Source organism: Schistocerca serialis, chromosome 9 (assembly GCF_023864345.2).
Source record: "Schistocerca serialis cubense isolate TAMUIC-IGC-003099 chromosome 9, iqSchSeri2.2, whole genome shotgun sequence".
NCBI classification, from domain to species: Eukaryota; Metazoa; Arthropoda; class Insecta; order Orthoptera; family Acrididae; genus Schistocerca; species Schistocerca serialis.
Genome location: NC_064646.1, coordinates 431,244,226 through 431,316,314, shown reverse-complemented (window position 1 = coordinate 431,316,314; position 72,089 = coordinate 431,244,226). Strand labels below are relative to the sequence as shown.

The 72,089-nt window shown below is 42.9% G+C and overlaps 1 protein-coding gene across 1 annotated transcript; it reads left to right on the top strand.

The window, feature by feature from the left end:
* Nucleotides 1-32,986: 32,986 nt before the first annotated feature.
* LOC126419165 (fatty acid-binding protein-like) lies at nucleotides 32,987-69,711 on the top strand. The gene is made up of 3 exons (XM_050086292.1): nucleotides 32,987-33,065; nucleotides 55,293-55,573; nucleotides 69,486-69,711. Exons 1-3 carry the CDS (start codon nucleotides 32,987-32,989, stop codon nucleotides 69,534-69,536), a joined length of 411 nt encoding a protein of 136 aa, XP_049942249.1. The 3' UTR covers nucleotides 69,537-69,711.
* The last annotated feature ends 2,378 nt before the right edge of the window (nucleotides 69,712-72,089 follow it).

Sequence of the window (72,089 nt, the reverse complement as noted above, 5' to 3'; positions counted from 1 at the left end):
ACTATACATGGTACCACTACTGTGTTCAGTGTAGCTCTAAGCCCCAGTGTTCCAGAATTCGTTGCCCTGCTCCTGTGGATACCTATCTTACTGCAAACATGCCCATTTCCTAACCAAGGTACAGCGCGTCGCTGTACGATCCTGCAGGCCAGAGCAAACAATTTTGCTTTCCTCTCAGGCACTAGACCAATGGGGCCGTTGAGATCCTGCATGGGGTTGAGTATGGCGCCCTGAACCCATCGATTTCACATTCGAATTACAGTCTGGGTATGATGACCAATGTGAGCAGGTTCACTCCAAGACAAAAAAATCGGTGCACAATGATGATATTATCCAAATAGCATGGAAATCGTAGGTGTGATGTACATGTGCAGACAAACAAGTGTTTACAATTTCAGAAAAACTGGGTGGTCTATTCAGGAGAAAATGGTTCACAAATTTAGAAAATCAGTAACGCGTTGGTCCACCTCTGCCTCTTATGCAAGCCGTTATTCAGCTTGGCGTTGATTGACAGAGCTGTTGGATCTCCTCCTGAGGGCTATCATCCGAAATTATATCCAACTGGCGTGTTAGATCGTGAAACTCCCGAGCTGGTTGGTGGGCCCTGCCCGTAATGGTCCAAACGTTCTCAATAAGGGAGAGATCCGGAGAGATTTCCGGGCAAGTTAGGGTTTGGCAAGCACGATGAATGCAGTACAAACGCTCGCCGTGTGGGGTGTGTTCAAATGTAAGTTCAGAAACGCTTGCCGCGAAGGGCAACAAAAGGGGCGTAGAATATCGATGACATAGCGCTGTGCTGTAAAGGTGCCGCAGATGACAACCTATGGGGTCCAGATATGAAATAAAATGTCATCCCCGACGACCACCACTGTTGTCGGGCCGTATGGTGAGTGACCATCAGACTGGTACCCCACCACTACTTGGAGTGTCTCCAGATACGTTTTAGGCCTGGAATCTCATCGACTGAAGTAAAATTGTCTCGCTTAGAACTGAGCCCCGATCATCAGCTGTCATAGCCACGCGGAGTTGCCGCACGGTTTGAGACGCTATGTCACGGATTGCGCTGTCGGTTCCGCCGGAGGTTCGAGTCCTCCCTCGGGCATGGGTGTGTGTATTGCTCCTAGCATAAGTTAGTTTGAGTAGTGTGTAAGTCTAGGGACCGATGACCTCAGTAGTTTGGTCCCTAAGGAATTCACACACATTTGAACATATGAACCAGTTGTCGTTTTTGCTTGACAAACAGTGCCTTGGCCAGCTAGGTCATCGGATTTGTCCCCAACTGTGAACGTTTGAACTATTATGAACAGGACTGTCTCACCAGCTCAGGATTCTGACGATCTAACGCGTCAATTGGGCAGAATTTAGCAAAATACGCCTGAGCAGAATATCCAACAATTCTATGAATAAATACCAAGCCGAATAACTGCTTGCATAAGAGACAGAGGTGGTCCAGTGCGTTATTAACTTGCTCAATTTGTGAAATTCTTTCTCTTGAAGAAATCATGCAGTTTTTCCGAAATTGTATTTGTATGGTTGTACATGTACAGTCTTAGACAATAAAACTGACCGCCGGCCGGCCGCCACAGAGAATAAGTCCGAGTCATTGACTTAAGGTGGCCAATAAAACTGACCGCCCCTGGCAACTCTAAGTCCGGCTATATGCACAATCTGGCAACACTGTAAGATGCGGAAGTGTTAGGAAGAAGTGTTCTCTACTTCCGAGACGTTATCGGACTATGGGAGCCCGTGGTCTAGTGGCAAGCGTCGTGCGTCCTAAACTTATAGTCGCCTGTTCGCGAGTGTGTTCCGCGAGTGCGGCTCTCGCAGCCGAGCGAAGCAGACGTGCGGTGTGTGCTCTCCGCTGTCAGAGAGAGCCCGCGCGCCTTGTTTACTTTCTTCGGCCGACACTAACGTGACGCCGTAGCGCTACAAGACCATGGCAAACCAATACAGAAGATCAACCTCGAAATTCACATTTCGGAACGACTTTACCCGACCAAAGGCGCTCGAAGTCGAACGCTTTTTAAAAGAGGAAGCCAAGATCCCGGCTGCCGACATTGTCGGCATTCACTTTTCGATCGTCAGTAGCACGGTCTATGTAAAGCTCATAAACGAAACTACATGTGACAAGGTGCTTCGTGAGATGAAACAAGAACTCCGCTTCTGCCACGCAGATGGCAATGTTGGCAACGTCGAGGTCGGCCATGCCGCAATGGGACTGCGGACTATCCGCATATTCGAACTTCCATTTGAACTCCCGGCGGCAGAAGTTGTAGCGGCGCTCCGCCCCCACGGCACGGTACACGAACACGTGGCTGAAAAATGGACCCAGTTTAAGACGTATCCAGTACTCAATGGAGTACGCCAAGTGCGCATAGATCTCCAACGACACGTGCCATCCTATCTACAGATAGGAGGATGCCGGGCCATAGTTATTTATGACGGCCAGCCGAAGACGTGTTCCGGATGCGGCAAAGAAGGACACCTTCGTTCCGAGTGCCTCCAGCGTCGGATCACACAACTCCCACCGGAGGACGTTGCACCACCAGCGGCGAAGACTATTCTACCCGTGACTTACGCGGCGGCGCTCACGACGTTCTCCACACAACAGACACGGCCGCCCGCTTCAGCGGTACAAGAATCACTTTCCACGGACAAAAACCTGGATGATCCGCCGACCTGGCCAGTGGTGGAAAATAGTACTACGAATCTGGAGCTACCGAACGCGACAGACATTGACGCCGGCAAGATGGCAATTGATTCCCTTATTGTACCGACCGAAGCGTTTGTTCCGGCGGAGCGTGAGTCAGTGCCGTCTTCTGACAATGAAGGCCATGTACGGAAACAGCGATCACCGAAACGCCGAAAGCGCCGTCGTCGGACCGTGTCGGAACACAGCGGTTCGCATTCGGCCGGGGAAGAACAACTGACCCCTCAAGAAGCCAGCCGCGAAGCTGAGGCTGTTTCCACTGACTCCAACCTTGCAGAACATGCAGCTTTCGAACATCAGCCCATTGACAGAAAGAGTGAGCAGCGGGAAGGTACCAGTGCAGGCAGCGAAGTCGCCCGGTCCCTTACTACCAAACATTCCGAGGCTATGGAACATGAACAGACATCCGCGCCCGCTTCGTGGGCCGAGGACGTCGAGACACAAGATCCCGACCCGCGGCCAGCTGAGGCGCCGCCGGATCATGCAGCATAAGCAGCACAGGGAGGACCGCGTTTGGCGGGGGGTGACATCACTTCCGATGTTCGCTTCTCTCCAACTACAACATGGATAACCTCGCCCAAACAACGCGTTGCCAGGCTTACCGCCTGGCGACAATGAATATCAACATGATCAGTTCTCCTGTCAAGATCCAACTTTTGAAAGAAACCATACGAGCCATGGGAGTTGACTTTGCTTTCCTACAAGAAGTGAAAACGACTGCACTCCCGCACTTTTACGGTTACGCCACACATGTGACGCCCGGTAGCCCTGCAGACACCGGAGTGGCAATATTAGTGCGTGAAGGTATTGAAGTTACCGACGTCACGTTTCTTCCCTCCGCGCGAGGAATAGCATTTACGGCACTCAACACCCGATTCATTAATGTTTACGCGCCGTCGGGTACCACAAGACGTCACGACCGCGCCAGATTCTACTCCACAGATGTCGCTCCCCTTTTCCTTGGACGATACGACCACAGCGTCTTCGCCGGCGGTTTTAATTGCGTACTTCACCCCAAGGACCAAATCCCACATTACATGCCTTGTCCGGAACTGGGTGCGATGATCCAAGAACTTCACTTGTGCGACACGTGGGAAAAAGTCCACGGTAACCGCTCTGGCCACACTCATCTTACCAGTCATTCGGCCAGCCGACTTGACCGCATATATGTGTCACAAGATCTCACACAAGGTGTGGTGGACGCCGAATTATGGCCTCAAGCCTATTCCGATCACAGTGCCTATATCTGCACTATACACCTACGCCCACAACAAGTCTGGCGCAGCAATGGCTTTTGGAAGCTCAACATAACTCATCTCCAGGACCTGGATTGCCGTCGGCAAGTCGCAGCGACGTGGACTGACTGTGAACGCCGCCACCCACGATACACCTCGACCCTGGAGTGGTGGCTCCTCTGTGCCAAACCAGCAATCCGTAGGACACTTATGCGATATGGCAAGGACGTGACTGCGTGGCATCGACAGACCCTCGATTTTTACTACGCGGCACTCAGGGACCTCGACGCCTTGCCCCCTTCCCCGGAGAGACAACATGACCAAAGCAGAATCAAGGCTCACATACTATCATTGACGAAGCGTCGACTAGAAGGTGCAGTAGTCCGCTCGCGACGGCACGACCGAACGGTTGCAGAGGAACCCACTATGCACCACGTTGTGGCGGATAAGCGCCGACAACGTCAACATTTAATCACACAACTCAGGACACACGACGGTCGCTTATGTACGACCCAAGCAACCATAGTAAAGGCGGTGGACGATCATTTTCGTCATCTTTACAAGGAAAGAACCGTCATTGACGAGGCCACTACTGAAGTGTTACAGCAGATAACACGTACTATCGACGAGGCTACCGTGAATGCACTAACAGAGGAAATCTCACTCGAAGAAGCTGAAGACGCCGTGGACAAAGGTGCGGCCAATAAATCTCCTGGACCTGATGGATTGCCCATCGAATTCTACCGGACTTTCCGTGACATCATGATGCCTCGCTGGGTTATAATGTTCCGCGAACTTATGTCTCCAGACTGTGTTCTGCCGCCAGCGTTTGTAGAAGGTCTCCTCATACCAGTACACAAGCCGGGTGGAGGGCTATCGATTAACGACTATCGGCCGCTTACAATGTTGAACGCCGATTACAAGATTTTCACCAGGATTATGGCGAGCCGTATTAAGACGACTTTGCCGATGATCCTCGCTCCAGAACAGACGTCGCAGGGGGGAGAAGCCACCCTACGGCGTCTTTGGACCGCAGCCAGCTCACACGTCCAGGTCAATGGAAGGACGGTAGGACCAGTACCCATTAAGAGGTCTCTACGACAGGGTTGTCCCCTTTCTACCTACCTTTATGCAATCGCACTCGAGCCACTCCTAGGGGGCCTTAACCACCGCCTATCTGGTATCACGCTGCGGGACGTCACCTTTCGCTATAGGACATACGCTGACGACCTGCTACTGCTGGTTCGTTCCAGTGACGAAGTTCAAAGCGTACTAACCTGGATTGAGTGATACGGACAGGCCGCAGGCAGTCTTCTGAACATCAACAAGTCGGCGGCGTTGGTCATTGGGCGTGGTCTCGGACCGGAAGGCCTCGCTCCCCTCCCACCAGTTTCTGATCTGCAATATTTGGGCATCACGTTCAAGAAAGATGTACGTAAAACAGCTGCAGCAAACTACCGACGGTTATTACAGATCATACGCGCAATGGTGCGACAGAACCTGCTCCGGGACTTGAATCAGCTACAACGTGTTGAATACCTGAACCTCCACGTAGCATCCAAACTCAACCACGTGGCACAGGTCCTCCCACTACCGCTGCAGATAGGTCGCCGGCTTCAGGCGGCCTTCAGTTACTACGTTTCCGCAGGTCATATCTTCAAAGTACGATACGACACTCTTACCCTCCCAAAGGAGGGCTGGGATTGGTCAACGTCAGGGCGAGAGCAGCTGCCCTTTACATGAGCAACATGAGGAAACGATGGAAAAGTCAATATACCTCTCTCAAGGGTCGTTTACTACAGGTTCTGATGCCAGCCTCTAACGTCCCGCCGGTGTCGGTTGCGCACGTCGCACGTCGCACCACAGCTCTCCCATGTGTCGACCTTCATTCTTGATTACAGCTATGTCAGCTTGAACCTCTCCGCCACACGTCCACCGAAGGCGAAAGATTTTTATACCAACCTTCTGCGGGCTGTTCACCATAACGTGGTGGAAAACAAGTACCCTACGGTTCACTGGCCAAGAGTGTGGAAAACGATACACCACCACTTCCTGTCATCCACGGTGCGTTCGAAGTGGTATCAGATCGCCAACAAAAAATATGCCACACGCCAGCGACTTCACACTATTGGACTGGCAGACTCCCCTTATTGCCCAGATTGTCACCTTTTGGATACCGATGAACATCGTTTTACTTGCGCATCATCGTCCGGAGTTTGGCGACTAACACAGAAGATACTGGCTTGTTACCTCCGGGTCACACCTGATATAATTGACCCGCAGACCCTACTCTGTCCCGATGAAACTTACTTTCCGGCTGCAAAATATCATGCGCTTACATGGTTCAAGGGACTTACCGTCGCCTACATCTTTAGCGACGGAGAGAAAGAGCAGCTTGATTACTGGTGGTTCCTACAAAATGCTCACAATGCCCTCGAACGCACACCGAAATACCGTACGCTCTTCGCAAATTATTTACGCAGCGTTTTCGTTAACCCCCCGCTCAGCTGGGGAGTGCCAGGCTGTGGTTAATGTGCTGTGCCGCATCACACTAACGGCTCAACGTTCTGCCTTGTCAGCCATGACCAAAGGAAGAGACAAGCTGCTGCGAGGCTACTGTTTTCCTTGAGGCACTAGCGAAGCAGAATGCCTCCGTTTCCGATGCCCTTCAAAGGCGCTATTGGAGATTTCAGATAACGATGGCAAGGCTCCAAGTGGAACCAGTTACATTATTGAAGAACCTTTTAGTTAGAATTACGTCAGTGGTTTATATTTTTATTTTTTTGATTACTCTTTTATGCCACCTTTGTTGTTGTAACACTTACTTGTAACACTTAGTTACTAGAATTCTCATTTGTACACGCTCCCTAAATGTAATCATATAAAAAAAAAAAGAAAAAGTGGCAACGAATAGCCCTAACCTTGATTCCCATACTTCCCCTGGTCTATAGGCAGCTCTCTGGGGTGGGTTTACTCACGAGCCAACGCCTGAAGTGGATCAGATTCTTTTTGTTATAGGATGACAAGTAACGGTGGCACTTAGGTTTTTTTATTTTTTTATTAAAAAAAAGAAGAAAAAAAGGGGAAAAAATGGTCACCACGAAGGAAAAAAATAGTAAAAAAAAAGTGGCAAGCGTCGTGCGTCCTAAACTTATAGTCGCCTGTTCGCGTCCAACTGTATTTTTTTTTTTTTTTACCACAGTCGGTCTAAAGTTATGAGTCTGACTGAACATCCAAGATAATTCGCTTAACATGCTACCCACCAGCAATACCCAGTATTCCAGAAACAATTCCGCAGGACAGTTCATGGCTGCGCCGCGATCATAAACAGCTTACGCTCGAGCGTTTCCTCGCGCTGCAACGGCTACCGACCACCGGCCAGACGCCACTCGCCGCCTGAAGTTCGGCGCCGCCCAGGTGAACGCGGCGCCACGCTGTCAGTCTATGTATCAACCGTCATTTTCGAATTTGAAGTTCTAGTTATCATCTTGCAGTTAAGCATTGGATTTTGCATACTAGAAAATCATGAACTACAGTTAAGCATTGTAAAATTGAGTCGCAAGTGGAAATAGGTGTAACATCTGCAACACAACGTTTACTTCTGGTGTAACAGAGGGGTGAATGCAGAGGAGGCAGCTAGAAAGATTTGAATTGTGTGTAGAGCAAGTGCTTTTGGGAAAAATACGCCAGAAAAAGATATTCTTGTTTCAACAAAGATCGTTCTGGCATGAATGATTTTCCACATTATGGAAGTCTCGACTACTGATGTATGTAATAGATTACCATTTTACCATCATGCGACATTTGCATTCAACAGGCAAAGTTCAGAAGCCTGGTGTAGGAGTACTGCATGCTCTAATTCGAAACAACAAAAATCAACGGAGTGACTATTATTGAACGTCATCAGGTCGCTCATTGAGCATTCGTATGCAGTACTGTTACTGGTGACGTGTTATGATGCCTTTATCGTTAACTTCCTAAGAAGAAATGAAAGGCTGAGCCCCTCAAAAAGACATAACCTCGAGCAAAGAGTAGTGTGAACATAATATTTTAAATCTGTTAGCTCCAAAAGTGTGTTTTGGGCTACGAATTCTGCCCCAAGGGCTGTGTGCAACACAGCTGGGATTTGCTGCCAACAACTGAGACACCTTTCGGTCTCAGCGTAAGAAAATCGAGCAACACAACTACGAAAGCAGCTTGCACCTGGTAGCCAAACATGTTTCTTGGGAACAGGCTACTTCCTAAAGTGGGAAGACATTATTTTGTGGTTGAATTGTTGGCAAATGTCAGTCAGACGTGTGCCGTTGGTCAAAGCGTTTCGGTGTGTTGAATTAGTACCAATGATTTTTCTACAGGTTTTTTCTGTCCCAAAAAGAGAGTTGAAGTCTCCCATTAGTATTTTCACGTCATCTTGGTGAATTTTGCTCATAGTATTTTCGAGTGTGTTCCACAATTTTTCGACATTTTCGGTGTTTTCCTTATTTTCGATGTTGGTGGGGGCATGTGCATTTATGAGTGTATATTTTTTGTAGGGGCTCTGAATGAGCATAGTCATAACTCGGTTGTTGATGGGTGTGATTTCTTCGACAGAGTTGTTGATAGATCCGTGTTCGAGAAATGCAATGCCGAAGATTGGTGCGCCTTTCGCTACCTTTTGTTGTATTTTGCTCTTGAAGATGCGATGGTTTCCGTAATGCAAGTTTTAATTGTCAATTAATCGTGGTTCTTGAAGAGCAAGGATGAGAATTTTTTGGCGGACGATTTCTTTTGTGAGATTATTTAGGTTTCTTGTTTGGATCAATGTATCGATGTTTAGTTTTCAAATGAATGTTTTCTACTTGTAGGGAAATTTACCAGAGATCTTCGATATTCTCTGCCGTGCTAACCTGGACTTCCCAGAGTGCGAAAATCCAACTGCCGCCTATCGGTGGCCAGGTTGTGTACCACCTGGGGTAAAGTTACCTTTGCTTGCATAGTTCATGTTTTCTTGTGTTTCATTGGTTTGGCCTGGGTGATACCGGGACCAGACAGGACCAGAGGGTGTTGAAGCCTTTGGAAGCAAATATTTTCAGCCAAGCTCATTGAGATAACAGACGGTGACCAGAGTAGCGGTGATTTTCACTCAGATGTGTCTGGATTTTGGGTTCAACGGATTGAGTAGCCGTTCAGGATTGTGTTAGTATTTGGTTCACCCCAAGTATTTGATTTCCTCGGTACCACCCATATGGGGGAGGGTTTCCCCTATCGGCCACACGGGATTTTTATTATTATTATTATTGTTGTCATTATGTCATCAGCAAACCTCTTATGAAGTATCTTCCCACCACTGAAATAGATGTGTATTGTTCGATTCAATATTTCCATCAGATAAATATGGGTTATAATTACGTTACATTGCTGCTAGTCGACATATTTCTCACTTTTTCTTAGACAGTTGCTAGCTGTTACTCCATCATAGGAATTTATGTGCGCAGCATTGTTGCAATACAGACATTCAAATTATCCGATTTCTGTAATTTCATTTCAATACAAGATCGCCCTAATCGGATTCAGCCAGTCAGTCTTAATTTGGATATCCCACTACGACTATCATCATATGATAGACTGGGTGAACCACATTCTTAATCGGACTGTTGAATCCAGATCACTTATCTATGACAGGAAATGAATTCTTAAACACTGTGGAAAATAACAATCCAATGTGCTTATTACAAATACGTTATTTAAATACAAATATATGAACTAACGAGATAACAGATTATTTACAGGAGCAGAGACCCATCCATCATAGCAGGGCAGTGCGAGACTGGTTTCAGGGCCAAGAGAGGATAAAGCTGTTGCCGTTTGTTCCACGATCACCGAACATCAACCAGATAGAGAATATGTGGGCAGAGGAAACAAGGTCTTTGGACGAATATAGAAAACGTATGGTGGGAAGTAAACCATCACGCTACACTGTCGACGACTTAATGAAATCAATTCCCCTACGCCCTCGAGAAATCTTACATAATGATCGTGGGTGGGTTGGTTACTAAAAGTATACTCGTCCACAAAACCCATGTGGACAATTATCTGATAATCGGTCAAGCTTTGCTTTGTCGCAGGTCTTTAGCATACAGCAAGTCCATTTACTTTCAGTCCCCTCATTACAATTCTTGCAATGCAAGGTAATTGAAAAATCTCATCCACTCGACGGCAACTGAGGCACTGACTGGTGCATGTGTTGTTCAACACACAGTAGTTGTCACCCTCACTCGAATCAATGACTGTTTGTGTGTGTGTGTGTGTGTGTGTGTGTTTTCGTGTTCACGCACAATCTGAATCAATACTATTAACATTAGAGGGATAACCAACAATAAATATTGCATCAAATATGACTGTAAAGTATTTTAATGCTATGGGAAGTTACAAACTGAATTTTTAAATATCCTACGTCCTGCGTATTACGTTAAGTAAGATGTATTAACTCCGTAGTATCGTTAGCAGAGACAGTGCGCTCTTGTTGTCGAGGCTCGCGACAAGTGCAGCGATTAGCAGTGCCCAATGCCGCGCCGCGATTTGTTTAAGTTGGCTGAGCGTGGACACTGCAGCAGACGCTTTGCCCTAAACAGAAAGAAATCACCTTGGCTCTGACTGCAGTGAGCGGATATCACTGCCTGCGTGTTCTTGTAGTAACCAACGTGAGACTCTACTCACAGGTGACATGGAGCAATTGCAACGGGTATCATGTCATTAGTCATCAGAATATTAACCAGTGATGAAATGTCCACTCTATTTGAATCCCAAGAAAATAGGAACCTTCTCACAAAGGAATGTGAGGTGATATCAAAATTTATCCAACATACAAAAATTAACTGCAAGGCTTTCATGTATGCAACATATTACTACCGCCCACATATATCTCGCGTAATGATCACAACGAAAAGATCCGAGAAATTAGAGCAAATACGGAGACTTACAAGCAGTCGTTCTTCCCACGCACAATTCGTGAATGGAACAGGGAAGGGGGGATCAGATAGTGGTACAATAAGTACCCTCCGCCACACACCGTAAGGTGGCTCGCGGAGTATAGATGTAGATGTAGATGTAGATGTAATAGCACACAAGGAAATATTATGTCTTGGAAGCGTATATTTCATTTTCTCTTCTCAAATTAACGCCCTTGTTTTAATATGAAGTAAGAAAATAAACACGAAAAACTAAAGTTCCTGAGAAGCATATAAGTCATTTCCTCTTCTCATATCACAACTTTTGTTTTAGTATGAAGTAAAAAAATAAACAGTTTAGAGTTCTGAAGCATAATATGACACCAGATTCTTATCGTAGGCGCTATCGGAAACGCCAAAAGCAGGGAGCTGTCCATTCTTTTGTCCAACAGTCTGTTTCCTTTCCTGTATTACTCCCGCTAGGAGATTCTTATTTAAGAACTTGTGGGCATCAAGTTCTTCAGCAGAACAAGCCTTATGTTATTGTGCTAATTACGGTATGGAAAAAATGCAACAAAGACGAGTTCCGCTAGATATTTGCACATGTGCGTATTCAGCAATGACTGCCAGCTGCCACAACACTTCACAGAATCCTAGCGGCAGGCAACACAACTGTGCGTGCACTTCAGACTTCATTCAGTGAGACGTCAGGAGATGGATGAAAACGTCAAACTAACGCCGCTTTCCGAGTCGTATTGAATCCAGAATGAGGTGTTATTAAGGTATTTGAGCGTTCTAGCAATTACACTTTTATGATTCCCATATGAGTATTTCGATAGCCAAAAGAACCCGTTAGTGTGAAACTATCGGGAACTGCATTATATCAAACTGCAAGAACTTGAGACAATACGTGGACTATTCTCTTCGCAGGGTGACCTATTACTGTTATTTAGCATTCTCTCCGTCCTAGTCATAATACAAATGGAACTTCAGAGGCGCTTTCCGCTGTTCTTGACAAACATCAGCAACCTGTAATCACTGAGAGTCAGTCCGCAGCTCGTGGTCGTGCGGTAGCGTTCTCACTTCCCACTCCCGGGTTCGATTCCCGACGGTGTCAGGGATTTTCTCTGCCTCATGATGACTGTGCTGTCCTTAGGTTAGTTAGGTTTAAGTAGTTTTAAGTTCTAGTTGACTGATGACCATAGATGTTAAGTCGCATTGTGCTCAAAGCCATTTTAGCCATTGAGAGTCACAACTGCGTGATGATAATGGTTCAGGTTGTAAGTAGTTGTGGTGCTGTTATGCTGTCAAACTGCTTAAAGTAACATTAATGGTGGCGCACATAATTTAGCGCTGACTACCTACTTAAGTAAAGATAGTGTTGTGGCGTCATCGCTTGTCTTAATTTGGCCTCAGCTTGAGTAATCCGATTCAACGAACATAGTACTCCAATCGCGGGCTCCGACTACAGTATGATTGCAGAGATTATCGTGCGGGTATTACATTAATTCTGCAATGAAATGCTTAACAAATCTTACCCTCAGCTATGCAGCTGGAATGACTCATTACACAGGTACTCCATGTTGCACTTGGTTAAGTGATCAGTTCGCTGCAATCATGCTTGTACTGTTCGTAAACTCTCGTATACTTCAGAAATGGTTCAAATGGCTCTGAGCACTATGGGACTTAACTTCTGAGGTTATCAGTCCGCTAGAACTTAGAACTACTTAAACCTAACTAACCTAAGGGCATCAGACACATTCATGCCCGAGACAGGATTCGAACCTGCGACCGTAGCGGTCGCGCGATTCCAGACTGTAGCGCCTGGAACCGAACGGCCACCCCGGCCTGCATACTTGTATACTGACCATTCGTTATTTGACTAAATATGAACTACAATCTAATTCGCGTGTATATGACATGGGTTAGCGCCGGCACAAAGGTATGACTAAGGGTTGGATGCCGTTGAAGCCCTGATACATTGATGGCAAGACAAATGTTCGCAAATCACCTCTATTGCCTCAAAAAACAATTGCATCTTAAATATCGAAGGACCGACGTCCACACTGTCACAGCGCGTTGAAATACAGCAACGACGGCAGATGAAAATTTGTGACCGACTGGGCTTCGAACCCAGACCTCCTGCTTACTAGACAGACGTTCTGGTCACTGCACTATTATTTTTTTTCAATGTTTGATAAGACTTTCAGCACCAGGTAGGCGGAGGCAAAGAGGTCAGGGGTCGAAGATCCGAGGCCTGGCCACAATGCCTCTCCCATACCTGGCTCTGAGCAGCTGCATTATTCCCATGTATTCCATGTTTGCACCCGTATATTCTTTTAAATTGTAGAACCAAAATTGAAGTAGTAATTAAGGTAAAATAAATTACAGATTGCCGCCTCCAATGGCGTGCGTTCCTTGTAGAACAATACTTATAACAATGGAAAGGGTGACGGAAAAATACATAACAAACATTCATTCAGAAATATATTCACATTTTAATTTATAATGCACTGGATGCGTATGAGGTCTGTAAGGAAGCCATATATTTTTCAACAAATAAAAGAAATTTCGGAGCCGGTGGGGTTTTGACAAATTAGAACAGTTCTGATTTTAGATCCAACGTAAAAGAATATTCCAGGAATGAAAAAAGAATAGTATTCCTCTTCTAATGAATAAAACTGCCCACCTCTTTGTAGCCCACATAAAGCAATTGATAAAAAATTTAAAACCATTTCTTATATTTGTTATTCTTCTTCAGCTTAAAATGTTCTACTGCCTTATAGAACATGTACTCTACTAAGTTCTAAGTTTTGTTTGTTATGACGTAAAACACAAACTGTCCCAGAAGCCACGAATAACTGTTATTCTTTGCGGATGGGTAACATTTCCAGTCGGGTTGTAAAGCTTCAGTAATCGGTATTTGACTTTCAGCGGTTCTATTGACAGTGCTAATTTCTTCCTAGTCCAGTTCCAAATTCTGATTCTATTTTCGCATGAGAAGATGTGCGCTACAGTTTCTACAAGCCGTCATTTGTCGCCGTATGGAGATGGTCTCAATTTGATTTTCCATAATCGTTCCGCTGTGGGTATGGTTTCGTTTACAAAGTCGCACCATACGGCACTTACTCTAGTTGGTATAATTTTATTGTTGATATTTTTCTAGACGTTCCTCCAGTTTTTTGTAAGTTAAGTTACCGGAATCGATTTGTGAAGACGATGTCTGGTAATATAATCATGAACAGTTCTAGTGTTGGTTTGTGCTCGTGAAAGTCTTATACAGCTCCAATCGCCATAGTACTTTCGGACGTAATCTAGGCTGGCGAGTTACATTAACAGGAGCGTTCCTATCCCCAGGATCTAACGAGAGGGACAGAAGTTTCGTGATGCCTGTCTTAGTGGCGTGTTTTAGTTTAGAAGCACGTCTTTAATTCCAAGTCCTGCGTTTTGCCTCTGCAAAGTCGCCGTGTCGAAGGATACTTTGATGATATTTTGTTTCCACACATACCAAGAGGCTACAGCTTATATTTTTATGTGCAGTGACCTGCAGTATCGGTAAGACTGCTCCGACGCAATATATTTTTCTGAGTATGTATGTATTTATAATATGAACTTTGTGCAGTCGGTCTAACGATCGCATGTCATGGTCCTTCAACAAGGTTCTGATGACATTAAGTTTCCGCTCCCAATTGTTCGTGGCCATGCGCTTGGGATTCGCCCTTAACTACAATCCGAGTTGGTGTCTTTCTTCAGTTACATCTAACCAGTGCGCACCTATTGCACTATTGTAAGAACCGAGATGCAGTATTTTGGAATTAAAATTTTGTAAATCCGGGTTCGAATCTGGTCAGGCACAAATTTTCATCTGACGCTGTTGTTCTATTTTAATGCCCATGACAGCCTGGACATCTGTCCTTCAATCTTTAATTGATTGCCGGCCGCGGTGGTCTCGCGGTTCTAGGCGCGCAGTCCGGAACCGCGCGACTGCTACGGTCGCAGGTTCGAATCCTGCCTCGGGCATGGATGTGTGTGATGTCCTTAGGTTAGTTAGGTTTAAGTAGTTCTAAGTTCTAGGGGACTGATGACCACAGCAGTTGAGTCCCATAGTGCTCAGAGCCATTTGAACCATTTTTTTTAATTGATTACGAAGTCTGTCTATTTCGATTCGTAGTGTCTGTTCTTTCGGAAATGTCCTAAGAACAGACACACACACACACACACACACACACACACACACACACGCACGCACATTTATATCATAAGTGCTATTCGGAAAACGTTTGGCAACTTTGTCGGAAACCTGCTTCTTTCTGCCCTAGGCTATACTATAGTAATGAGTGATTGCTCACATTCTTCATACCTCACTGGACGTGCTACTGCAACTGTAGCCAAAGATTCAAATCCCACTGGAAAAGTATGTTTCAAGTCAGATGGTTTTGCTCCTCCCCTACTGTCATTGAAAACGATCACAACGAAATTAAGTATAGGTATTCTATGAAACCCTTGAGTTTATACTGCGGTGCTGTGAAGATGAAAAAGTAGTTTTCACAATTATCAGATGACAGATGGAATTTGTCAGATTCCACTAATTATGATTGCATCATTAACTGTTGGTTCACAGGCGCTTTTCTGCCGCTTATTGTAACTGTTATTTGTATGTTTGAGCTGGAAGAATAGAAACATCAAATTTTCGCCATATGGAATGTTCGAATTCACCTTAAGTCTTCACGTTTCGAGCAAAGGCAGAATATCCGTCAGGAAAGCTGACAACAATAAGCCAGGCCATGCCTGTCTTCTGGTGGATGTGCCAATGACAGTGATCTCAATAACAATATTGTACAGCAAAGAGGCATTGCCAACTCAACCACTGGAGAAGCTCCAAAATTGTGAATCGCGCTTGGTGAATACGCATTCAAGGTTTCGATCCGATTAAGACAGTAAAACACAAATAATTGTCGCAGTTATTAATATATGACATTTAGTTTGCATTCAGTGCATCGATGTATTACAAGTAATTGCACTCTAACCTCTAAACCTAGTTACAGAAATGCGAATAAGACTCATGGGCATATAATGAGAATCTTGCGGCCCTTGCCACCCGCAACTTTGAGATGAAGCTATAGCCACTTCCGAGGTCGCTCACAGAACATATCAGCTGGTATCCTTCCTGGCACTATAACTGAAACTTGGCAACAGCGCAGAATATGTTTGGCAACTCTGTGACTGACGAGTTACTTCCTTGATGGCACAGAACTATCCTGCTAAATTCACTTGATATTATCGTGTCATTTCAATTGAATACTGTAAGTGATTTTCTCTTCAGACGTAACATAAGGATATCAGTTAATGCTTTTGAGTCAACGATAGTGGTTCCACACGGGAAATACAACTACTCTCGTCTCTTATGTTGCGATTTATTTGCCATAGCTGCTACTGAGCTAGTAAGTACGTCAAAGACCCCCACCTGTTCGCTAGCCCCTAGGTAACGCCGGCTCGGTAGCTCAGCGTGTTCGGTCAGAGGGTTACGTACCCTGTGTAATAAAAAAACTGAGTTCATCGATCAGTAACGAACTTAAACGGTTGTCTTACGACGTCCGCCCCGAGCAGATGCAACGAACAAAAGCGAACAAAATGAGATTTTAAAAAAAAAAAAAAAAAAAAAAAGTACCGTGCATGACTGCCAGGTGCACGCTGCCTTTGTTCGCCTTTCGAGACTCGCTGAATGCAGGATTTTTAATTCTTTTGTAGCAGAACTACAAGCAGGCAGATACAAATTCAATGAGGCAATGGTAAGACAACGCCCTAGCAAAATTCATCTTGCTGCTTTTAGTAACCCTTAGTGTCAAAGCGAAAAACCTTACGGTACTGCCAAATTCATAATGCCACTTTTATTTTCTGCCGACATACTTTTTTGTTGTTGTGAATACGTAATTTTATCTATGAACTGCCACATTTTCATAATACTTACGAAGCAAATCATGTGAGGTAAAAGCACTACCCTTTCTGGATGCTCTCTGTATCTTCCTGGATGTCGAGGGGGCTCTAGTAATACGACCTTCGAGTAAATGGTTAGAGATGAAGAACCTAGTGGTGAATGAACTCATAGATGAGCTGAATGCGAGAGACTACTCTTGAAAAGAATAAGTAGACGATTTATTCACAGTAAGACTTAGGAAATTTGATAGTATTGTTAAACCTATGTGCGCTGAACATTGTGAAAAAGTATTTAAAGACAAGCCGCAAGAAAATTGGTGTAGTATTATTTCCAGCACACATACTGAAAAATTATGTTTCTTGATGAAACTTTAGAGAGGGTTGTAGTGCATCTAGAGGTAGCCCTGGATGGAAAACTATTATGAACACCTCACGTAAAGAATATATTCCACTGCGAAAGATAATCTTATAAGCACTAGAAGCTGCTGTAGGGTAAACTGGGGTCTAAACCCAGTACCAATGACAATTTATTGTCATATAATAGGAACAAAGTCGAATAGAAGGTGGCTGCTAGGGAGTCTGGCAAAGTGCAGAGACTGGCCTGCTTTCACAGACAGAATTAGCAGGTTGGCTCAAATGGCTCTGAGCACTATGGGACTCAACTGCTGTGGTCATAAGTCCCCTAGAACTTAGAACTACTTAAACCTAACTAACCTAAGAACATCACACACATCCATGAACGAGGCAGGATTCAAACCTGCGACCGTAGCGGTCGTGCGGTTCCAGACTGTAGCGCCTTTATCCGCTCGGCCACTCCGGCCGGCAGAATTAGCAGGACATCCACTCCTGGGATGGATATTAGGCTAGACATGCCCGCCTTACACCTGTGGCTTAAAATGGAGGCCGCAGCAGGCACATAAAGGCTAAAAATTGTAAATAACTGGATATAGTTAGAATATACAGAATCCCAAATCAGTATGGCGATGGCTGGGGAAATGCCGACTAACTATACAATAACTTCTAGCTGTTTCAATAAACCTTGCCATGTAACAGTTGGAAGCAGGGAGCAGTGGATGAACGAACCACTACACCGTTCAGGAGATATAATATAGTGGTTTACTGACAGATCGAAAACAGATGAAAGTACCGAGTCTGGTGTACTGCCTAGAATCTCCTTAGGGAAGATGGCCACAGTATTACACGGTATCTTCTACCAGCATGTGCACGGAGGAGAATTAGAGTAGACCCTACGAAAATCGTAGCATCTACTTTTATTCAGACAGCCAAGCAGCTCTGAAATCTCTATCAGCCCCTGCGACCGAAGGTCGTTGCAGAATGCCATGAAGCATTTTCTTTCGGACATGTCCGAACGAACAGACTCCACACATGTATCCATATACAAAGTGTTTCAGGAGGAATATTAGATATTTTAGCAGGTGGTAGTACAGACGAATTGCATAAAAAAATTCCATATAAATGCGTCCACTTTTTATTGTGTACAGAGATACAGATGTTAGTACGTAACCCTAACAAACTCAAAGCAAAGGCAACGAGGACATTCAAAGTTGATTTTCAAAAATTCCCCCACCAACTTCAATGCACATTTGACTTCTCTTGATAACACCACGTGTAGGTCGTCTTTGCGTTCTTTTATGAGGGCACTATTCAAAATCCGAACGATCAAATCGGCTCTTGGGTTTACTTTTTCTTTGTAGACTTCGCCTTTAACCATCCCCGCAGGCAAAAATCGAAAGAGATAAGGTCCGGGGACCTCGAAGGCCAAGAAAAGTTCCCATATCTAATGATCCATCTTCCAGGAAATGTTAGGTTTCGATAATGTGTCACCTGACGACTAGAATGTGCAGGAGCCCCGTCATGCTGGAGGAACATACGCATTCTTGTAGCCAAATAAACCTCTTCCAATGACGATGGAAGCTCATTTTCAAGGAAGTGTAGACAACTGGGTCCTGTAAGGACCAACATACGAAACGAAAATGCATTGAACCCAGCTATCTGTATGTTCAATAAAAATTGGACGCATGTTATATGTCATTATTTCAACAATTTGTCTATACTACCATCTCCTAGAATATTTACTATTCCTCCTGAAACATCCTGTATAATTATTTGGGTCTCCACGGGTCATCGAAAGTTTTCAGTGCTAGACGCACGACATCGTCCGACCCTCGCGGGAATACAGTGTGGACACAAGCTAGTGGAACAATGGCCGGGGGGATACCGCGCATGTGGTATGCGGCAAAAATGGGAATTCGCGTCTGACGAGGAGCGTGTGTAGATAGGTGCTGCAGAGAGGTTGACTGCTGTGTCATCATAGTGTCCACCATCAGAGGTTCGAATCCTCCCTCCGGCATGGGTGTGTGTGTTGTCCATAGCGTAAGATAGTTTAAGTTAGATTAAATAATGTGTAAGCTTAGGGACCGATGACCTAAGCAGCTTGGTGTCATAAGTTCTTACCACAAATTTACAAAATTTTAATGCCAAAATACTGCATCGCGGTTCTTACAATAGCGCAATAGATGCGCACTGGTTAGATGTAACTGAAGAGAGTCTCCAACTCCGACTGTGGTTAAGGGCGAATCCCTAGCGCATGGCCACTAACAACTGGGAGCGGAATGTCATCCGAACCTTGTTAAAGGACCATGACAGGACCGGACCTTCGACACCTGCCCTCTTTGCCTCCGCCTACCTGGTACTGAAGACTTATGAAACATTAAAGAAAAAAAAATAGTCCAGTGATCAGAACGTCTGTCTGGTAAGCAGGAGGTCTGGGTTCGAAGCCCAGTCGGACACAAATTTTCATCTGCCGTCGTTGCTGTATTTCAACGCGCTGTGACAGTGTGGACGTCGGTCCTTCGATATTTAAGATGCAATTGTTTTTTGAGGCAATAGAGGTAATTTGCGAACATTTGTCTTGCCATCAATGTAACAGGACTTCAACGGCATCCAACCCTTAGTGATTACTTTGCGCCAACGCTAGCCGATGTCATATATATGCAAATCAGATTGTAGTTCATATTTAGTCAAATAACGAATGGTCAGTATAAAAGTATGCCGCCCGGGGTGGACGAACAGTTCCAGGCGCTACAGTCTGGAATCGCGCGACCGCTACGGTCGCAGGTTCGAATCCTGTCTCGTACATGGATGTGTCTGAGGTCGTAAGGCTAGTTAAGTTTAGGTAGTTCTAATTTCTAGCGGACTGATAACCTCAGAAGTTAAGTCCCATAGTGCTCAGAGCCATTTGAACCATTTCTGAAGTATACGAGTGTTTACGAACAGTACAAGCAGGATTACAGCGAACTGATCACTTAACCAAGTGCAACATGGAGTACCTGTGTAATGAGTCATTCCAGCTGCATAGCTGAGGGTAAGATTTGTTAAGCATTTCATTGCAGAATTAATGTAATACCCGCACGATAATCTCTGCAATCATACTGTAGTAGGAGCCCGTGATTGGAGTTCTGAAGTTCCATTTGCATTACGACTAGGACGGGGAGAATGCTAAATAACAGTAATAGGTCACCCTGCGAAGAGAAGAGTCCACGTATTGTCTCAAGTTCTTGCAGTTTGATATAATGCAGTTCCCGATAGTTTCACACTAACGGGTTCTTTTGGCTATCGAAATACTCATATGGGAATCATAAAAGTGTAATTGCTAGAATGCTCAACTACCTTAATAACACCTCATTCTGGACTGAATACGACTCGGAAAGCGGCGTTAATTTGACGTTTTCATCCATCTCCTGACGTCTCACTGAATGAAGTCTGAAGTGCACGCACAGTTGTGTTGCCTGCCGCAAGGATTCTGTGAAGTGTTGTGGCAGCTGGCAGTCATTGCTGAATACACACATGTGCAAATATCTAGCGGAACTCGTCTTTGTTGCATTTTTTCCATACCGTAATTAGCACAATAACATAAGGCTTGTTCTGCTGAAGAACTTGATGCCCACAAGTTCTTAAATAAGAATCTCCTAGCGGGAGTAATACAGGAAAGGAAACAGACTGTTGGACAAAAGAATGGACAGCTCCCTGCTTTTGGCGTTTCCGATAGCGCCTACGATAAGAATCTGGTGTCATATTATGCTTCAGAACTCTAAACTGTTTACTTTTTTACTTCATACTAAAACAAAAGTTGTGATATGAGAAGAGGAAATGACCTTTATGCTTCTCAGGAACTTTAGTTTTTCGTGTTTATTTTCTCACTTCATATTAAAACAAGGGCGTTAATATGAGAAGAGAAAATGAAATATACGCTTCCAAGACATAATATTTCCTTGTGTGCTATTACTGCATACATGAAAGCCTTGCAGTTAATTTTTGTATGTTGGATAAATTTTGATATCACCTCACATTCCTTTGTGAGAAGGTTCCTATTTTCTTGGGATTCAAATAGAGTGGACATTTCATCACTGGTTAATATTCTGATGACTAATGACATGATACCCGTTGCAATTGCTCCATGGCACCTGTGAGTAGAGTCTCACGTTGGTTACTATAAGAACACGCAGGCAGTGATATCCGCTCACTGCAGTCAGAGCCAAGGTGATTTCTTTCTGTTTAGGGCAAAGCGTCTGCTGCAGTGTCCACGCTCAGCCAACTTAGACAAATCGCGGCGGCATTGGGCACTGCTAATCGCTGCACTTGTCGCGAGCCTCGACAACAAGAGCGCACTGTCTCTGCTAACGATACTACGGAGTTAATACATCTTACTTAACGTAATACGCAGGACGTAGGATGTTTAAAAATTCAGATTGTAACTTCGCATCGCATTAAAATACTTTACAGTCATATTTGATGCAATATTTATTGTTGGTTATCCCTCTAATGTTAATAGTATTGATTCAGATTGTGCGTGAACACGAAAACACACACACACACACACACACACACACGCACACACACACACACACGCACACAAACAGTCATTGATTCGAGTGAGGGTGACAACTACTGTGTGTTGAACAACAAATGCACCAGTCAGTGCCTCAGTTGGCGTCGAGTGGATGAGATTTTTCAATTACCTTGCATTGCAAGAATTGTAAGGAGGAGACTGAAAGTAAATGGACTTGCTGTATGCTAAAGACCTGCGACAAAGCAAAGCTTGACCGATTATCAGATAATTGACCACATGGGTTTTGTGGACGAGTATACTTTTAGTAACCAACCGACCCACGATCATTATGTAAGATTTCTCGAGGGCGTAGGGGAATTGATTTCATTAAGTCGTCGACAGTGTAGCGTGATGGTTTACTTCCCACCATACGTTTTCTATATTCGTCCAAAGACCTTGTTACCTCTGCCCACATATTCTCTATCTGGTTGATGTTCGGTGATCGTGGAACAAACGGCAACAGCTTTAGCCTCTCTTGGCCCTGAAAACAATCTCGCACTGCTCTGCTATGATGGATGGGTCTCTGCTCCTGTAAATAATCTGTTATCTCGTTAGTTCGTATATTTGTATTTAAATAACGTATTTGTAATAAGCACATTGGATTGTTATTTTCCACAGTGTTTAAGAATTCATTTCCTGTCATAGATAAGTGATCTGGATTCAACAGTCCGATTAGGAATGTGGTTCACCCAGTCTATCATATGATGAGAGTCGTAGTCGGATATCCAAATTAAGACTGACTGGCTGAATCCGATTAGGGCGATCTTGTATTGAAATGAAATTACAGAAATCGGATAATTTGAATGTCTGTATTGCAACAATGCTGCGCACATAAATTCCTATGCTGGAGTAACAGCTAGCAACTGTCTAAGAAAAAGTGAGAAATATGTCGACTAGCAGCAATGTAACGTAATTATAACCCATATTTATCTGATGGAAATATTGAATCGAACAATACACATCTATTTCAGTGGTGGGAAGATACTTCATAAGAGGTTTGCTGATGACATAATGACAACAATAATAGTAATAATAAAAATCCCGTGTGGCCGATAGGGGAAGCCCTCCCCCATATGGGTGGTACCGAGGAAATCAAATACTTGGGGTGAACCAAATACTAACACAATCCTGAACGGCTACTCAATCCGTTGAACCCAAAATCCAGACACATCTGAGTGAAAATCACCGCTACTCTGGTCACCGTCTGTTATCTCAATGAGCTTGGCTGAAAATATTTGCTTCCAAAGGCTTCAACACCCTCTGGTCCTGTCTGGTCCCGGTATCACCCAGGCCAAACCAATGAAACACAAGAAAACATGAACTATGCAAGCAAAGGTAACTTTACCCCAGGTGGTACACAACCTGGCCACCGATAGGCGGCAGTTGGATTTTCGCACTCTGGGGAGTCCAGGTTAGCACGGCAGAGAATATCGAAGATCTCTGGTAAATTTCCCTACAAGCAGAAAACATTCATTTGAAAACTAAACATCGATACATTGATCCAAACAAGAAACCTAAATAATCTCTCAAAAGAAATCGTCCGCCAAAAAATTCTCATCCTTGCTCTTCAAGAACCACGATTAATTGACAATTAAAACTTGCATTACGGAAACCATCGCATCTTCAAGAGCAAAATACAACAAAAGGTAGCGAAAGGCGCACCAATCTTCGGCATTGCATTTCTCGAACACGGATCTATCAACAACTCTGTCGAAGAAATCACACCCATCAACAATCGAGTTATGACTATGCTCATTCAGAGCCCCTACAAAAAATATACACTCATAAATGCACATGCCCCCACCAACATCGAAAATAAGGAAAACACCGAAAATGTCGAAAAATTGTGGAACACACTCGAAAATACTATGAGCAAAATTCACCAAGATGACGTGAAAATACTAATGGGAGACTTCAACTCTCTATTTGGGACAGAAAAAACCTGTAGAAAAATCATTGGTACTAATTCAACACACCGAAACGCTTAGACCAACGGCACACGTCTGACTGACATTTGCCAACAATTCAACCACAAAATAATGTCTTCCCACTTTAGGAAGTAGCCTGTTCCCAAGAAACATGTTTGGCTACCAGGTGCAAGCGGCTTTCGTAGTTGTGTTGCTCGATTTTCTTACGCTGAGACCGAAAGGTGTCTCAGTTGTTGGCAACAAATGCCAGCTGCGTTGCACACAGCCCTTGGGGCAGAATTCGTAGCCCAAAACACACTTTTGGAGCTAACAGATGTAAAATATTATGTTCACACTACTCTTTGCTCGAGGTTATGTCTTTTTGAGGGGCTCAGCCTTTCATTTCTTCTTAGGAAGTTAACGATAAAGGCATCATAACACGTCACCAGTAACAGTACTGCATACGAATGCTCAATGAGCGACCTGATGACGTTCAATAATAGTCACTCCGTTGATGTTTGTTGTTTCGAATTAGAGCATGCAGTACTCCTACACCAGACTTCTGAACTTTGCCTGTTGAATGCAAATGTCGCATGATGGTAAAATGGTAATCTATTACATACATCAGTAGTCGAGACTTCCATAATGTGGAAAATCATTCATGCCAGAACGATCTTTGTTGAAACAAGAATATCTTTTTCTGGCGTATTTTTCCCAAAAGCACTCGCTCCACACACAATTCAAATCTTTCTAGCTGCCTCCTCTGCATTCACCCCTCTGTTACACCAGAAGTAAACGTTGTGTTGCAGATGTTACACCTATTTCCACTTGCGACTCAATTTTACAAAGCTTAACTGTAGTTCTTGATTTTCTAGTATGCAAAATCCAGTGCTTAACTGCAAGATGATAACTAGAACTTCAAATTCGAAAATGACAGTTGATACATAGACTGACAGCGTGGCGCCGCGTTCACCTGGGCGGCGCCGAACTTCAGGCGGCGAGTGGCGTCTGGGCGGTGGTCGGTAGCCGTTGCAGCGCGAGGAAACGCTCGGGCGTAATCTGTTTATGATCGCGGCGCAGCCATGAACTGTCCTGCGGAATTGTTTCTGGAGTACTGGGTATTGCTGATGGGTAGCATGTTAAGCGAATTATCTTGGATGTTCAGTCAGACTCATAACTTTAGACCGACTGTGGTAAAAAAAAAAAAAAAAAAATACAGTTGGACGCGAACAGGCGACTATAAGTTTAGGACGCACGACGCTTGCCACTAGACCACGGGCTCCCATAGTCCGACAACGTCTCGGAAGTAGAGAACACTTCTTTCTAACACTTCCGCATCTTACAGTGTTGCCAGATTGTGCATATAGCCGGACTTAGAGTTGCCAGGGGCGGTCAGTTTTATTGGCCACCTTAAGTGAATGACTCGGACTTAGTCTCTGTGGCGGCCGGCCGGCGGTCAGTTTTACTGTCTAAGACTGTACATCTCAAGTACTGACTTCCGTCCCATTCGGATAGTTCCTTCGTAAGGTGTCCTTTTCTTCGTGCTCTCTCTCTCTTTTTTTCAATGTATATCGCGCAGTGATAAATCGCAGTTAGCCACGATACTGCTGTTTTCAAACATTCTCGTTCTTACACGAGGCCTTACACTATGCCCTGACAAAAATAAAAAATAGAATTTAATGCTATTTCTTAGTGAGAATCCCGCTCTTAACCTGCTTATACATTCAGAATGAAGATTGTGTCGCTCCCGTCTACTCAGTGCGGTTGCATTGAATTAATGACTATTTATATATCCAAGCATGTAGTTCGCTTCCTGCCAACTTCATATTTACTGCATATTGCCTTTGCGTTTTCGCAGGTTTGACGGCCATCATGTGAGCTACCATTAAAAAGTTTTTCATAGTAGCTGAAGAGGTCTACTTGCAGTGAAACAGTGAAGAGCAAGTATGTGCGTTGCTACTGGAGATTACTTGAGTATAGATTTCTTTGTTCTCTAAAGACGAACGCTGTGCAGCAGCAGTGGATACTGACAGCAGTGGGGAAATCCGTCCGCTGGAGGGTCTGTGGACAGCCGTGTCACTCGCTCGGTGCTCTTTATCTCGACTGCGGCGAGACAAGTGCACTGTTTCTACGGCGCGCAAACACACATGTTGTGCAACAGAGAGCTGTTGAGATCTCTATCTGCGATTACGTGATGCCAGTCCCGCTCTGGCGTTGTATTTACCTCAAGTGCACCTTACATTCTTCATAACCCAAAATGTCCGAAATAAAAGCTGCCCTTCGTCAACAGTATGCACATTCGGCCATAGAAAAACGTCAATTTTATTAACTTACAAAATGCTTTTAAGAAATTGCAACGTAAGTTGAAATTAGTGGCCCTGCACCTTTGTACATTTTTGTGTTCATCAAATCGCAGTCACTCTCACTTATAATAATATCCACTTTTCGTTAACGCATATTTACTTGCTAACTGATCTTTCTGACGGTCAGCCCGTTTTTCTACTTCATTTTGTAGTGTTATAATTCCCCCATTACCAGACACCAACTTGCAGGCAGCACAGTTAGTGGGTGGGGAGCCACCATTAAGGTATGCCAAGCGGTGTCCCTCAAACGGTTTCCTTCACTACGGTTATGGGTCCCACTCTCCGTGTTTTGCAGGATGCCCTTCCATGCTTTTCGTCAAAGCTCTCTCCTCTAGAAGGGCTGGCTTCCCTACGTCGAAGAGCTCCATCTGCCCCCCCCCCCCCCCCCTATGCTGTGGGCTGCTCTTTGTTTGACTCCCGTCCAACAGACCTGTCTGACCAGGTCGGCCTGCTTAGGAGCTTGAACAATTGCATGCCAATACTCTCTGTTGCACTGGCCAACAACCAGTTGGGGAGATGGGGGGGGGGGGGGGGGGGAGGTAAGCGACTGGTGTGTTCATCGACCGTCACTGACTCACTAGGAATATAAGACTCAGGAAACGCACTATTGTGTTCCTTGTATCCCTGATAGGTGAGTATTTGTCGGGCTGTCTTCGAGCTCCTCGAATTACAGCATCATCAAATCGCAGGCACCTTAGTAAGAGCCTCGGTGTATGCTCCGAAAATGAAGCTCGGTGCACCGGAAAATTTTCTTTACTAAATCTGTCACGTAAACTGCCTTTGTTCTGCTTATGGACTCCACAATTCAAAAGACTTCCAACTCCTGTCACAATTTCTTCCCTTTCAAAATCTTTCAGATTTTTCATGAAAATGTCTTCAGATGGCCGGCCCGAGTGGCCGAGCGGTTCTAGGCGCTACAGTCTGGAACCGCGCGACCGCTACGGCCGCAGGTTCGAATCCTGCCTCGGGCGTGGAAGTGTGTGATGTCCTTAGTTTAGTTGGGTTTAAGTAGTTCTAAGTTCAAGGGGACTGATGACCTCAGCAGTTAAATCCCATAGTGCTCGGAGCCATTTGAACCATTTTGTCTTCAGATGATTCCCAAGGAATGCCTAGTTTGGTTGGCACACACCACAATATTATCCAAAATCTTGTTATCAGAGTTCTTTTGGAGCTCTCATTATATTAGCAGCAGACCTCCGCCTTCGATTTAAGTTAGTCTCTGTCTTCCATATCACATGTAATGGGGTCACCATTTCTGTGTCTAGGTGATCAACTTGTGCCTCCAGCTTGCGTCACGTTCTTGTGGCTTGAATATCTATAAAAAATACGAAAGCAGAACCGGAGGATAGCATGCTAACCACTCATCTACCGAGGCAAACATCGTAATATACTCAGTAATACCTGCAAACAGTAATAAATATCATTACCTGCCTGTTCATTTTCATCTGACTCGCTGCTGTCAGAAAGTACTTGATCTGGATGTTCAACGACTACGTGTTGAGTTTCACTACTTCAGCTTTCCGATAGTTCCCCACTGAATTCGCTGTCTGATTTCTCAAGCAAATTTCTTATTTCGTCATCCATCAGTTTCATCTTTTTATACAGTCTATGAATGTGCAACGGAAATATATTTCCACACGCCACACTGTTTACCGGTTGACTGACTGTTGCGCTTCTACACATTCAATCATGACAGTCGCTATAACTTAACAATGAGTGCAAACCGAAAGCTGTTCTTGTTCTCAATTGTAGCAATAATCATTACAATTAATGTCATGTATGTGTCAAATAAAATATCCAGCACTACGGGAGATGTAACCCAAAAACTTCATTGGGGTCAGTCAAGGCCATAGCGGAGTGCACAAACCACACCGCTATGGCAACACGGCAGTCTTCTAGGAGATTCAAACCTGCTTCATGTAGGAATGTACATCTATTATTTATGTGAAATACAGAAGTTTACAGTCATTAGCGGTCTAAGTAATTTAAGTTTCTATGTCCATTCACTGAAAAGATACGATCATATATGTCACAGGTCTAGATATTCATAAAGACTCATCAAAATCTGTAGATGAACTATACATACACACGCCGGGCCTGGTAGTCTATTTAACGAAATTTAGCCGACACGGTAGCTCAGTGAGTTCGGTCGAAACGCTAGCTATCTGCTGTAATAAAAAAGAAAATACTGAATGAAGTTTTCAACGAAGAACGCTAAGAGCTGCCATGCAAGACACTCACAGACTAATTATAATAATAATAAAAATGTGAGTAGTCACCAAAAACAGAATATTGTTCGGATTAAACATTAAACTGTAGGTACACTTTCCCCGGTTGAATAACGGTAGGTTAGGGATGCGGAAGTCACTGAAGTGGAGCCCAATAGAGAGACTTGAAAACAAGCCATTGGGGCATACGCAATTATTGTTATTCTTGTTGTCTACATACGTAATTTAGTTTCACAGAACTCTGAGAGGGCGAATCCTACTCCCACTTGCCCGGTTTTTCCCTAATCGGTAGACTACGACAGCATTTTAAATTTGATTTTCAATTATATGGAATACCGAAAATCAAATTTCTATTGCCACAGGACGCCGTTAGATAGGCAACCTGCAACTGGGGCTAGGTGACCGTTTTAGTTGTTTAGTAATATACAGAGTTTTATAAAATAGTTGTGCAAAATTAAACTTTAATTGCGAAACAGGTGAAAAAATTACGGAAATGCTTAATAAAGCACTGAATGCTGTAGATCCTCAACCGTGGTTCCCGCCTAACATTCTTAGTTCCCGGAGTTCCCGCTAGGTGGCATTCGCGAAAGACTTATTCCACCAGTCATCATGGAGTCATAACGGTGTAGAGCGTGCGCAGTGTTGTCTGTGGTTTCATGAATCCAAATCCTCTACTACAGCTTAGATACAATCGAAGAATAAATATCGCAAGCCGACACCTGAAAGAGAAACTGTCATTAACTACTAAAATCGTTCCACCGAAGCTGGCTGTGTATCACATAGGACGCTGGTCAGCATCGGCCAAAAGTCTTTGGCGCAGCAATTGAAGAAGCTCAGCGTTCTTACATTAGTCGCCCATGTAAATCAACGAGACATGCCACCATGGAACTGAATATGTTTTGTTGTATGTATACAGACTGAGACGAATGAAAATTTGTACCAAGGCTGGGATTCGAACTCGCGTCTCCTGCTCACTAGGCTGATGTGCTAACCACTACGCAACTCTGGCACAGTGTCTTTGCACAACTGCACGCAGGCCCCAGCACAGCTGTCTCCACATTCCAAATTCCCACTAACGTCTCTGTCCACTTGGTATTCCCTCTAAAGTCGAACAGTATTGCAGTGGCTCTTCAACTGTACTGGAATAGCACATCGGCATCGAAAGAAACGGGGCATACTGCCTCAAACCCAGGCTTAGTTGCTTTAATCAAATGAAACTACATTATATGGTTCCAGAGACCTTTTCATGTCTCAAACATGTGTGATGGATGCATGTAGGCCGGAATTCGAACTCAGTCCTGCTCATTAAGCAGATGCGCTACCATTATGGTACTCTGGACAATGGCTTTGCACAATGGCAAGAACTACCCTAGTGCTCCTCATTCCAATTCATGCTGCTTCGAGCGAGGTGGCGCATTCGGGAGGACGACGGTTCAATCCCGTCTCCACCCATCCTGATTTATGTTTTCCGTGATTTCCCTAAATCGTTTCAGGCAAATGCCGGGATGGTTCCTTTGAAAGGGCACGGCTGATTTCCTTCCCAATCCTTCCCTAACCCGAGCTTGCGCTCCGTCTCTAATGACCTCGTTGTCGACGGGACGTTCAACACTAACCACCACCACCACCTCATGCTGCTTGGCATCCCCCAGTACAACATATAATTCCTCTCTCCCTGTCACGTACAAACTCTTCCACCCCCCCACCCCCCACCCTCCCTCCCACACACATTTTTGCCTGTGAAGCCATGAGGAATTGTTCAGCTGCCATACTGGAAAAATTTCCTTCCGTCGCGCACATAAGCAATTTTCTTATTTCCAGAATATCAGTATTTTATATGACGCTTATGTATTTAGTGAAAATAACCGCAATGAGTCGGTACATAATGTTATGTTTGCGTTGTTAATGAGTAAGGTAGAGGCCGCCACCACATACAACACCCTACATACATTTAGGGTAAAAAAATTACACATGTAGTACTGAGTATTTTGAGACAGTTCACTAATGCTGGAAATTAATATTTTAATTTTTATTGAGATAACTTGAATGTTAAACCAACGACTTAAGCTCACAACAACTGTTCAATGTGACGCCCATTAATCTGAAAGCATACGAATGGCGCATAAAATTTTGCCAAACTTTCTCAAATATCACCTTTTGTACAATCTGACAGTCATATAGGACGCAACCTATCAGTTGTACAACGCTTTCTGTTGCGATCAGATGCACCAACGTCTCCCTGTAACCACACAGAGAAAAATTTCACCGCAGTTACATCATAAGTGTTTGTGTATCTTTTCCACGAAAGCATTAACAACCCATTGCTCGTTCAATACTTTGTACAGCCTGAACTGCCTATTGGTTGCCTTTTGTTTCTCATGTCAAAACACTTAAGTTTCAAATATTGTTTGTGTATTTTTCAACCTAGCGTTATCGGACGCCCCGTCTAGTACTCTCCCAAACCGTATAAGTCAATTGCCGAGCCGATATTAACATCCCCATTAGCTTCAATAATGCGTAAAGTGCAATGAAGATGTTTGACATGAAACCCAGTCTTCTGAGGAGGATCTAGACGCCCGATGCACGTCCACATGTTAGCCAAATGACAGCGATTTCTTCCATCGCGGTGTTTCAGAACCGATTACCTCTGAATCAAGAATCACTGTAGATGTGCGTGCTAGTAAGCACGGCTACGAAGATGGGTTCTCATCCGTATCACATCATATCTGACAGCGCAGGGTCATTTCTAAAGCGTTTCAACGGATCAAAGTAATGCTGTAATTTAAGATTAATTCGTGAATAAACCGCAAGGCAACATATGAAAACGCTTCAGTGTATGGAAATACGTCAGAAAAGTTCGTGTGTGAATAACCCCTCGAGGAGTAAAATGAAATTTTGTGACGGGTAAAACTAAATGATTTGATTCTGTTTCAGTCACGAAACTAAATTATTTTCAAAAGATCATTATTGTTATCACAATTTTGTAAGAATCTAATATTGATTGTATAGGTTGTCAACAATTACTTTTTCTCAAAAATGGTTCAAATTGCTCTGAGCACTATGGGACTTACCATCTGAGGTCATCAGTCCCCTAGACTTAGAACTACTTAAACTTAACTAACCTAAGGACATCACACACATCGATGGCCGAGGCAGGATTTGAACCTGGGACCGTAACAGCGGGTTGGTTCCGAACTGAAGCGCCTAGAACCGCTCGGCCACAGCTGCCGGCTGCTTTTTCTCAATTAGTAGTATTAATCCGGTGGAAGTTACAGGTTCCTCACATAGACCACCCATTACACATTTACGTTCTGCTTTGTCTCGTACACTGCTGATGATAAAAGTGAGACATATACGTAGCAAATGTTAAATATCTCAACAAAATGTCTTCTGCAAGTTGTTGATGGTACCCGCAGTCGTTAAAAAATTGCTTCATTACTCGCTTCGAAACAGATAAATGATTTCATTGAGCCGGCCGAAGTGGCCGTGCGGTTAAAGGCGCTGCAGTCTGGAACCGCAAGACCGCTACGGTCGCAGGTTCGAATCCTGCCTCGGGCATGGATGTTTATGATGTCCTTAGGTTAGTTAGGTTTAACTAGTTCTAAGTTCTAGGGGACTAATGACCTCAGCAGTTGAGTCCCATAGTGCTCAGAGCCATTTTCCGATTTCATTGACAACGCGATACAGCAGTACGCAGTATTATTATTATTGGACTGGCTAGACACAAAACATTAACAGCCTGAAGTCGTCCAGTTTGTGCCAGTACAGAAGTAAGGAGTCTAGCAAACAGTAAGTATAGTGCACACATCTATTATTTGGATTTAAATGGGGCTGCAGTGTGGAGATCAAGCAAACGCCGCAACGGAGCGGAGTAATGCAACAGAAGTACGTTATGTAGCAACTGTGTACCTAACGGTGGATAGTTATCCTTCTTATCTGAGAAGGAGCTGTGGGTAGCATTTGCGATGCAATGCAAACTGCTTCATCATTCATTGTAATGCACGCGTGCACGCACACACACACACACACACACACACACACACACACACACACACACAAAGTATCGTTCATCTTTCACATCCTTCATAATTTTAAAAATAAAAGTATTTCATCCTACCTACAGTTTATTTAGGGGCTACAGTTGGTGATGATGTGGGGAAGGGGGGAGGGGGGCAAGAGACGGCAGCGGGGCGGGTGGGAGGGGTACTAACTAAAGCTGATTGCAGTCAGGGGTAGTGATCTAAGAAAGGCTGGTAATCACTGGTCTAGGTTGAGATTTTTTGCCCGGAGAGGTTGGTACTGCCCAAAGAAAAGGGACTCTGAACTTACTTAGAATGACACAGTGTCTTGTCAATAGCACCTCGTACTAAATGTTCCGGAATAAAAAAATTAACGGTAATACCAGTTGTTCGATGCTCCACAAGGGCCGTGCTAGCGCAGGAAGCGGTGCGTCAATGGCACATTCTGGAAGGCCGAGATAAGCTATCAACACTTTGGAGAGGGTCAACGGTCCAGCATACTTCAACATTGCTCGCTGCCCACGCCCAACACAGGGCTATGGCTCATCCCTCAGGCCACAAGCAAATACCCAGGCGATACGGTCGGCTGCACTGATAGCGAGTCGACAGCTGTGAGAGCACTTGCCGTCCAGCTGAGTACTTGTCGCCGTCGGTCCCCAGGTACTCGGCCACGTGCTCCACTTGATGGCCCAGTATAAAAACAGGAGGGCGGCAGTGCATCACGCGTGCGTGTGTTCTTCGCTCCAGCCAGTTCAGCGATGTCTCTCGAAGCGTGCCTTGGACGACAGTACAAGCTCGAGAAGAGCGAAAATTTTGAGGAGTTCCTGAAGGCTTTCGGTGAGTCAGTATAATACAAGTTACGTAACGATAAGCGACGGCAGTAGCTGTTTTTCTGAGTCGCCACAGGGATCGAACTTTTTTTTCCGTCGACGTCATGAATTAACTTTTCTTAATCTTTACTTCTCCATTGACTTTTCTCTCAGCATGACAATAATCTTCTCCTATTGCCTATCCGTCGCCTATGTTGGCAACCATCACAGCTATATCACTTTCACCTGATCGAAAAATCTCTTTGCTCGTGTGTGAAGTCCATGTGCTTAAGTTTCTTAGCCAAGATGTTCCTCTTTTTCCAGGAATCTTTCATTGAATTCAAGGATGTTCTGCGGCAGTTTATACTTTCTTCCATTCCTCATCACATGGTCGAGATTTTGCAGTTTTCTGAATTTTGTTCTGTCGAGTTTTTCGTTTTCTTTCTACATTTTAAGGACAATGTTGTTGTCGCGTTATCTGTCCATGGCACTCTTAGCATTCTCCTGAAAGCCACATCTCAGGTCATTTGGTCATCGACTTGGTCAATGTCCAGGTCTCAGCTAAGTAGAAAAGGATAGTAAATATGTAACAACGTACAGATCTTAACTTTCTTCCGTAGAGAGATGAGTCATCAGTCACTCCACAAAACGCGACTGACTTTTTCAATAAGGACTAATTTCTTGATATATCATTGATTGTTAGTCTCCGGAAATGTGTGCTTGTTTCCTTGCTCAAAACGTTTTCCGTTAATGTTTATGTAACAATTTGGTATGTCTTTCTTGATGATAACCATTAATTTCTACTTAAGTTGATTTATAGGCCGTAACGCTCACTATTTTCGCTGATTCGGGATACAAGATGTTGAAGAATGTTAAAGCTATTAGCAAATATTACAGTATCCACACCGTAGCGTATATTATTCAGCTTCTCTCCTTTTAAGACAATTCCTTCGTCGATGATTTAAAGGGCTTCTTTGAAGATACATTCCGAGTAAATATTAAACATCAGTAGTCACTAAATGCAGCCTTGTCTCATTGAGCCGTTAGTCAGTATCATGTCCCATGCATGTTTTGCACAATACATCGAAATGATGTGAAACTATTCATATTATGTTCGCAGCACGGATTATTATGTAAATATGTGGAGCAAAAGCAGTTGCCAAGGAGAATATTTTTCACTTTGTTTCAACTTTTGCTTTGCTGTCTGCCAGACATTTTATATCATTGGGTTGCAGCTTTGTACACCCTTTCTTGTACTAAATACAACCTAGATGTGGAGTAATGAATCTCATTTTTTCTTGTCAAGTTGTAATTATGTACAGTACTACTGCTTTTCAACTGCAGTGGATTATTTACAACAGACCTCATGAAAGAATAAATCAACTGTGTAGCAGTGGTCAAAATGTCTAACTCCTTATACAGATGCTTGCAACATGATCGTGGAGGAGCACGCATATTATTCTTACAGTACGTTTCCGAAGACTTCCTCTCTTAAAGATGAGCAACCACAGACCATAATTCCATTTGGCATTATTCTATGAAGATGCGGAAACTATGCCAACTTACTGATTTGTCTCTCTCCAACACTGTCAATGATTCTAAGTGGAAATGTGGCTGAATTAAGTTGTTTTAGCAGTTCCAAAGTGTGATTTTTTCCAGCTTAGTCTCACAGTTTAAAGCACAAGAAGAATTTAGAAGTTTCGAACATATTTAATTTTTTCTCACCATGTGTTGTACTTACGCAGATGTGCAGAACTGAATGTGTTGCTTCCTTTTAAAACTGAAAGTGAGGCCTTTCGCAGAAACCTGATCAGTGATAGTTTTAAGAACACTATTTGACATTTCTTCCGTTTCCGTGGGCGTATTTATGCTTGGATTGATTACAATACTAGCGTCAGCAAAAAGAGCTAGTCCTGCTTGTTGTATACTAGACGGAAAATCATTTACATATATGAAGAGCAATAGCGGACCTAAGACTGAACCTCATGCTTAATATGTAACATTTATCATTTTCTACTTTCACAGCAGCATATTCATTCCAGTATAGGTTAATTGTAATCCAAAACCTCCGTACCACTCTTTTAGCAACGGGGCTATCTTGTAAAGTTCCACTTTATCGCAAGATTTTTATAAATAAAACACACATAGATGTCACAGTAATAATCACAACGAAAAAACAATTTGCTCGTGTAGCTTAACGCTCACCGCTCATAGCTTGCGAGACAGGGATGGATCCAGATCAGGATGAAACCTGCTCGGCGGATTAACGATTAGTGGCCTGGTACACTCAACAGCCCGTTTGCTGTTTTAGGGCATTTCCTACGCTCATTTACACAAATACTGGTTTTGTCCCCCAATCTCCATCTCAGAAAATACGACACAGAAACAGTCAGATTCCCAGTTAAACTCTGATTCCACTCCGTAGTAAATGAGCCTAAACAAGTCTTTATTTGCAGTTAGAATTATGTCAGATGTAGGAGATATGAATATAAAAATACTTGCATACTTTGCTTACTTTCATTCAATTATGTCGTACGGGATCATATTCTGGGGTAACTCGTCAAACAGAGGAAAATTTTTTAGCAGGCAAAAGCGTGTAATAATACTCATTTTCGCGTAAATTCAAGAACATCATGTAGAAACCTGTACAAGGAACTCACCATTCTATTCACTGCTTCTCAGTATATTTATTCCTTTATGAAATTTGTTGCAAGTAATATATATCTATTTCTAACCGCTAGCTCAATGGACAGTATCTATGCCAGGAGTAAGAACAATCTACATAAACACCTAAAATCACTTACCTTGGTTCAAAAAGGGTCCAATATTCAGGAACACACGTTTTCTATAAGTTGCCAGCAACCATTAAGAGCTTGGTTTCAGATAAAGCACAGTTTAAATAGAGTTTGAAAGATATTTCGATAGGCACCTCTTCCTACTCTATAGATGAGTTTCTTAACAGGGACTGTTAGACCAGCTGTCTGTCAGATTTCAGTTTTGACAGCACTTGCTCACAACAGTCAAAATTAGGTATTCTATGTATGGTTTATTTATTAAAAGTGCATAACTATGTTTCGTTCTGACAGTGTATTAATTCTGTAATTATTAGCAGTTCCACTGTACTGTAATGTATTCGCCTATTTCGACAACCTCCTGACAAGTGGTCAGGGTAGTGAGTATTATATTCAAATGTTTTATGTTTATTTGTGTTATACTTTCTAACTTGTTCCACACCCGCGGGAATCATCTCATTTTTGGGTCTATGGAACGAAAACTGAATCTAATCTAATCTAACATCTAAGATGATTCTTCAAGGTGTATTTGATTATAGGCCTGGTACAAGTCTATAGTGGTGAAGACCTTGGTTCCCTTAAACTACAGCAAACAAGAGTGGAGATTGGGCAATGGTACTGAACGCAAAATTACCTTCTTAGTTAACAACAGGTCAAATTCTTCCCTGCGGTTTCTTAGCAGTAAATATATGGTCTAGTGACTCCTTGTTGTAAGAGATTCCTTACCTGCTTTACTGTCTTATGCAGCGGACTGGAGGAGAGAGGAGGACGGCAGGAACCTGTAAAACTGTTTTCGAATGGGCCCCTCCTCACTCCCTTGAATACTTGATCAAGTGGGTAAGTCCTAATCTTTGGGTTATGATATCGGTAAACTTGTTGCACAATGCTTTAATTTCTAAAATACCGGATTGAATAAGTCTTGAGAGAAATCTCCAACAAGGCAATAAGATAGGATACTCTCTCCAGTTACGACCACTAGGTCTATAAAAACAAAACACATCAAATATCAGAACAGTAATTTAATTTTGTAAGTAACGCCCCTACGCAGAACAACACCATTTACACAACACAGCACCAGCGCAATACAGTCATACAGAGAACCACAAGTTTGCTTAGAATGATAGATTGACCTCGCCGTGTTAAATAACTACCCTTCTCATGACATAACGCCCTTGAACCTAGACCTTACAAAACTGCACAGATTGCAACCACCGAGCCATCGCTATGCAGCCACACAAAGCTTTAAGTAATAGGACGCTTTGTCGTCCTGTTCTAAAGAACTACCTTGCGTCGTGACACGATTGCCTGTGTACGGCTTCCGTTAGTAGTTGCCTGCAGTTAAATAATCAAAACACGCTTGCGCTGCGGGTTAGATACCTTGAGGGTGACCGTAGCAGAAATGTTAATTACCGTCAATCTAATACTTAGATTAAACATCTAACTATAGTGATTCATCGCTACTAAGTTCGGCAAGGGCTAGTATAACTACTTTCGCTAAGGAATACCCGCCACAGAAGATGGAGCAGTTGTACGACACTAGATTTTGAAGTCAAACAAACATAGCGGATGCCGCTCAATAACGACCAAACATCACTCTTCTCTAAACACGATTCCACTACCGACCACCGCCTGCCAGCCACTGAAATCCTCCTGGTTGGCACTTCATGCCTCGTGATCTCTCCGGACGTCGCAGCGCCGCCCACTAACACAACACAAAACACTGCTGACGGACAGACGGCGAAAAAGGCAGGGGAATTATTTCAGTCTACGCCTACGTCGCGAATTCAAAGATGCCGAAGTGCCGGCATATATATTCTGATGCCATCGTATTTTTCCTATAATGGTCCGGGTCGACTGGGGTGTAAAAATGTTCAGTTGCTGTTTAATCAGATATGATTTTCCTAACAAAACTCCACATTCTGATACGCCAAAACTTAAAGGTTTTGAAACTAAAAAAATGGCTCAAATGGCTCTGAGCACTATGGGACTTAACATCTGAGGTCATCAGTCCCCTAGAACTTAGAGTTACTTAAACCAAACTAAGCTAAGGACATCACACACATCCATGCCCCAGGCAGGATTCGAACCTGCGACAGTAGCTGTCGCGCGGTTCCGGACTGAAGCGCCTAGAACCGCTCGGCCACCGCGGCCGGCTTTTGAAACTAAACAATACTGTACTGAAATATATTTTCTTAGAACTGGCAATAATAAATTTGAAGAATTACTTAGCTAAACATCTGGCACTTCATGGCTGTGATAGAAATGCCAACAGTTAAAATCTTTCTTAAAACTAAACAATGCTTTAGCAGTACAATGGGACAACCGTTTAATCACTCAACATCTGACATTTCGTGGCTCAGTTAAAACACACCAGATATAGAACCTCTTTAAACTTGAGCATTCCTTAAAACGTTAAAGAAAATGTTATTAATTTTGAACAGTTGCTTAGCAAATTAAATACCAGAACCACTACATTTTCCGCCCCTGGTGCTATTTCTCGTTCCACTATATATAAGGGCTTGCTGGAAAGTATGCCTCCGAAATTTTTATGTGAAAACTATTAAAGCTTTTTAATAAAACATCATTATTCTTCATATGCACATGTATATCACTCAACATATTCACCCTGGCCACGAACACATTTCTCCCAACGAGACCAGTTTGTTGATACCGTTACTACAGAATGTTCGACTTTGTTTACGGAGCCCGAGGCGTCGGAATGTTGCAGATGATGCAGCACTCGTGTGTGGTCTGGAAAATGTCATGAAGAAAGAGAGGGTGCTCCATGTATGGACAAACTGTTCAAAATCGAAACTTCATTATGGTACGCTGTTTCTCACGCACCGACATAGTTACATTACATACTACCATGTTACACGCAACAATTACGAACCCTCTAGTGGCAGAGGGCAGCAAATATACAGACGTGATGAATAAAGATGTAGAATGTTAATAAAGTTTTTTTTTTTTTATAAACTTTAAGAGTTTTCACTTACAAAGTTTGGAGGCATTACTCTCCAGCCCTCGTATATACCACGACTTAAGATGGTTGTATTTATATGAGAATGAATTGCATATTCAGTTTTATAATGTAAGCATGTCACCGAATTGGACCGTCTCGTGCAATCCAACTATCCGGAAACTTTTCTTTCAGAAATTAACGGACGTTTAGGGACCAGAGTGGTGGTGCCCCATCGTGCTGGAATACATCAGGTTGCAGGTGTTCCAGCTGTGGCACAGCAAAATTTTTTAATATGTCCATTTAAACGCCACCGTTGGCGGCAGATTCGATGAAAGAGAATGGAGCACTGATGCAGCTGTGCATCAGTCTGGGCCAAGCGTTGGCCGTGGGACTGTCTCTTTCTGTTTCACGTGTAACATAAGGATGCTGTGAACCCCATATACGAACATTATGATGGTAAAGTTTGCTGGCTACATGAAACCTTCTAAGAAGTCTTTGTTTGCGTCAATATTGCCTAGCATATCCACTGCAAACTGTTCACATCGAGGCTTGTCCGAAGGCTTTAATGCGTAAAGCAGCTGTACCTCATAGATATATAGCAGTAAGCTCTTATGCAAGACATTGCGCATAGTTGACCGTCTCCTTTCCAACTCACTGGCCGCCGTACGCACAGATTTTGTAGGGCTCCTCGTAAACACATGCTATATTTTGTCCACGTTGGCCTCTGAAATAGATGGGCGACCGCCCGATTTTTATGGACAAAACTGGCTGTTTCCATAAATGACGTGTGCCAAAAATCTTTAGTTGGTCGGGACGGTAGTTGCCTTCCGTACCGTGTTCGAAAGTTTTGTTGCAGTTGGGTATCGGGCGTCGTCTGTACGAACCAGGCCTCACACTAAGCTTTCTCCTGTGGCGTCTGCATTTTATCAGGTTCAGTTTTGCGTCATACTGCGTCACCTGGCAGATAAAAGGACCTTAAGAGTTATGGTATGACATGTTGAAAACTGTTTTTGAATATCTGTTACAGTTTTAGAACTATTAGTCTTCAGTTGTAAAGATAATTTCTGGAATTCCTAATTTATGCGCTCCGTTACAAGCTGTTCCTCGGAGACGGAGGGGCTGATGACCACTATGCCTGTATAATTCTGCACTCGGTTGCACACTTTGCGGCAACTACCTCGACTTTCATCCGTGACACAGATGTTCTAAAGAAGCAGACAACATTGCTTGGCATTTTTCTTTCTTCAAATAATTCCCAAGCTGTTACCAACGGATGAATTGAATGCTTCCAGTGATGTCGTAGGTGCTCGTATTTTCTTTTAAGTACTGCAGCAGTAGCCTTGCCAGAATCCATTTCACAAATGGTTCTCACACGTACAGAGCTTTTCCCACGGAGATTGAGGAGCACTGTGGAGTCGGTTGTCGCATGCCCGACTGTTTTAACAGCGGATCAGACGCGCGGCTGTACCGCCATGGCTAAACTGTCAGTGTGACAACAGACTTAGTGTCCCAGTACCTTCTAATTTTTAAGAAAATGTTAGGAGTTGCGCACAGAACGATGTAGGAAAATACGCCCAGGTACTTCTAACAACATTCTGACACGGTACGAAAAAGCGTCCATGGATGAGGGGGTAGTCGAGTTTTATGACATCACAACGTGGAATTTCACTTTTCACAGCACCTTGTAGCGTGGAAGACTGGATAAAGCCAATGAGATTTTTGATTCGTGGAGGCGAACGTGGCCAATAAGATGTAAGACCACGTTGTGCATCACAAGCAAAACTTTGGAGACGCCGTGTTGGAAGCCTTTATTTGGTGGGCTAATATCATATAAATATAACCTATTCCAAAGCACCAGAACACTAAGGAGCTTTCGAAAATGGGCCATCACTGGTATGATTTGTTGTAATAAAATTACAGGAAACGTTATATTCATGGTTAAACACCATTCGTATTTCATTGTTTTCGTATTAGGGTAGGTGAGGACAAAGGTGCGTACTTAACACTTTTCTATTTTTCTCTTCCACTTTTCTAGATACATGACACTCAAAATTGTACAAAGTAGACTTTGAATCATACTTAACGCGACACCATTAGCTCAAAATTGCTTCAGTGATTTACAGTAATGTTCACAAAAAACAGAACGCCTTTAACGAGTAGAGTTAGGCCGCTCGTATTCACACGACATCTGTATTAGTGTGTCCTGCAGAAGTGATTAGCATTTCAGTCACCTTGGGTCAGAACGCACAAGGTCCGCCATGGGCCCTGATGACTTGTTCCATGCGTGATGGCATCAACGTGTACAAGGGGCGAAGGGCTGCCTGTGGTATAGCCATCCATGCAGCATTTATCTTCTTGCAAAGTTCGTCTGTGGTGGTTGACACTGGGTCACAGCACTGCACCATCGTTTCACCGTATACCACACATTTTCAACTGGCGGCAAGTCTTGTGATCTGGCGGGCCACGGGAAAAGGCTGATATCCTGTGACATCAAGAAGGCACGTGTTCAATCAGCAACAGGTGGTAGTGCATTATCTTGGTGAAAAATGGCGTCGGAGGTGTTGTGCAAAAGGGCATGGCTACGGGTCGCAGGATGTCATTCACGCAGGTCACACTGGTCACAGTGTTCTGGAGACGCACCAGCTGTGATTTGTGGCAGCAACCCATACCATAAGACCTTGAGTTGACAGTATACAGGGTGTTACAAAAAGGTAATGCCAAACTTTCAGGAAACATTCCTCACGCACAAATAAAGAAAAGATGTTATGTGGACATGTGTCCGGAAACGCTTAATTTCCATCTTAGAGCTCATTTTAGTTTCGTCAGTATGTACTGTACTTCCCCGATTCACCGCCAGTTGGCCCATTTGAAGGACGGTAATGCTGACTTCGGTGCTTGTGGCGACATGCGAGTCATTGCTCTACGGTACTAGCATCAAGCACATCAGAACGTAGCATCAACAGGTTAGTGTTCATCACGAACGTGGTTTTGCAGTCAGTGCAATGTTTACAAATGCGGAGTTGGCAAATGCCCATTTGATGTGTGGATTAGCACGGGGCAATAGCCGTGGCGCGGTGCGTTTGTATCGAGACAGATTTCCAGAACGAAGGTGTCCCGACAGGAAGACGTTCGAAGCAATTGATCGGCGTCTTAGGGAGCACGGAACATTCCAGCCTATGACTCGCGACTGGGGAAGATCTAGAACGACGAGGACACCTGCAATGGACGAGGCAATTCTTCGTTCAGTTGACGATAACCCTAATGTCAACGTCAGAGAAGTTGCTGCTGTACAAGGTAACGTTGACCACGTCACTGTATGGAGAGTGCTACGGGAGAACCATTTGTTTCCGTACCATGTACAGCGTGTGCAGGCACTATCAGCAGCTGATTGGCCTCCACGGGTACACATCTGCGAATGGTTCATCCAACAATGTGTCAATCCTCATTCCAGTGCACATGTTCTCTTTACGGATGAGGCTTCATTCCAACGTGATCAAATTGTAAATTTTCACAATCAACATGTGTGGGCTGACGAGAATCCGCACGCAATTGTGCAATCACGTCATCAACACAGATTTTCTGCGAACGTTTGGGCAGGCATTGTTGGTGATGTCTCGATTGGGCCCCATGTTCTTCCACCTACGCTCAATGGAGCACGTTATCATGATTTCATACGGGATACTCTACCTGTTCTGCTAGAACATGTGCCTTTACAAGTACGACACAACATGTTCATGCACGATGGAGCTCCTGCACATTTCAGTCGAATTGTTCCTACGCTTCTCAACAACAGATTCGGTGACCGATGGATTGGTAGAGGCGGACCAATTCCATGGCCTCCACGCTCTCCTGACCTCAACCCTCTTGACTTTCATTTATGGGAGCATTTGAAAACTCTTGTCTACGCAACCCCGGTACCAAACGTAGAGACTCTTCGTGCTCGTATTGTGGACGGCTGTGATACAATACGCCATTCTCCAGGGTTGCATCAGCACATCAGGGATTCCAAGCGACGGAGGGTGGATGCATGTATCCTCGCTAACGGAGGACATTTTGTACATTTCCTGTAACAAAGTGAAGTCACGCTGGTACGTTCTGTCGCTGTGTGTTTCCATTCCATGATTAATGTGATTTAAAGTGAAGTAATAAAATGAGCTCTAACATGGAAAATAAGCGTTTCCGGACACATGTCCACATAATATATTTTCTTTCTTTGTGTGTGAGGAATGTTTCCTGAAAGTTTGGCCGTATCTTTTTGTAACACCCTGTATATCTTCTGCAGATGCATTCACTGTCATGTCAATTCCCCTGTCTGCGGAGAACCAAAATGCGATCTTCATTTTCAAAAAAACAGAAGCTGGTTTCTTCCTAAAATACTGTCTGATGCCATTCCTGTCTCCAGTGACGTCGTTCAACACATCATTGCCGTGTAGCATGTGTCAGCACATTCGTCAAAGGGAGGCGGAGAAGTTCACGTCGAGCACTTATCCAATACCGACGGACTGCCACCCCTGATAATCTACGACGTATTACACTGTGGCGCCAGAGCCGAGGCGGACGCAGATCTGTCCTGCAATGCCATTCGGAAGAGGTGCGATTTCTCTGGGGGTGGTCTGGGTGGTGCAAGCTGACCCATATTCTACGGCCTTGTGTGAAACATTTGGCGCACACTCGTTGCACTGTCGAAACACTTCTTTCCACACGAGCAGCAGTTTTCCAGATGAATGCATCACATTCTCTCTTGCAAAAAACACACCCTCGTTGAAACTCAGTGATCTGGCGGTACGCTTTGCGCATACGTCTGCGAGGCTTCCTGCATGCCTGCCAAAGTCACGTTGGTCCATTACCTTAGGTTTATAGCGACAACGAGAGCCACACACACATTCTACCGATAGGTGGTGTTGCGCTGTGACAGCGATGTTGGCTTTGAACCCGCAGGCCGACGTGGTTGAAGCGCTAATCATTTCTGCACAACATACAAATGTACATGTGCTGTGGATATGAACGTCCTATCTCTAGTCGTTGAAGATGTTCTGTTTTTCTGAACATGAGCGTATTAAAGTTAAATTTAACAAAACGTTACAAATGAAGACAATTTATCTTTGCCCCAGGCCTGTGGTAAACTTCCTACTCTTTTGGGGAAAAATTCCACACAAATGGAAATTTTAAAATTATAACAGACTAAAGGAGAGTTACAGTATTTGTCTGGTACTGTCATTATTAATTTATATAATGTTCTACTACATCAAAATCATCACAAGCAACATCATCACTATCTTCATCATGGTGATCGTATTACACGTCAAAACGTGACATCGACATATCACAAATTAAAAACATTTTTACACCTATTGTTTGGCCTTTTCTTGCAAATTTTTTTTCAGTTTTCCTGGTACGTTCTTCATTGCTGTTACGTATTCATCGTAGACTGATGGGACAGAAAATTGTATTTAGACTGCGAAGTTACCTGGTTGTTGAAAAATGTTCCATTTGAACTCTGTTGTAGCCCATTATCCTCCCGATCCTCATTTTCTCCGGTTGCATCAAATTTAAATTATGATGAGCGATGAATGGGCGAGCCCAGTCTTTCCCTGCCCCTTGGATTTCTTTATTAAGTGTTTGGTTCACGCCATTACCTTCGGCAAACTGATGTGCCAAATGTCGGCAGTGTTTAGACATAAAGCCATAGGGCACAGAATACAGACTCTGTCTCAGAAAATACTCTCTTAAAACGCACCAATGATCCCACTCCATAGACTGCTTTAAGTCTTTCACGTAATGTGGATTCGTTACAACCATGCCTTTTAGTTACATTTGTAATGGAAGATCCATTTTCTGTTAGCTTCTTAGCCTCCCAACCGTTTCAGAAGACAACGGCTTGAAGGACGTTTTTCTCTCGTGTTGTTGTGGTCTTCAGTCCTGAGACTGGTTTGATGCAGCTCTCCATGCTACTCTATCCTGTGCAAGCTTCTTCATCTCCAAATACGTACTGCAGCCTACATCCTTCTGAATCTGTTTAGTGTATTCATCTCTTGGTCTCCCTCTACGATTTTTACCCTCCACGCTGCCCTCCAATACTAAGTTGGTGATCCCTCGATGCCTCAGAACATGTCCTACCAACCGATCCCTTCTTCCTGTCAAGTTGTGCCACAAACTCCTCTTCTCTCCAATCCTATTCAATACTTCCTCATTAGTTACGTGATATACCCATCTAATCTTCAGCATTCTTCTGTAGCACCACATTTCAAAGGTTTCTATTCTCTTCTTGTACAAACTATTTATTGTCCATGTTTCACTTCCATACATGGCTACACTCCATACAAATACTTTCAGAAACGACTTCCTGACATTTAAATCTATACTCGATGTTAACAAATTTCTCTTCTTCAGAAACGTTTTCCTTCCCATTGCCAGTCTACATTTTATATCCTCTCTACTTCGACCATCATCAGTTACTTTGCTCCCCAAATAGCAAAACTCATTCACTACTTTAAGTGTCTCATTTCCTAATCTAATTCCGTCAGCATCGCCCGACTTAATTCGACTACATCCCATTATCCTCGTTTTGCTTTTGTTTATGTTCATCTTATATCCTCGTTTCAAGACATTGTCCATTCCGTTCAACTGCTCTTCCAAGTCCTTTGCTGTCTCTGACAGAATTACAATGTCATCGGCGAACCTTAAAGTTTTTCTTTCTTCTCCATGGATTTTAATACCTACTCCGAATTTTTCTTTTGTTTCCTTTAGTGCTTGCTCAATATACAGATTGAATAACATCGGTGAGAGGCTACAACCCTATCTCACTCCCTTCCCAACCACTGCTTCCCTTTCATGTCCCTCGACTCTTATAACTGCCATCTGGTTTCTGTACAAATTGTAAATAGCCTTTCGCTCCCTGTATTTTACCCCTGCCACCTTCAGAATTTGAAAGAGATTATTCCAGTCAACATTGTCAAAAGCTTTCTTCAAGTCTATAAATGCTAGAAACATAGGTTTGCCTTTTCTCAATCTAGCTTCTAAGATAAGTCGTAGGGTCAGTATTGCCTCACGTGTTCCCATATTTCTACGGAATCCAAACTGATCTTCCCCGAGGTCGGCTTCTACCAGTTTTTCCATTCGTCTGTGCAGAATTGGCGTTAGTATTTTGCAGCCGTGACTTATTAAACTGACAGTTCGGTAATTTTCACATCTGTCAACGCCTGCTTTCTTTGGGATTGGAATTATTATATTCTTCTTGAAGTCTGAGGGTATTTCGCCTGTCTCATACATTTTGCTCACCAGATGGTAGAGTTTTGTCAGGACTGCCTCTCCCAAGGCTGTCAGTAGTTCTAATGGAATGTTGTCTACTCCTGTGGCCTTGTTTCGACTTAGGTCTTTCTGTGCTCTATCAAATTCTTTACGCAGTATCATATCTCCCATTTCATCTTCATCTACATCCTCTTCCATTTCCATAATATTGTCCTCAAGAACATCGCCCTTGTATAGTCCCTCTATATACTCCTTCCACCTTTCCGCTTTCCCTTCTTTGCTTAGAACTGGATTTCCATCTGAGCCATTGATATTCATACAAGTGGCTCTCTTTTCTCCAAAGGTCTCTTTAATTTTCCTGTAGGCAGTATCTATCTTACCCCTAGTGAGGTAAGCCTCTACATCCTTATATTTGCCTCTAGCCATGCCTGCTTAGCCATTTTGCACTTCCTGTCAATCTCATTTTTGAGACGTCTGTATTCCTTTTTGCCTGCTTCATTTACTGCATTTTTATATTTTCTCCTTTCATCAATTAAATTCAGTATTTTTTCTGTCACCCAAGGATTTCTACTAGCCCTCGTCTTTTTACCTACTTGATCCTCTGCTGCCTTCGCCACTTCATCCCTCAAAGCTACCCATTCTTCTTCTACTGTATTTCTTTCCCCTATTCTTGTCAATTGTTCCTTTATGCTCTTCCTGAAACTCTCTACAACCTCTGGTTCTTTCAGTTTATCCAGGTCCCATCTCCTCAAATTCCCAACCTTTTGCAGTTTCTTCAGTTTTAATCTGCAGTTCATAACCAATAGATTGTGGTCAGAGTCCACTTCTGCCCCTGGAAACGTCTTACAATTTAAAACCTGGTTCCTAAATCTCTGTCTTACCATTATATAATCTATCTGATATATTCTAGTATCTCCAGGGTTGTTCCATGTATACAACCTTCTTTCATGATTCTTGAACCAAGTGTTAGCTATGATTAAGTTATGCTCTGCGCAAAATTCTACCAGGCGGCTTCCTCGTTCATTTCTTAGCCCCAATACATATTCACCTACTATGTTTCCTTCTCTCCCTTTTCCTACTCTCGAATTCCAATCACCCATGACTATTAAATTTTCGTCTCCCTTGACTACCTGAAGAATTTCTTTTATATCATCATACATTTCATCAATTTCTTCGTCATCTGCAGAGCAAGTTGGCATATAAACTTGTACTACTGTTGCAGGCGTGGGCTTCGTGTCCATCTTGGCCACAATAATGCGTTCACTATGTTGTTTGTAGTAGCTTACCCGAACTATTTTTTTATTCATTATTAAACCTACTCCTGCATTACCCTTATTTGATTTTGTATTTATAATCCTGTATTCACCTGACCAAAAGTCAGGAAGGATTCGAACCTGCGACCGTAGCGGTCGCGCGGTTCCAGACTGAAGCGCCTAGACCCGCTCGGTCACTCCGGCCGGCGAAACACCAGTTACAGCTGTTTCACCGAAAAAGAAAGACCCATAAAACTTCTCCGGCATATGACACAAAAAGAAAAAAAATATTCACTGTAAGCGAGTCTCGCCGCAGCTGTACGATCTCGTGAGAATCTGATGACCCAAAGTGAGCATATTACGTGCGTTCACATTTCCAATTAGGTGAGATGTTGATTCATCACTGAAGACGATACGATCCAGAAAACGCGGTCCAGAAAATCCTTATCACCACGCTGCAACTTTTTGTTTGCACAGTTGCCACGTAAGCCGTAGTCTGCAAGCTTTAGACCTTTCGCACACGTACACAAACAAAGCTGTATGAGTTGCTCTTTTACTTTATGTATTATTTATAATTGTAAGTTGTCCGCCCCGGTAGCTGAGTTGTCAGCGTGAGAGACTGTCGATCCTAAGGGCCCGGGTTCGATTCCCGGCTGGGTCGGAGATTTTCTCCGCTCAGGGACTGGGTGTTGTGTTCTCCTCATCATCATCATTTCATCCCCATCGCAAAGTGCCGAAGTGGCGTCAAATCGAAAGACTTGCACCAGGCGAACGGTCTACCCGGCGGGAGGCCCTAGCCACACGACATTTCCATTTATTGTAAGTTGCATGTAATAAATGCTACAATGACTTAAAATCTCGATATTCGCTTTAAAACACCCTGCATGTTCAGTATTAAAACCGAAGAAGGAAAAGACAAACGTTTTGGGTCAAACATATGCATGCGGACATTTGCCCCAGCTAGATCGTGTCACTGTTCCCCTGTGGCGCTGATTTCTGAACTTCCGGTATCAGCTGCATTGTATGACAATTTATTAAACTAACAAATAAGCTTAAATTGTGAGGTATACACAACATGTGATGTATTGGTAATTCTTTCAGATTTCGTTATAGCAGACAGATTGCCGTCAATTATATGCTAAACACTCACATCGAAAGTCCCAAAAAAAAATCTCAATTCATATCCCGAAAGCTTCAAAGCGCAAACCACTAAAAAAACACACCTGACTCTTTCACCATAATAGCTCTCAGCTGAAGAGGCAGGGCTGTCCCACTACACTCTTTGTTGTTGTTGTTGTGGTCTTCAGTGCTGAGACTGGTTTGATGCAGCTCTCCATGCTACCCTATCCTGTGCAAGCTTCTTCATTTCCCAGTACTTACTGCAACCCACATCCTTCTGAATCTGCTTAGTGTATTCATCTCTTGCTCTCCCTCTACGATTTTTACCCTCCACGCTGCCCTTCAATGCTAAATTTGTGATCCCTTGACGCCTCAAAACATGTCGTACTAACCGGTCCCTCCTTTTTGTCAAGTTGTGCCACATACTCCTTTTCTCCACAATTCTATTCAATATTCATCATTAGTTATGTGGTCTACCCATCTAATCTTCATCATTCTTCTGTAGCACCACATTTCGAAAGCTTCTATTCTCTTCTTGTCCAAAATATTTATCGTCCATGTTTCACTTCCATACATGGCTACACTCCATACAAATACTTTCAGAAACGACTTCCTGACATTTAAATCTATACTCGATGTTAACAAATTTCTCTTCTTCAGAAACTCTTTCCTTGCCATTGCCAGTCTACATTTTATATCCTCTCTACTTCGACCATCATCAGTTACTTTGCTCCCCAAATAGCAAAACGCATTCACTACTTTAAGTGTCTCATTTCCTAATCTAATTCCGTCAGCATCACCCGATTTAATTCGACTACATTCCATTATCCTCGTTTTGCTTTTGTTGATGTTCGTCTTATATCCTCGTTTCAAGACATTGTCCATTCCGTTCAACTGCACTTCCAAGTCCTTTGCTGTCTCTGCCAGAATTACAATGTCATCGGCGAACCTCAAAGTTTTTATTTCTTCTCCATGGATTTTAATACCTACTCCGAATTTTTCTTTTGTTTCCTTTAGTGCTTGCTCAATATACAGATTGAATAACATCGGTGAGAGGCTACAACCCTATCTCACTCCCTTCCCAACCACTGCTTCCCTTTCATGTCCCTCGACTCTTATAACTGCCATCTGGTTTCTGTACAAATTGTAAATAGCCTTTCGCTCCCTGTATTTTACCCCTGCCTCCTTTAGAATTTGAAAGAAAGTATTCCAGTCAACATTGTCAAAACCTTTCTCTAAGTCCTCTACACTCACAAGTAAGCAGAACGATAGATTCGGATCTTTTCCCCGAGCACAGACTTGCTCCCGCCTACCTTATAACTTCTTTGTTATGAAATTATACCATTTCAAGGCAACGTCACACCAACAATTCATAAAAAACGCGTCTTTCTTGGTAGTTCTGTTATAATTAAATGTCAATTAATGGAAAAAATGGTTCAAATGGCTCTGAGCACTATGGGACTCAACTGCTGAGGTCATTAGTCCCCTAGAACTTAGAACTAGTTAAACCTAACTAACCTAAGGACATCACAAACATCCATGCCCGAGGCAGGATTCGAACCTGCGACCGTAGCGGTCTTGCGGTTCCAGACTGCAGCGCCTTTAACCGCACGGCCACTTCGGCCGGCAATTAATGAAATATTTGCGATTGAAGCCTTCAGTAGATCGTAAAAAAACAAGACATGGCCACAATTAATCATCATGTAGTGTATAGAGGTGTAGAGATAGAGAGCCACCTAATTATATTCATTTTTGTTTTCACTGATGTTTTACTGAAACATTCTCGGAGTTTCTTGTTAATTTAATAGAAGTATGTTCTGCAATATTTAGTGTTATGTACATACAAGAGCGCTCTCTGGCAGGAGCAAGTTTATTCAATTTTGTGACATGACGGGAAATATGGAACAACAAATCAGTAAACTATTTTCCAAGTCACTGCCTGATTCTACAATATTATTATTTTTTCTTTCAAAAAAACTTTCAAGGTAGTTGGATACATGATTCCTTTATAGATACTGTGTATCACTGTACACACACACACACACACACACACACACACACACACACACACACACATACACACCGGCGCGCACGCACGCACGAGCACGCGTGTCATTACATTCATACACTTACATGAAGTACAGAAAATTTCACATTATTATTGCAGTAAAAAATGACTTTTTGCTTTATTTACAAGAAAGCTCCACTACTTGTGGTAGGACACTTGGTATTTTTGTTGTTAAAAGTGTCTGATAATTCACATGTTCTAAAGATTCTTCTACTGAATAGAGACAGTCATCTACGCACATCAAAAATAGTTTTGCATCACCTCGGTTCCGAGACCTCCGGAACCTGTACAGAAAATTGGAATAGAGATCAACATAAATATCATTTCCGCCCTTTTTACTTCTCACGAAAACCACACATTGCATGTTGTACCACCGAAGGTCTCCTTCAGAGGTGGTGGTCCAGATTGCTGTACACACCGGTACCTCTAATACCCAGTAGCACGTCCTCTTGCATTGATGCATGCCTGTATTCGTTGTGAAATATTATCCACAAGTTCATCAAGGCACTGTTGAGTCAGATTATTCCATTTCTCAACGGCGACTCGGCGCAGATCGCTCAGAGTGGTTGGTGGGTCACATCGTCCATAAACAGCCCAGGCATGTTCGATAGGGTTCATTTCTGGAGATCATGCTGGCCACTCTAGTCGAGCGGTGTCGTTATCCTGAAGGAAGTCATTCACAAGATGTACAAGATGGGGGCGCGAATTGTCGACCATGAAGACGAATGCCTCGCTAGTATGCTGCCGATATGGTTGCACTACCTACAGCTGTTACGGAGCCTTCCATGACCACCAGCGGTGTACGTCGGGCCCATATAACGCCACCCCAAAACAGCAGGGAATCTCCGCCTTGCTGCACTAGTTGAACGGTGTGTCGTTCAACCTGACCAAGTTGCCTCCAAACACGTCTCCGACGGCTGTCTGGTTGAAGGCATATGCGACACTCATCGGTGAAGAAAACGTGATGCCGATTCCGAGTGGTCCACGTTGTTGGGCGCATCTGTACTGTGCTGCGTGGTATCGTGGTTGCAAAGATGGACCTCGCCATGGACGTTAGGAGTGAAGTTGCGCATCATGCAACATATTGCGTACAGTTTGAGTCGTAACACGACGTCCTGTGGCTGCACAAAAAGCATTATTCAACGTGGTGGCGTTGTTGTCAGGGTTCCTCCGAGCCATAATCCGTAGGCAGCGGTCGACCACTGCAGTAATAGACCCTGGGCGGCCTGAGAGAGGCATGTCATTGACAGTTCCTATCTGTCTGCATCTCCTCCATGTCCGAACAACATCGCATTGGTTCACTCCGAGACGTCTGGACACTTCTCTTGTTGAGAGTCCTTCCTGGCAAAAAGTAACAACGCAGACGCGATCGAACCGCGGTATCGAGCCGTGTACCTCCTTCGTGGTGGATTGACAGTAAATCATTGGCTGTCGGGCTAATAGGCGCTGCTCATGTATGGTTGTTTACATCTTTGGGAGGGCTTAGTGAATCCACAGCCAACGTCTATCTTCAAGAGTTCTGAGAACCGGGGTGACGCAAAACTTTTTTTGATGTGTGTAGTAAGAATGACCTTAGGGTTTTACTAAAAAGTGAGAATGGGAAGACGGGAAAATATCGCAACAGCAAAAACTAATTATTGTGCAGCAATGAAATTTCGAGAATACATTTGTCTAGGTAACATGTTTACGTGATTAACATTGCTGGGTCACGGGATACTGTAAGCGCGAGATAAACCATTGCAAATGTTAAATGCCAGTACATTAATAACCGATGTAACAGCCAGAATGTTTAATGCGAGCACGCAGACGTGCATACATTGTGATATACAAGTGCCAGATATCAGTTTGTGGGGTAGTGTTCCATGCGTATTGCACTTGGTGGGTCAATACAGGGACGGTTAATGCTGTTGTGGATGACGTTGGAGATGTCGTCCAATGATGTCTTATTTATGATCGATTTGAGACAGATCTGATGATCGAACAGGCCAAGGAAACATGTCGACGATCTGTAGAGAGTGTTAGATTACAACAGAGGAATGTTGGCGAGCGTTATCCTGTTGGAACACACCCCCTTGAATGCAGTACAATCTTCAGTCAGAGTGCGTGGGATAACCACGAGAATGACCCTGCCATCATACGAAATAGCGCCCTAGAGCATAAATCCAAGTGTAAACTCCATATGTCTAGCTTGTAGAGAGATTCGTTTCAGACCCTCAATTGGTTTCTTTCTAACCAACATATGGCCATCACAGGAACCGAGGAAGACCATCTTTCATCAGGAAACACAACAGACCTCCACTCTGCCCTCCAATAAATACGCCCTTGTCGCGAATGACCGTTGTTTGCGATCAGTGGGATGCACGCTTCAGGGCGTCTGGTTAGGAGCTCTACTTGAAGTAACCGATATGTAACAGTTCGTTGTGTCACTGTGGTGCCAACTACTGCTCAAACGGCTGCTGCAGAGGTAATACGACGCACCATAGCCACACGCTGAAGACGATGGTCACGGCAGTGCCATGTGGCCATTCTGAGCCTTTTCTACTAGCGACTGTAAATTCTCGTAACCACCGCTGCCAGCAGTCACGTACAGTGGCTACATTCCTGCAAGTTTTTCTGCAATATCTCAGAAGGAGCATCCAGCTTTTCGAAGCCCTATTAAACGACCTCGCCAAATTCAGTGAGGTGTTGATAACGACGCCTGTGTCGCCTTAAAGGCATTCGTGACTAACGTCCAATCTCAAAGGTAACTAATGCTCACCATTACAGCGTGAGTTTAAAGCAAACCTGACTTACGTCCTCTTATACGATATCTGAATAGACAACATCTTTCTGGTGTAAAAACACACATACTACGTTCCCTTTATGTCGCACAACTCTTCCTTGATGTTGCAATTTTTTTCAATCAGTATGCTTTTTATGTTATGCGGAATACTATTGTAAGTTTGCATCACACTGTTTCCAATGGAAGTTTTAAATGCTGATGTCGTTGCTGTCTGGACATGGAATCTTTCATTTTGGGTGGTACGATGCTCATGAATATTGGAGCCATAGCATAGAAATGTTTGTTTTGATAGAGCTAACGTAGCAATTTTAAGCATGTCCATTTTCGTAAACGAAGTGTGTGATTTCCAAAGCAGATACAGCTGAATACTGCTGGTGGAGAGCACTGTGGTCGCAAATCGTGATGCGGAGTAGTTATGATTCATGTGAATCACTAGCTCGTTTTCAGGAGTGCGTGAGCCGCGATGTGAACCGCATTGGGCTTGCTGTACGATGAGCACCACGACCCCTGTAAGAACGACTAGAGGTGATATACACTCATGCTCATAAATTAAGGATAATGCTGATACATCGTGAAACAACGTTCTGGTGGGAGGTTTGCGGGTTTAAATCACCTGGGGGTAGACCATGCGGTGCATTGGACCTGCGGTCGTCGCACGGTGGCGCTGGCAGCAGTCCACATACCCAGAGGTGTGTTGGTGCATATCAGAGTAAGGTGCAGCGAGTAAGTGTGCAGCCGTTTTCGGACGTCCTAAGGGTGACTGTGTGTTGAAAATGGCTCAAAGAACACATATTGATGACGTTATGAGAGGTAGAGTACTAGGGCGACTGGAGGCTGGTCAAACACAGCAGGTCGTAGCACAGACCCTTCGTGTGATTATGACAACGATTCCAGCAGACAGGAAACGTGTCCAGGCGCTACAGTACGGGACGTCCACAGTGTACAACACCACAAGAAGACCGATATCTCACCATCAGTGCCTGCAGGCGGCCACGGAGTACTGCAGGTAGCCTTGCTCGGGACCTTACTGCAGCAACTGGAACAGTTGTCTCCAGACACACAGTCTACAGACGCCTGAACAGGCATGGTTTATTTGCTCGGAGACCTGCAAGGTGCATTCCACTGACCCCTGGTCACAGGAGAGCTCGTAAAGTCTGGTGACAAGAAAATAGTACACGGTCATTGGAACAGTGGTCCCAGGTTATGTTCACGAACGAGTCCAGGTATAGTCTGAACAGTGATTCTCGCCGGGTTTTGATCTGTCATGAACCAGGAACCAGATATCAAGCCCTTAATGTCCTTGAAAGGGACCTGTATGGAGGTCGTGGTTTGATGGTGTGGATTTAGATTATGATTGGTGCACGTACACCCCTGCATGTCTTTGACAGAGGAACAGTAAGAGGTCAAATGTATCGGGACATCATTTTCCACCAGTATGTCCGCCTTTTCAGGTGTGCAATGGGTCCCACCTTCCTCCTAATGGATGATAACGCACAGCCTGACCGAACTGCCATTGTGGAGGAGTACCTTGAAACAGGAGATATCAGGTGAATAAAGTGGCCTGCCTGTTCTCCAGACCTAGACCCCATCGAGTACGTCTGGGATGCTCTATGTCGACGTATCAATACATTTCTTCAAACCTCTACGACACTTGAGGAGCTACGACAGGCACTAGTGCAAGAATGGGAGGCTATACCCCAGCAGCTGCTCGACCACCTGATCCAGAGTATACCAACCCATTGTGCGGCCTGTGTACGTTTGCATGGTGATCATATCGCACATTGATGTCGGGTTACATACGCAGGAACAGTGGCTTTCTGTAGCACATGTGTTTCGGGACGGTTTTCTCAACTTATCACCAATACTGTGGACTTACAGATCTGTGTCGTGTGTGTTCCCTATGTGCCTATGCTATTAGCGCCAGTTTTGCGTAGTGCCACGTTGTGTGTCACCACATTCTGCAATTATCCTTAATTTATGAGCGTGAGTGTAGTACTGGACGCGAAGCTAACTGTCATTGCGATGTTGCAGGTGTGGGCTACCTAATCCGCAAGATGGCGCAGGTGGTGAACCCGTACATCGAACTGAAGCGGGACGGCGACATGTACACACTGACGTCCAGCTCGTCATTCAAGCACCGCGAGCTGAAGTTCCGGCTGGGCGAGGAGTTCGAGGAGGAGCGCCACGACGGAGCCCTCGTCAAGGCGGTCATCACGCTGCAGGACGATAGTACGCTGTTCCACCGCCAGATGGCCGACGACGGCAAGAGCGCCACCGTCACCAGGCACTTCACGCCCGAGCAGGTCACCATTGTGAGTCTCCACATCCCACTCACTACTACCGTAGTATAAGGGCACGGATATTTCTGGGATAATTAACATAGTCGATTTGAATAGTTGTTCACAATGTATATGCAATAGTACGAACATCAGTACACCCACAAATGCAGTCAAATGGTATTGCATTTTGATGCCAGTAGTATGGCGTATAAAAAGACATCAACGATGTAGGTGGTAGTCCCCCCCTCCCCAGGGCCCCTTTTTCCTCACCCCTCCTTCTCCCAAAGTGGATTTTCCTCCTTCCCTCCCTTAGTCCCTGCACACCCTCCTCGGCTGTTTTCCTCTTCCGCCCCTTCCCTTCCCAGCCCTCCTTCGGCTCGCCACCCACCTCCTCCCCCTTTCTCTCCCCTCCTCCTCGCCTCCTTCCTCTTTTTCCCATTTCCCTTGACTCCCCCCCCCCCTCCCTTGCAGATCCTCCCAGGTTTTTATTCGGTATCAGTGTGCTACGATAGTGTTGTGTTTTGGTACCATTCTAAAGTGTCATCTAGTGATGTGGGTTTTAATGAGTGCTCGACCTGATAGTTGTCGATGAAGTTCCTTGTTTCTCCGCTCGTAATATGGCTGTTTTACTTGATCTACTGACTTTTATGGTCCAGCCGTACTTTGCCTGGTACCTTTTAATGTAGTGTGTGTGTGTTTTTTATGTGTAACATACTTTTTTAGATTTTTATCTCCGATTTGTGAGTCACCGCTTTGTATGTCTTATTTGCTTCTGTTCCGCCTTTTTTGTCTCTATATTCCGCCATGTTGTCTCCTTTATACTATGTTTTAAATGTCTTCCTGTCTATTTATGTCTCTTGGCTGAGGAGTAGCGCTTATGCTGCTGCCAGCCCGCCCCTGATGGGGAATGGAAATGACAATGAAGGGAAAAAAAGTAGGTGGTAGTGACTGGAATAAAGATAGACGGATCTGCGTGGTGCTGGTGTGTGCGTACGTGTTTTTACTGCAGATAGTAAGCAGATACTATTAGTGACAGTGCGTGTTGAGTACATAAACCACGTTTGTGACACTGACATACGGAAAATCGTTTTCGCGAGACCAAAAAGCAAAAATCAATACGTTAAAGTAAGTGGTTCCCTCTAATAGTCGAATCGTCAAGTCGTTGAACTGTCAGTTACTGATAATTACGTTAGGCTGGGCGCACTGCACGAACAGAACGGAAGACGCGGGCAAAACAAAAACTATCTGAGACAGAGAAATGGTTCCTCTTTCGCAAATCAAAAGCCACAAACATTTATTCTTCTCACCTTCTTGCTGATTTACAGTTCCTAGTAACTGCCAGAAGTTTACGACAAATTTTGACGTATAACGATCATCTCACATTCAAGAAACGGCTGCAGAAACCCGCTCTAACACCAAAATATATACAGGCTACCTTGTAGTTTGCTGAAAGACATCTGTCATGGACTTCAGAATGGGATAAAGTGCTATTCAGTGATTAGAAGAAGTATAATTTAGACGGACAGGATGGATATCGATATTACTGGCATGATTTGAGAACAGAGCATCAGTTAAGAATAAGTAGAAATTGTGATCATAACTGTCCATTTCTTCGCACATGGTCGTCCTTTTTCTACACACCATGTCATATACTTAAGCACTAAACACAAAATAAAATAAATCTTCCATAAGGAGGCACCTTGTCATCTAATGAAGTCTCTCCAATTCATATTGCTTCTTTCGATTGGAGTCATCTGGAGTGAAACTCCAGTCGAGGGTCATTTGATGCTGGTACTGCTACTGCCAGTTTTCCCTTGGTCCCTCATTGACACTGGGCAGTTCAACAATATTCTCTCCACTCCACAGCAGATAGGTCAATCAGCATCTTAGCATGCAACAGAAGGCATTAACACCGATTAGTTACAAGTCATACTACGTTAAACCTGAAAAGAATTGCAACTTTGTTTAATCACTCATTTCTCTTGTCTTAATATTAATTCAACATTACTCCAACGTTGCTCCCTATTTCACTACTACGAAGCTTGCAAGTCTTTTCTAACCGATAGTGAGTCTGAATTCGCCAGATGCGACTTTGACAGTTTCTCTCTCTAACAATGTCTTTCTCTCTCTCCCTCCTCCTTTTTTTTTTCCTTGGGTAGCCGACCAGCTGTGGGTGATCCTTTCGCCTCCAGCCTGCAAACAATCCACTTCCATTAGTGTTCCTCAGCTCCATATATACTGCATTAGTTATTGTCATTACAGACTTTCTACGTTTAACATGCACATCTTATTGTGTGTTTTATTGCAACTGTTACAATACAGACATTGCTTTATTTTTTTCTTTTAGAATGCCGAGATTCTACAGTCGCCTGATAGATTTTCTTGTAAGAGCCTTATTCCTTCTTATAATTACTGCTTCTTTGATTTTGGTTCTTGTCACTATGATCATTAAATTCTGCATGCACCTCTCTCAGTGGTGTCTCTGCAAAAATAACAGTTCCCTATGGTGGTACTTTATTGTTGATCGGTGAACCAATTTCTCACATCTTTGATTTATCATATTTGTTCTAACTTGAAATGCTTATTTTTCCATGTGATAAAAATGATATTAACTGTTAATAATCCTTAAGTTTTATATACATTCATGTCCTAGTCATTCTTTATACTTACCAGCTTACTTGTCGCCTACTATTGTTCCCTCTCTATCAATACTGTTAGCGGAGAAGTTACTTAACCTCTATTCAATAATATCTTAATTTTCCTTCTAGTGGCAGAATATTCGTTGCCCACTGAATATACTTTGCATCAAATATCTACTATAATGCAGTACACTGATTGTCACTTACATTCAGTAGTCTCCTCTACATCTTGATAATATGAGCTGTTTGCTAATGATGGTGACAAATTCGACTGAATGACTTACCTTATGCTTTAGTTTGGAAATTTATTATCTCATTTTGTTAATCCTCTCATCATACTCGTCGGTGCTATCTGATGAAGCTGTTTGTGTATTGATTTCTGGAGTATGTTTATCTATCATTCTCTGTCCATATACTTATCATTGTTTACCGCAATATATTAATCTTTTAATCATAACATGTTAAGACATTTGTGCACCATTTGTCATTAATCTCATCCACTCTATATTTTTTTCTTTGCTGCTCTTCTAATTACCTTAATACTCCATCTGATACTTCATCTGTTGACTATCTTACCACAGTATGGTTCGTTTTATTTCAGCTTTATGTATATTGTTCAGTATTCACATTGCTTTCTTGTGTCGCTTTTTCTCAGTTTCACAGAGAGATAGATGGATAAAGATTAGCTTTATGCTTTAACGATTGACAGAATACATGGAGATTTCTTGCTCATACACAAAACATGAGGTAAGAAATATAAACTCGTTACTAAGGTCCTTTTGGTCATCAACTACATATCTTGATAAGACGATTAAGGACTTACTGTTAACTACGATATTATCTTTTTAATTCCACAGTGTTGTGGACCCCTTTATTCTGATTTCTTTAATTGTTGTATCTCTCCACCTTTGGGCGAGCAGTCTGAGTGAATTTATAGGGTTCTTCGTATATCTCATAAAAATTTATATTGGCATTGATTTCTGAAGATTTGTGTCTCGTCTCAACCAGCATTACATCATCTAGGCTGAACATTTCCAATCCAATCCTTTTCCAGTTCTTTAAGTTTCTTTGCTCTCCCTTGTCTTTCATTCCTTACAGCGCAGTATTCATTTCTTATCGACTGTGAGATTGTTATTTGGAGTGAATGACAGTGACTTTGTGATTAAGTTTGTAGCTTTCTTGCTGGTTCACAATTCCACAGGAGATATTCCTGTTGTTCTGGAAGGATTAGAAGGATGATGTTTTCGTCGTGCGGCCATAATCAAGTTGGAAACCTTTTCACATGATTCACCTAATTACAAATGACAACTTTACCAATGCACTACCCTTTTGTACCTTGTGTACGCGATACTTACACCATCGGACGACGGTTCAATCCAGCGTCCGGCCATCCTGATTTAGGTTTTCCGTGATTCCCTAAATCGCTCCAGGCAAATGCCGGGATGGTTCTTTTCAAAGGGCACGGCCGACTTCCTTCCCCGTCCTTCCCTAATCCGATGAGACCGATGACCTCGCTGTCTGGCCTCCTTCCCCAAAACCAACCAACTTACACCATCTGTATATGTACGTATCGCTATCCCACGACTTTCTTCACCAAAGTGTAGATTACAAGCCGGCCGGTGTGGCCGTGCGGTTCTAGGCACTTCAGTTTGGAACCGCGTGACCGCTACGGTCGCAGGTTCGAATCCTGCCTCGGGAATGGATGTGTGTGATGTCCTTAGGTTAGTTAGGTTTAAGTAGTTCTAAGTTCTAGGGGACTGATGACCATAGATGTTAAGTCCCATAGTGCTCAGAGCCATTTGAACCATTATTTTGTAGATTACAGCAAGTCTCACGCAGCGAGATGTCTATTTTCTTAATCTGCATCTACATCTATATCCATACTCCGCAAGCCACCTGACGGTGTGTGGCGGAGGGTACCTTGAGTACCTCTATCGGTTCTCCCTTCTATTCCAGTCTCGTATTGTTCGTGGAAAGAAGGATTGTCGGTATGCTTCTGTGTGGGCTCTAATCTCTCTGATTTTATCCTCATGGTCTCTTCGCGAGATATACGTAGGAGGGAGCAATACACTGCTTGACTCTTCGGTGAAGGTATGTTCTCGAAACTTTAACAAAAGCCCGTACCGAGCTACTGAGCGTCTCTCCTGCAGAGTCTTCCACTGGAGTTTATCTATCATCTCCGTAACGCTTTCGTGATTACTAAATGATCCTGTAACGAAGCGCGCTGCTCTCCGTTGGATCTTCTCTATCTCTTCTATCAACCCTATCTGGTACGGATCCCAAACTGCTGAGCAGTATTCAAGCAGTGGGCGAACAAGCGTACTGTAACGTACTTCCTTTGTTTTCGGATTACATTTCCTTAGGATTCTTCCAATGAATCTCAGTCTGGCATCTGCTTTACCAACGATCAACTTTATATGATTATTCCATTTTAAATCACTCCTAATGCGTACTTCGAGATAATTTATGGAATTAACTGCTTCCAGTTGCTGACCTGCTATATTGTAGCTAAATGATAAGGGATCTATCTTTCTATGTATTCGCAGCACATTACACCTGTCTACATTGAGATTCAATTGCCATTCCCTGCACCATGCGTCAATTCGCTGCAGATCCTCCTGCATTTCAGTACAATTTTCCAATGTTACAACTTCTCGATATACTACAGCATCATCCGCAAAAAGCCTCAGTGAACTTCCGATGTCATCCACAAGGTCATTTATGTACATTGTGAATAGCAACGGTCCTACGACACTCCCCTGCGGCACACCTGAAATCACTATTACTTTCGAAGACTTCTCTCCATTGAGAATGACATGCTGCGTTCTGTTATCTAGGAACTCTTCAATCCAATCACACAATTGGTCTGAGAGTCCGTATGCTCTTACTTTGTTCATTAAACGACTGTGGGGAACTGTATCGAACGCCTTGCGGAAGTCAAGAAACACGGCATCTATCTGTGAACCCGTGTCTATGGCCCTGTGAGTCTCGTGGACGAATAGCGCAAGTTGGGTTTCACACGACCGTCTTTTTCGAAACCCATGCTGATTCCTACAGAGTAGATTTCTAGTCTCCAGAAAAGTCATTATACTCGAACATAATACGTGTTCCAAAATTCTACAACTGATCGACGTTAGAGATATAGGTCTATAGTTCTGCACATCTGTTCGACGTCCCTTCTTGAAAACGGGGATGACCTGTGCCCTTTTCAAATCCTTTGGAACGCTACGCTCTTCTAGAGACTACGATACACCGCTGCAAGAAGGAGGGCACGTTCCTTCGCGTACTCTGTGTAAAATCGAACTGGTATCCCATCAGGTCCAACGGCCTTTCCTCTTTTGAGCGATTTTAATTGTTTCTCTATCCCTCTGCCGTCTATTTCGATATCTACCATTTTGTCATCCGTGCGACAATCTAGAGAAGGAACTACAGTGCAATCTTCCTCTATGAAACAGCTTTGGAAAAAGACATTTAGTATTTCCGTCTTTAGTCTGTCATCCTCTGTTTCAGTACCATTTTGGTCACAGAGTGTCTGGACATTTTGTTTTGATCCACCTACCGCTTTGACATAAGACCAAAATTTCTTAGGATTTTCTGCAAAGTCAGTACATAGAACTTTACTTTCGAATTCATTGAACGCCTCTCGCATAGCTCTCCTCACACTACATTTCGCTTCGCGTAATTTTTGTTTGTCTGCAAGGCTTTGGCTGTGTTTATGTTTGCTGTGAAGTTCCCTTTGCTTCCGCAGCAGTTTTCTAACTAGGTTGTTGTACCACGGTGGCTCTTTTCCATCTCTTACGATCTTGCGTGGCACATACTCATCTAACGCATATTGTGCGATGGTTTTGAACTTTGTCCACTGATCCTCAACACTATCTGTACTTGAGACAAAACTTTTGTGTTGAGTCATCAGGTACTCTGTAATCTGCTTTTTGTCACTTTTGCTAAACAGAAAAATCTTCCTACCTTTTTTAATATTTCTATTTACGGCTGAAATCATCGATGCAGTAACCGCTTTATGATCGCTGATTCCCTGTTCTGCGTTAACTGTTTCAAATAGTTCGGGTCTGTTTGTCACCAGAAGGTCTAATATGTTATCGCCACGAGTCTGTTCTCTGTTTAACTGCTCAAGGTAATTTTCAGATAATGCGCTTAAAAAAATTTCACTGGATTCTTTGTCCCTGCCATCCGTTATGAAGTTTGAGTCTCCCAGTCTATATACGGCAAATTAAAATCTTCACCCAGAACTATAACATGGTGGGGAAATCTACTCGAAATATTTTCCAAATTATCCTTCGGGTGTTCTGCCACAACAGCTACTGAGCCAGGGGGCCTATAGAGACATCCAATTACCATGTCTGAGCCTGCTTTAACCGTGACCTTCACCCAAATTATTTCACATTTAGGATCTCCGTCAATTTCCTTCGATACTATTGCACTTCTTATCGCTATAAACACGCCTCCCCCTTCACTGTCCAGCCTGTCTCTGCGGTATAAATTCCAATCTGAGTTTAGGATTTCATTACTATTTAATAATGAAACAACTGAACTGTATCGTCTTCATTTCCCGTGACAAATGAATATAGGCATCTTGCACAATACATTTTAGCAAAGACATTGTTTTATTAACGTTAGTGGTGATCACTATACCTAACGAGGTCGTTATGCCCAAGGGAGCCTCCAGACAAGAAAATAATAATCGAAATAAGCCAAAGACAAAGAGTGGAGGGAAGTACATTGTATTGAATGCTGCACTACACTTATAAGTGACACAAGCACATGACACTATTTTTCAACACAGTCACCAGGTCTCTTGCAACAACGGTCGGAGCATTTCCTGGTGAATGTGTGTGTAGTCTGGGCGTTTCGCCTGCAACTATCGTTCTATCCAGTATACGTCAACTAGCGGTGCTTTACGACAAATGGAGAGATGGGGCTGTGAATTCTAAAAGAGACTGAAAACAAACTGCTGCGTCGCGTAACAGGTTGAAGAGGGGGAAAAAATACGAACTAACGAAAGTGAAATGTACTTTGGTGGAACACATAGTAAAGTGACTGCATAGAATATGCCACAAAAAGAGCTCTTTGATGGATTCGCAAGAAATGAACAAATAATATTATTGAATACATGTGGATGACATTAAGAAACTTTAGGACATATCACGAATTAGTTGTGTAGTTTATACCACCTTTCTTGGGAGACAGAGAAGCACTGTTTTAATCGGTGACAGCGACCATTTCCCTCATTCGCGAGTTGATTAGGATGAAGGGGTAAAGCATAGGGTCTGATTTTGACATTTTTGGCCATCGAAATGATGTCTTTTTACACTGATCTGTGTTGTCATTTAGCTACTTAATGTATTAATGGTTTCCTTACTATTAAGATGATTAAAGACATCAATTAGTTTAAGATTAGGCTGTTCTTCACAAATGATGAGTCGTTCCACTGCGTTCATTAGAGATTATAATCGCCTTGATAATGGGAATTATGAATTGGAGGCTTAACCTCCCAGAAACTCACAGTACGTTTAGATGAGGAAATGAACTACAAGTGGGGAAGGACCAAAAGATTAATTTTCTATGATATGATACAAGGAATATTATCAAAGAGACACTGATGAAGGAGGATGAGAGAAGTTGCTGAAGCATTTCAATCTCAAATTAGTATAAAGCTGTATCATTTAAAGGTGACAGCCATGGTGGATTCAGGATACAAAACATGTACCATACCATAAAACGTTCATTTAGGTCTAAGGTAAGTAATGAGATCCTGTAGTTACAGGTACAAGGAATAAGAACAGTCACAGCATGTGGAGATAAAAGTAAGATTCTGTTAGCCTTTGGGATAAACTATACAGTTAATGCAATGGTAGTACCCAGACCAAGTATGAACTGGTTGATAAGTGAGCAACTCAGACAAAATAGATTTTGCCAGAGGTAAAATCACTGTATACGAGAAAAAAATAATAAATTCATGGAGAAGGTATGAAATGCCTACAGAGAAGAATGCAGAGATGAAAGTAAAGATAATGTGGGAACATTTGTTGTGGGAGGTACAAGAAAGATAGTTCGAATCGATGATGGAAGATATACTTGTGCATTCAGGTAATGGCATACATGCTGAGATTAACAATAAGATACATCAAAGGGTTACAGAAATAAAAGAGTTGACTGCTACTGAGGCAAATGAGTTAACCATGTTTGATGGTAAACATTGTGCATAAATTTAAGGTTATATCACATGATGCCTTTAGAATGTGACCACATCCTGTCCCAGTATGGACAAGAGAGATATTTGGTAAAGAGATGATTGACTGAGAGGTTATGGAATTAGTTATTCTAGTAGTGGTTTTGAAACAAGACGTATGGGTATGAACTGCGCTAGGTGCAGGTGCTATCAGTAAGATCATAGTGCCACAAATGGCTCGATCAGAGTCTCAAGCGAAATTTGTATAGAAATTTAATGACACAAGAGTAATGTGCAGCATTGATTTAACATATAACTTTGGCAAGTGCTCTTAGATGAGGTATGCGGGAAAAGCACAGCCTTTGTCAGGGGAGGGGGGAAGGATGAAGATTCCACTCCCATTTGGCCTGATAATATCGACTGCAGCATTTATTTCAAAGTTAGACACAGTGTTGGGTGAGGATTCACTGGTGAAGGCAATGTTCTATGCAAACAACATATTAATAGCCGCAAGAAGTTGGAATGAACATCATCAAGTATTAAAAGAATTCTTAGCGACATCTAAAGACAAGAGCATTACACTAAATTCGTAAAAATCAAAATTGGTAAGAAAGGAAATAAAATTTCTAGGATATAGTACTTGATCTTCTGAAATACGAGCAGATCCTGAGAAAATGGAAGCTATTATGGACTTTCTTGGCCCCAAGAATAGAAAATAAATAAAATGTTTCCTAGGCCTTTGTATATTTTATTGCAAATTTGTTATAGATCAGGTAATGATTGTCAAAACACTGCTGGACGTAACGAAGAACAGTGTGTTTCGAATGTGGACTGGTGAATGCAGGAAAGAAACAGCGCAAATTAAGGAAGAATTATGTAGATCAGTCATATTGTCGCACTTGATGTGTCACAGTCATTTTGATTAGGTGCAGATGTGTCCGAATATTACTGCAATATTATTTGAGGTTATAGGGTAAGAAAGAAAGGCAGTCAGTATTACTAGCAGAATTCTAAACAAATGGAAAAGAAATTACTCTGTGGCAGAGAAAGAAGCTTTGGTTATGGAACAGGCTTTCAAAAATATTTGATATTAACTTATGGGTAGAAAATTTCCGTATACACCAGCCATATAGCATTACCGTTCTGGTCAGACAGCAATTTAAGATGTGGGAAACTGTAAAGATGGTTATTAGTGCCATAGGAATATGATATCCAAGTTATTTGTGTGCCGGGTTCAGAAACTATTGTAGCCGCGGCCCTGTCTAGGTTGCTAGTTGGCATGAATGTCGTTACAGTACTTGAAACCAAACCACAAGAGATGAAGACTTTACACATAAAAGGAGGAAGTTTGGGGATCATGTCCCAAAGGTTAGTCAAAACATGCACAAAGAGCAAACTTCAAATGAAACACTAATCTAGTGGAATAATGATGGGAAGTAAATGTAAGGAAATGTTACTTAGTACATTTTATATCAAAAGATTGATCCTGATTCGAGTGACTGTAAGTTTGATTAGCTGGAAAATGAGGTAGACAAATTAATTTTATATATTTATTTAAGTTATGGACATTTTGGGATAAAGAAATGCACCAAAGATCTCAGGGAATTCTTAATATTTAACAATGTGGAGAAAAGACTGAGAAAATTGTTGGAAGCATATGGGCACCAAAAAAAACTAAGGTCTCCAACCGATATAAAGAAGGAGAGATCTATCCATTCATTCCTGATAATGTTTCAGACAAAACCACAGTGCACATCTACGCCCCTCTTGCAATAACACAAGGGTGTATGCCATGAGCGTCTCACTGTCACTGGCAGCCTACAAATACTACACTATATAAATAACTGTATGATGCTGATGTTGACTGTAATGTGGCGGCTACAAGTGTTACCTAGCGGTAATTCTTCTGTGGTCCTGCCACATGCCATAATACTAAGTTTGATTTTGCATTAACCACTGTTGACATTCATGGTGTTCAGAACTGGGTCACTATCGGTAGTATTAGAGACGGCAAAGATAGTATTTCAACAATTGTGTCTTCAAAACTTATTCCACCTCATGCTGTTGTTGCACATAAAATCTTAATATTAAAAGAAGCTGTGTGGACTTATTCTGGTAAAGCTACTGGAGGTGTTTCTGTGGATAAACCACTGTGTGTTAGAATGGTATGTATGTATAAATTAAATCCTGACAACATGTGATGTATTTGGATCAAAGCATATGGAGATGTACTTAAATTTAAAGTGATGAGTGACTGTAGTTTTAGATGTTGGTTCAAAATTTGTAGCACTGTACCCCTCGAGAAAAAGCTCAAGGAGAGCATTAGCGGATAATATAAAAAACGTTTACGTTATTCATTCAAGCAAACTAGTACACAATATAAGTGATAATGGACCGCAGTTCCACTCCAAAATTCGGAAAGCAACGTTGGAGAAGCTGAGAATAATTTATGTTAATAAATTACACAGGGTGTTCAAAACAATGCTTCGAATCTGTTTGTGGAGCCAGTTTTGCCCGAGGGCAGCGAGACATGACTGTTTCACCTCCCGAGCAATCCTGTTGGTCTGAAAGAAAACTATTACGAAAGCTTGGAATTGTTCATTTGCCACTGACTCTGTCTGCAGTAGTGTAGTAGTGCAGTTAATCCTTCGAATCTGGTGGTGAAGTTCCTCACGAAAATTAATTCTCGAGGTCTGAACACTTAAACAGGGAGAACAAGGACCGTTGTGAGGTCAGATAAACTTACGTTTTACCTTTTATAATGCTGGTACACAAGTGCTGCACACTGAGGTGCTGAAAGTCATGGGATACCTTCTAACATCGTTTCGACCTTCTTTTGTCAGGCGTTGTGCCCCCCCCCCCCCCGCCCCTCCTCCCGCATGACTTTTTTATTAATCACACTTCTAGAGTTGAATCGACAAGTTTTTTGTGTCACCTATAAAATTCTGTTCTGTGGCATGACACACGTCGAAGGTGACCCAGTGATTTATATCAAAAATAACAATTTTAGAGAGCGTTGCACACGCCCCTTTCCTCTCGCGGCGTCCACCCTCCACCCCCCCTCCCCCCTGGATAAATTCCTGCGGAGTTCCATGCTTCTGATTCTTTCTTATGCTGCTAAATCAGTCGTAACCTTTTGCTACCCGAAATACAAAACTTCCTCAACTCAGTAATTTGTATAGTCTTTTTTGATGTTAGCATTATTAAAGCTGATTTATGTCTTCTTTTCAGAATTGCTTTATTGAGTTCCTCGACCAGTCGTTAAATTTGTTTCTACAAAGCGCAAACTGTACGACGTCAGGAACAGATAGACAGTGGTTTAGGTACGGTTTTGTGTTGACACGTATCCTACTTTCGTGATTAGAGGGTCTGATGTTTTCCTATACAGGAGCTGAGAATAACTTTTTGTGGTACGCTCTTTCCTTGCCTAAATGCGCTTTCAGTTTTGCTGATAGGACGGCAATTCTTTATGCAATCTTTCTGTCTCCCTTCATGAAGCGGAACTATTTTAGCTCTGTTCCAAGTGTGGAGAATTGTTTTCTTTTGCAAACATTCTGTAAATAACCTTAGATTACTATGCCTCGGCCTTTAACCATTTGTAGCCGGCGGGAATGGCCGAGCGGTTCTAGGCGCTTCAGTCTGGAACCGCGCGACCACTACTGTCGCAGGTTGGAATCCTGCCTCGGGCATGGATGTGTGTGATGTCCTTAGGTTAGTTATGTTTAATTAGTTCTAAGCTCTAGGGGACTGATGACCTCAGCTGTTAAGTCCCATAGTACTCAGAGCCATTTGAACCATTTTTTAACCATTTGTATAGAAATACCATCATGTCCCGTCGGCATTCCTTTTCGTAACTCGAACAGCTTTATATAAAACAATAGCGACACGCGCGGGTTCGTGCAGCAACACGAACTATCCAAGAAAAGACGACTTGTTTGTAGTATGTATCGACTTACACCAACCCTCCTTGTCAATCAGTCTATCAATTAATGAAAAACCACATCAAAATCCCTACAGTACATGCTAAGATTTAGCGTAACACACAGACAGAAAAATCTGGCGTTGGACTTCAGTTTGCCGGCCGAAGTGGCCGTGCGGTTAAAGGCGCTGCAGTCTGGAACCGCAAGACCGCTACGGTTGCAGGTTCGAATCCTACCTCGGGCATGGATGTTTGTGATGTCCTTAGGTTAGTTAGGTTTAACTAGTTCTAAGTTCTAGGGGACTAATGACCTCAGCAGTTGAGTCCCATAGTGCTCAGAGCCATTTGGACTTCAGTTTGTGACATGCATCCCCACAGGTAGGGTCGTGTAATACCTGCTATATTGCGAACGTTTGAAGCTAACTAAACGAGATTTGCGGCTAATAACAGTACGCAGAGGGGCACGTAATTATGTTGTATGGTTAACACTTTTAACACGCTTGTCAGCACAGTTCCAACTGGTTTAAATCGGTAGATGTGCACAAATCCTTTCTCATATTCATACTTACCATAGGTGCTGAAATAAAATAACCCTTTTACATCATGAAAGGGTACAGAGTATATCTTTTATCCACCTCATACGAACAGTAACAGCATTTTGCAGCTTTGGTACTGCATCAGAAAAAATCAGATGTCGTAAAACATTGAAATAGTCTTTTAAAAAAATGATAGATAGTATTGATATCAAGGACTATTCTGTGTGACTAGAAAAGTGAAAGTGAAAACTGGAATTCCTCGTTTGTGGTTGCTGGACTCCTCACAACTTTATGAAAAATGCCAAAAACATTTATTTTCGGAAACAGCACAATTTTCGACTTTCAGTATTATCAAACACAAGACTTTTAATTAATTCTTTTCTCACACCAACAGTGGGAAGGTCCAGAACGCTTGTCCACAGAAGGAGTTGTGTAAATGTAGTGTCTTCCTCTTCATCAAACTCGAAAAATTTTGGAAATAAATTGAGTCTATCTCATGTGTCTTCTTTTTCTTTCTGCGCATATGAAGGGAAAAAAAGAACTGTAAAAATGTGAAATTGTTAATACCGTGTTCCATATACCTAAAGCCAATTCGTGTATGTCCTCTAAGCAGTTTCGTATTTCTTTTACATTGATTAATTTTTAATAATAACCTCTGTTTCAGACTATGCAGCTCAATGATGTTATATGCAAGAAAATATACAAGGCAGTCTAGAAGCGCAAAGGTTGCCCTGGAGAACGGTGGGATCATATTTTCTGCGAACAGCACATTTGTTTGAAAATATTTGTATTTATTGTATAAAACAACACCCGATCTTTCAATAATATTCTAAGATGATTTAATCTTATGTCAGAACACTTTAACGTAATATGTTAACGGAAAACTTGTAAAATGTGTCGTCTGTATTTAACTGTGTAATGAACTATCTTCATGTAATTTTGTAATTATCTCGAATCGGAATCTTAAAATATATCGCCATGTCAAATATATAAACGTTCATTCAATGAAAAGCCCTTTTTATGTAACTACGATTTATTATAGGTCGGAGATCACGTATATTTTTCTGTTGACTCTCTTGCCATTCAGAATATGAAATCTCCTGAAATCCTTTATTTTTATTAGCAGATGCAAAGGGAGAAATTCCTACAACGCAGACAAATTGAACTACGTAGCTGGGTAGCCGCGCTGTCTCAGGCGCCTTGCCACAGTTCACGTGGCTTTCCCCGTCGGGTGGTTCGAGTCCTCCCTCGGGTATGGGGTGTATGTGTTGTACTTAACGTAAGTTAGTTTAAGTTAAATTAAGTAGCGTGTAAACCTAGGGACCGATGACCTCAGCAGTTTGGTCCCATAGGAACTTACCACAACTTTCCGAAATTTCCAACTACATACTCACACAAATAACATTCTAGTAATCTGATAAGTGATATGTTGACAAATCGCAGAAGCAATACGAAACATTATTTTTGATACCTTACTGTATAAACCATATTCACAAAACGGATTTTATAAAAGATTTAGGGATTTAGTAGCCCTATTAGAAAGAAAATATTAAATGTAAAGTATTAAAGTCAATTAACATTTTTTCAGATGTTTCTTGGGAATAACATTTATATAATTCCATACGAAATATTCTATGTAATCTATATTAAAGTATTTGCAACAAGGCCGAAGCTGCTACATTCTAAAGGTGTTAGAATTTGAATATACGAAATGAAGCAAATCGAAGTAGCGCAGAAGACCCATATAATTTTCATCCAAAAGGATAAAATCAATATCACAAAGAAAAATCAAAATTACAAATAGCTCAATAAATATAAAACTTTAGAATGTGGGAGGAAGGGAATAGGGACACTTATTACGATAAAATGAAACCACTGCCGTTTATGGCCTAGCAGTGAATAATGCCTGCAACATCCAGATTGGTCATTGTAGGTGCACTAAAAAAAATTGTCGGTCATTGCAGCTACAAAGTAGTACCAAAAAGACGAAGCTGTAACGCTTCACGCTGCTGGAATTGAACCTAAGAATACAGCACATATGGAAATATTCAGTATGCAAATTTCTATCAACCTTTTTAAAAGAATAGTAAAAATCAAAATTGTTCAAAAGTAATATGACTTTCAGGTTTCAAGCAACTTACTGAAAAACAATGGCACATGACGGTCAAAACAATAAATGATCAAAAATATAATTGCGGAGGAAGGGAGCAGGAACATTAATTGCAGCCACTGAAAATTATGAGTTAGTAGCAAGTTATACTCGTAACATCGTGCTCACTCGGCATTGCGTTATACTACAAAACATCGATCAGTCATTGATGTTATCAGTGCGATGCCGTATCTCACCCCGACGAAACAGAACAGATCGACATCTTTGACATCAAGAAAACTGCTGATCACAGTGCATAGCGACTAACACAAAATGAAATATTCACATGTTTGAACAATTTCTAAGGAAGTGAGGAAGATTTTTACAGTTTGAAATGAGACATGTAAGGGATAATATACAATCTGAATCTATAACATCAAACAACATTGTTTAAAATATTGGTATTGCTTATAACTTGAAAAGACTTACAAAGGTAAGTAAAGTGTCACTGGTTACAAGTTATGAAATCTTCACGGGTTGTCAGCCGAGTGGCGTCGTCTTCTCGTTGCAACGTTTCAATGGATTGCATATCCATCAACTTCGACTAAAGATGATGGATACGCAATCCATTGAAACATTGCGACTAGAAGACAACACCACTAGGCTGATAACCCGTGAAGATTTCATAGCTAAAATACGCCGAGAAAGCCTGCAATCGCATGGTTACAAGTTTTTTTCGAAAAGGAATAATTTAATACAGTGTTGTTTAATTAACTTGCAGAGAACAAGAGTCTTCAAATGCCGTAAAACCAGTTTCTAGTGCAGCGACATGTTTCGTTTTTTTACCAGAAGTGCTTGTTTTTCGCCGGCCGGTATGGCCGAGCGGTTCTAGGCACTACAATCTGCAGTATGCACACCCTGACATCGGATCAGCGCATTGTGTACCGTGATTCGTCACTCCGCTGTTCAGTCGTCCAATGTTTACGCTACTTACACCAAGCGAGGTGTCGTTTGGCATTTACCGGAGTGCTGTGTGGCTTATGAGCAGCTGCTAGACCATGATATCCAAGTTTTCCCACCTCCCACCTAACTGTCATAGTACTTGCAGTAGATTACGATGCAATTTGGAATTCCTGGGTGGTGGTCTGGCTAGATTACACATTACGACCATCTTCAACT

Excerpts from the sequence above, each read along its gene's own strand:
- LOC126419165 (XM_050086292.1), top strand. The coding sequence starts at position 32,987 with ATGTCTCTCGAAGCGTGCCTTGGACGACAGTACAAGCTCGAGAAGAGC. Across the intron at positions 33,066-55,292 it reads GGAGTTCCTGAAGGCTTTCG|GTGTGGGCTACCTAATCCGC; the intron begins GTGAGTCAGTAT and ends GCGATGTTGCAG. Across the intron at positions 55,574-69,485 it reads CGCCCGAGCAGGTCACCATT|ACTATGCAGCTCAATGATGT; the intron begins GTGAGTCTCCAC and ends CCTCTGTTTCAG.